This window comes from Phyllobates terribilis, unplaced genomic scaffold (assembly GCF_046119375.1).
Source record: "Phyllobates terribilis strain yellow unplaced genomic scaffold, ASM4611937v1 Scaffold_11__3_contigs__length_659146591, whole genome shotgun sequence".
Lineage (NCBI taxonomy): Eukaryota > Metazoa > Chordata > Amphibia > Anura > Dendrobatidae > Phyllobates > Phyllobates terribilis.
Window position 1 is genome coordinate 475,399,605 of NW_027362771.1, and position 72,089 is coordinate 475,471,693.

At 42.2% G+C, this 72,089-nt stretch overlaps 3 protein-coding genes across 3 annotated transcripts in view; 1 reads left to right on the forward strand and 2 right to left on the reverse strand.

Annotated features, from left to right (window-relative positions):
• LOC141166569 (protein kinase C delta type-like) overlaps positions 1-7,921 on the reverse strand; it is a 16,989-nt gene extending 9,068 nt beyond the window's left edge. The window contains exons 1-4 of the mRNA XM_073653387.1: positions 6,820-7,921; positions 3,376-3,467; positions 2,875-2,937; positions 1,903-2,041 (exon numbers count right to left, since the gene is read on the reverse strand). Of these exons, the coding sequence (XP_073509488.1) occupies positions 1,903-2,041; positions 2,875-2,937; positions 3,376-3,467; positions 6,820-6,906 (381 nt within the window). The 5' untranslated portion in view covers positions 6,907-7,921. The remainder of the gene's footprint in view (positions 1-1,902; positions 2,042-2,874; positions 2,938-3,375; positions 3,468-6,819) is intronic.
• A 10,608-nt stretch (positions 7,922-18,529) lies between these two features.
• On the forward strand, positions 18,530-39,222 carry LOC141166570 (nucleoporin NUP35-like). The gene is made up of 9 exons (XM_073653388.1): positions 18,530-18,732; positions 20,151-20,309; positions 20,774-20,901; positions 23,925-23,973; positions 24,683-24,824; positions 25,370-25,439; positions 33,761-33,889; positions 34,710-34,850; positions 38,824-39,222. The coding sequence occupies exons 1-9, from the start codon at positions 18,705-18,707 to the stop codon at positions 38,899-38,901; spliced, it is 924 nt and encodes a 307-aa protein (XP_073509489.1). The 5' UTR covers positions 18,530-18,704; the 3' UTR covers positions 38,902-39,222.
• Positions 39,223-43,730: 4,508 nt separating this feature from the next.
• On the reverse strand, positions 43,731-55,485 carry SNRPA1 (small nuclear ribonucleoprotein polypeptide A'). The gene is made up of 9 exons (XM_073653389.1): positions 55,294-55,485; positions 51,470-51,617; positions 50,647-50,725; positions 50,514-50,560; positions 48,482-48,584; positions 46,521-46,600; positions 46,006-46,081; positions 44,296-44,389; positions 43,731-43,872 (listed from the first exon to the last, which is right to left on the reverse strand). Exons 1-9 carry the CDS (start codon positions 55,373-55,375, stop codon positions 43,802-43,804), a joined length of 780 nt encoding a protein of 259 aa, XP_073509490.1. The 5' UTR covers positions 55,376-55,485; the 3' UTR covers positions 43,731-43,801.
• Positions 55,486-72,089: the final 16,604 nt, after the last annotated feature.

Consider the following 72,089-nt stretch of genomic DNA (forward strand, 5'->3'; position numbering starts at 1 on the left):
GCAGCGGCGCTCCCCGGTCCTCACCAAGACGATTCCGCTCCCCGGTCCTCACCAATACGATTCGCTGATTGGTCGCGCTCTCCGCCCGCGACCAATCAGTGATCTTGGCGCTAAAGTTAAACACCGCTGTGCTGATTGGTCACGGCCGCTGCCCTCGACCAATCACCGATTTGGGCGCCACATTTAAATAGCGGCCGCGACCAATCACCGATCTTGCCGCCACATTTAAACACTGCTGTGCTGATTGGTCGCGGACGCCAGCCGCGACCAATCAGCGAGCTTGGCGCCAAATTTAAACAACGCTCTGCTGATTGGTCGCGGACTCCAGCCGCGACAAATCAGCTAGATTGGCGCCAAATTTAAACAACGCTCTGTTGATTGGTCGCGGACGCCAGACGCGACCAATCAGCGAGATTGGTGCCAAATTTAAACAACGCTCTGCTGATTGGTCGCGGACGCCAGACGCGACCAATCAGCGTGATTGGCGCCAAATTTAAACAACGCTCTGCTGATTGGTCGCGGATGACAGCAGACCGCGACCAATCAGCGAGATTAGCGCTAAATTTAAACAACGCTCTATTGATTGGTCGCGGCTGCCAGCCGCGACCAATCAGCGAGACTGGCGCCAAATTTAAACAACGCTCTGCTGATTGGTTGCCGCCACCAGCCAACGGCGACCAATCAGCGAGATTGGCGCCTAATTTAAACAGCGCTATGATCTCCCGACGGCAAGTGTGAACGGAGGACCGAGGAGTGGCGCCGCCGGTCGGGATGCTTCTGCTGCGAGCAGCCACTCATCTCCCAGCTGCTCACAGCGGAAGTACCCGAACAGGCAGCGCCGATCCCCGGTCCTCACTAATACGACGCTGATTGGTTGCGGCCGCCGGCACCGACCAATCATCGATATGGGCGGCAAATTTAAACCCCGCTCTGCTGATTGGTCGTGGTGGCCGGCCCCGACCAATCAGCGATTTTGGTGGCAAATTGAAACACCGCTCTGCTGATTGGTCGCTACCGCCAGCCGCGACCAATCAGCCATTTTGGCGCAAAATTTAAACACAGCTCTGCTGATTGGTCGCGGATGTCAGCCGCGACCAATCAGCTAGATTGGCGCCAAATTTAAACAATGCTCTGCTAATTGGTCGCGGTCGCCGGCCGCGAACAATCAGCAGTATTGGCGCAAAATTTAAACCCTGCTCTGCTGATTGGTCGCGACCGCCGGGCGTGACCAATCAGCGATTTTGGTGCCAAATGTAAACCCCTCTCTGCTGATTAGTCGCAACCACCGGCCGCGACCAATCAGCGATATTGGCGCCATATTTAAACACCGCTCTGCTCATTGGTCGCGGCCGTGACCAATCACCATTATTGGTGCCAAATTTAAACCCCGCTCTGCTGATTAGTCGCGACCGCCGGCCGTGACCAATCTGCGATATAGGCGCCAAATTTTAACACCGCTTGGCTGATTGGTCGCGGTTGCCGGCCTCGACCAATTAGCGATTTTGGCGCCAAATGTAAACACCGCTCTGCTGCTTGCGCCCGGTCGGCCGCATACCTATTCTAGAATACCCGATGCGTTAGAATCGGGCCACCATCTAGTAACCAATAAACAGACATCAGAGCACCGTTCACTGGTTAGTGGCGGCTGCTGGTACTACAGATTAGCCCCTATTGAAAGAAACACAGGCTGATCTGCATTTCTTGGCACTGACCACTAAACCGTACAGAGGTGCGATGTTCTGCTCTGTTTACATCAGGTTTCAGCCAAGGGTAAGAACAGCTAATTAGTGTGATCCGACCCTCAATGATTTTATTTTGATGAACTAGCCTAAATAAAGCTCATCAATGTGAAAGTATCCGGAATCATTCTAAATACAAAAAATAAAAACATTCTATTCTCACCTCAGGAGCCATGTAACCCATGGTCCCAGCGAAACTGGTGGCTGTCCGGTCTCCGTGCATGTTCTCAAGTGCAAGACCGTAATCCGTGATCTTAAGGTGGCCCGTATCAGTCACCAGGATGTTCTCGGGCTTTAGATCTCTGTAAGAAAAAGAAAATTAACCTAAGTAAGTGTTCTTCTTATATCTGTGGTGAAATGATGATATACGAGAATAAACCTATTTTCTCTCACTGCTGTACTTTCCTCTGAGATAACTCCTTTACTATATGCCCTGTACCACCGCAGGGATCACTGTATTACATGTGACGGCCGCTCATCTGCAGCTTCCTGACAGTGATACCATATAGGACTACTAGACACCAGCTGCAGGGCATCAGTCTGCAGGTCGCTAGGGTGGAGGGACTGAGTGCAGCTAAGCTTTAAAGGGGTTTTCCCATGAATAAAAGTTAATTTTAATCAATAGATTTTAGAATAATAATAATGTTCACAACTGGATGTGATTAAATAAAATGTTCCTGTGCTTATCAGCAAATGATTATTTCTTTGAAGTAAAACATTGTTTAAAAAAAAAACAGGCTGAGTGTGATCTGACAAAACATCGGATATCACTGGAACCAATATTATTTTATGGGCTGGTGTACATGTCTGATTTTTTTCCTTGGACCAATTGCAGAATGCCCAAGTTGGATCCAATCAACGGATCACACTCGGCCATGCAAGTCAATGAGTCCATGGAAAACATCGGACTGCACTTGGATGACATCTGAGTGCAGGCCGATTTCCACAGACTGACAGAATGGAAAAGATGGAGACATTTTTTTTTTCCATCTTCTCCACATCAGAAAAAATTGGATCACACTATGATCAAATTCTTTTCAGAGTTTAATCAAAATGTGATTTGTATAATCGTCGGGATTCTCTTAGATGAGAGAATATACGCTGGTGTGACTCAGCCTCACACTGACTAAATTACCTGTGGATGACGCCCTTAGAATGGAGGAACTGGATCCCACACACTAGTTCGGCGGCATAGAATCTGACAAAGAGAAAATGAATAAGTATCAGATCCCATAGTTAGTAAACTTGGGAATTCATATTAGTCAATAGGAGCATTATTCTATATTATTCACTCTATGTGACTGCCGAATCGTGATGGTGTAAACAGCGCACAATGTCAATATTGCAGTCTCGAGAATGCACGTATGCAATTTACATACTAATGATTATATGCCGACTATACTCCAGCACGTCTCTCAGTTCTCTCCTATTTGAAGAAGCCGGGTGAGACTAGTCGGCATGTGATCACAAGTATGAAAATTGTACCCGTAATCACAGGATCGCCCACCTGAACAGGGTATACAGGGAAATCTTGACTGTGTGCGCGTTGCATACTTTCACAATTTGTCAGTCTGCAGTCACATAGAGAGACTGCTGATTTTTCTTCTGAGACAGGACAACTCCTTTAACACATTACCTGGCACTGGTGATGTCAAGTGGCCCCTTCCTGTGTAGAAGTTGGTAAAAGTCCCCGCAGCTCATGTATTCCATACCAAGAAAAACATTCATCTGTAACATGGAACATTAGCATTTATTATACAGTAAAGACAAATACAGTCATAGCCAAAAGTTTTGAGAATGACACCAAAATTATATTTTCACATGATCTGCTGGCCTCTGGTTTTTATTAGTGTTTGTCTGATGTTTATATCACATACAGAAATATAATTGCAATCATATTATGAGTACCAATAGGTTATATTGACAGTTAGAATGAGTTAATGCAGCAAGTCAATATTTGCAGTGTTGCCCCTTCTTCTTCAAGACCTCTGCAATTCTCCCTGGCATGCTCTCAATCAACTTTTGGACCAAATCCTGACTGATAGCAGTCCATTCTTGCATAATCAATGCTTGCATTTTGCCAGAATTTGTTGGTTTTTGTTTGTCCACCCGTCTCTTGATGATTGACCACAAGTTCTCAATGGGATTAAGATCTGGGGAGTTTCCAGGCCATGGACCCAAAATCTCTATGTTTTGTTCCATGAGCCATTTAGTTATCACCTTTGCTTTATGGCAAGGTGCTCCATCATGCTGGAAAAGGCATTGTTGGGCGCCAAACTGCTCTTGGACGGTTGGGAGAAGTTGCTCTTGGAGGACATTCTGGTACCATTCTTTATTCATGGCTGTGTTTTTAGGCAAGACTGTGAGTGAGCCGATTCCCTTGGCTGAGAAGCAACCCCACACATGAATGGTTTCAGGATGCTTTACAGTTGGCATGAGAAAAGACTGGTGGTAGCGCTCACCTCTTCTTCTCCGAATAAGCTGTTTTGCAGATGTCCCAAACAATCGAAAAGGGGATTCATCAGAGAAAATTACTTTGCCCCAGTCCTCAGCAGTCCACTCCCTGTACCTTTTGCAGAATATCAGTCGGTCCCTGATGTTTTTTCTGGAGAGAAGTGGCTTTTTTGCTGCCCTCCTTGAAACCAGCCCTTGCTCAAAGAGTCTCTGCCTCACAGTGCGTGCAGAAGCACTCACACCAGCTTGCTGCCATTCCTGAGCAAGCTCGGCACTGCTAATAGTCCGATCCCGCAGCTGAAACAGTTTTAAGATACGGTCCTGGCGCTTGCTGGTCTTTCTTGGGCGCCCTGGAGCCTTTTTGACAACAATGGAAGCTCTCTCCTTGAAGTTCTTGATGATGCGATAGATTGTTGACTGAGGTGCAATCTTTGTAGCTGCGATACTCTTCCCTGTTAGGCCATTTTTGTGCAGTGCAATGATGGCTGCATGTGTTTCTTTAGAGATAACCATGGTTAACTGAAGAGAAACAATGATACCAAGAACCAGCCTCCTTTTAAAGTGTCCAGTGATGTCATTCTTACTTAATCATGACTGATTGATCGCCAGCCCTGTCCTCATCAACACTCACACCTGTGTTAATGGATCAATCACTAAAACGATGTTAGCTGCTCCTTTTTAGGCAGGACTGCAATGATGTTGAAATGTGTTTTGGGGGTTAAAGTTCTTTTTCTGGGCAAATATTGACTTTGCAAGTACAGTAATTGCTGTTAAGCTGATCACTCTTTGACATTCAGGAGTATATGCAAATTGCCATTACAAAAAATGAAGCAGTAAATTTTGGAAAAATTACTATTTGTCTCATTCTCAATACTTTTGGCCATGACTGTACACATTTCAGTACTTGAAGGGGTTTTCCATCCAAGAAAGTTAAAGCATATTGGTAAGATATGTAGTCACTCAATACAGAAGGTGGCCTAACTGCTGTGACCCCTAAAATTCTAAACAATGATATCTAATATATAAATACATTTAGAAATTATTGTTTCAGCCAATGTTTGGTAATTATTTTTATTTTAATTATAGATATAGGCCCAAATTCATAATTTGAATATTTTTAATCACTTTCCTTTTTGGTCTTGTGGTATTTGTTGTTGACTTTGGTGCCAAATTCTTCAAAATGGCGCACACAATTCAAGAATTTGGTACAAAGTAAAAAATGCTCGTTTTCTGCCTTGAAGTGTTTTTGCAACTTTTTGGCCCCAAAAATCACACATTTTCGAATAGGTCCAAAAATATGGCAAAAAAACTGGTATACTCAAAAAATACGCCAAAGGGGATTGAAATTAAGACTGCGTCATATTTGCAACTTAAAAAAAATCACAATTGACGAATCAGGTGAAAACATCTGGAATCACTAAACTCTGCCCACAAAGTGAAAAAAAGCAGACAAGCTAATGCAAAATAGACTTCAAAAAAGGCGCAAATAGAGTAATGAATTGGGTGCAAACAAAAAAAGGCAAAAACACACAAAACCAGACAAAAAACAGACGTAAAGGCAATGATGAATCAAAGCCATAATCTTATCTCTCTGCTTTGTATAGGGCTGCCATACAGTAACTGTTTTCTGTGTATCCCGCTTCCCAAAAAGTGGAATTAAAGATGGTTATAAAGTGTTGTGTACTCCCAAATAATACCAACGTAAAGTGCAAGCTATGTAAAAAAAGCATCTGTTAACAACAACAATGTTATGAGTCTTGTAAAACACCAACACAAAAAAGTGTTTTTGCTTTGTTTTATTTTTTCAGTATGCTAATGTAGCAAAACAAAAAAATCATATAAATCTGGTTTCACCATTATCATAAAGACCCCGAGAAAAAAGATAACATATTATGTAAGTGCCATTAAACCCCCAAAATACCAGCAAACTTGCTATTTTTTTCAATCCAACCTACAAAAAATGCATACACCTTATCCAATAAAAAAAATAGTGCACTCTATAATGGTGCAATTAAAAATACAACGCTTCATGCAAAATTAAATATAGACCTTCAAACAGCTACGGTGACAGAAGAATAGAAAAGTCACAGCTATTAGACTGCGGAGTTGAAAAAAGAACTGAAAATTGCTGCTCTCATACAGCCTCTGCTGCTTCTTTATGGGGATAAAGGGGTTATTCAGGTTAGGAAACAATTGTTTTTCTTCCAGAAAAAAGTGCTTCTGCCCATGAGCTGCGCCTGGTATTTCAGCTCAGCCACATTCAACACTATACAGAGCCATTTTGGTCTGAACATTAATACCCCCTCTATATCACCTCTGTAGAGTTTGTCTCTGGCAGAGGTATTGTCCATTGAGCAGTGAATCTTGGTTGCATTCAGTGACATTTCTTAAAGGGGTTTTTCACTCTCATGATGTACCTAGCATTAGAATAGGTCATTAATATCAGATTGGTGAGGTCCGATCAGCTGTTACCATCTCCGCCAAAAGCCGGATGTAAAGAGTGTATGGAGCAAACAAGGTTTAGTGGTCACTCTTGGTACTGCAGGACAGCTCCTATTCAGACGAATAGGTCATCAACATCAAAGTAGTGGCAACACCTTTCAGCACTAAGCAGTCACAATTCTACCTTGGTCTGGAATCCAAAGTCTGCGTGGACGAGGAAGGGGCTTCCAGATGCCAGCTGAAGAACTTGTCTCTCCACCATCACATCCATGTTTTACCATGTTGTACCTCTCTGTAGGGCTCTAGCAGCAGTTTACTGTTAACAGTGCTAACAAATGCTTTCTGGGAGTTCCTTAAGACTAGGCATATGGACGGGCATGTGGATGGGCATCAGGAAGGATGCTACAACTGTCACTCCAGAGCAGAGATGTGGTAAAGCACTTACTGCAGAATGCCAAGAGCATTTCAAAGTCACAGAATTCCGAAAAATCGGAAGCATTGTACAGCAGATTAAAGCTACATTTTCTCAGTCACAATGCTGCTAAAAACTTTAATTTGTAGACAAACCTGCTGACAATCTTCTTTTTAGAAAATCACTCTAGCAATTTTTTTTCCATATATAAAGATTAGTTGCCATCAGAATTCTAGCTGTTTAACCAGTTTACAACCTGTCTGTTTCCCCCCATTCCTCTCATACATGCACATTTAACCCCTTTACCCCCGAGGGTGGTTTGCACGTTAATGACCAGGTCAATTTTTACAATTCTGACCACTGTCACTTTATGAGGTAATTACTCTGGAACGCTTCAACGGATCTCCCTGATTCTGAGATTCTTTTTTCGTGACATATTGTACTTCATGATTGTGGAAAAATTTCTTCGATATCACTTGCGTTTATTTGTGAAAAAAATGGAAACTTGGGGGAAATTTTGAAAATTTTGCAATTTTCAAAATTTTAATTTTTATGCCCTTAAATCAGAGAGATATGTCACACAAAAAAGTTAATAAATAACATTTCCCACATGTGTATTTACATCAGCACAATTTTGGAACCAAAATTTTTTTTTGTTAGGGAGCTATAAGGTTTAAAAGTTGACGAGCGATTTCATTTTTCCAACAAAATTTACAAAACCATTTTTTTAAGGACCACATCACATTTGAAGTCACTTTGAGAGGTCTTTATGACAGAAAATACCCAAAAGTGACACCATTCTAAAAACTGCACCCCTCAAGGTGCTCAAAACCACATTCAAGAACTTTATTAACCCTTCAGGTACTTCACAGGAATTTTTGGAATGTGGAAGAAAAAAATGAACATTTAACTTTTTTCACAAAAATGTTACTTTAGACCCAATTTTTTTTATTTTCACAGGGGTAACAAGAAAAAATGGACCCCAAAATTTGTTGTGCAATTTCCCCTGGGCACGCAGATACCCCATATGTGGGGAAAAACTACTGTTTGGGTGCACGGCAGGGCTCGGAAGGGAAGGAGCGCCATTTGACTTTTTGATTGTAAAATTTGCTTGAATAATTAGCGGATGCCATGTTGCATTTGGAGAGCTCCTGTGTGCCTAAACATTGGAGCTCCCCCACAAGTGACCCCATTTTGGAAACTAGACCACCCAAGGCACCTATATAGATGCATAGTGAGCACTTGGATCCCCTAGGTGCTTCACAATTTGATTCGGAAAAATGAAAAAGTATTTTTTTTCCCACTTTTTCATTTTTACAAATCAATTTGTGAAGCACCTGGGGGTTCCAAGTGCTCACTATGCATCTAGATAGGTGCCTTAGGGGGTCTAGTTTCCAAAATGGGGTTACTTGTGGGGAAGCTCCAATGTTTAGGCACACAGGTGCTCTCCAAATGCAACATGGTGTCCGCTAACAAATTGAATGGAAAATCGGCTCAAATTGTTAGCGGACACCATGTTGCGTTTGGAGAGCCCCTGTGTGCCTAAACATTGGAGCTCCCCCACAAGTGACACCATTTTGGAAACTAGACCACCCAAGGCACCTATCTAGATGCATAGTGAGCACTTGGAACCCCCAGGTGCTTCACAAATTGATTCGTAAAAATGAAAAAGTGGAAAAAAAAATACTTTTCCATTTTTACGAATCAATTTGTGAAGCACTTAGGGGTTCCAAGTGCTCACTATGCATCTAGATAGGTGCCTTGGGGGGTCTAGTTTCCAAAATGGGGTCACTTGTGGGGGAGCTCCAATGTTTAGGCACGCAGGAGCTCTCCAAACGCAACATGGCGTCCGCTAACAATTTGAGCCGATTTTCCATTCAATTTCTGAGCGGACACCATGTCGCGTTTGGAGAGCCCCTGATGTGCCTAAACAGTGGAGTTCCCCCACAAGTGACCCCATTTTGGAAACTATACCCCTCAAGGATTTTATTAAGGTGTATAGTGAACATTTTGAACCTAGAGGTACGACACAGAATTTGATAACATTAGGTCATCATATTGAATAAGTTGTCATTAGTCTTGAGCGCAAGTGCTCGCTACTTGAGTTTGCATCAGGTACTCAGGTATGCACCATGTACTGCGTGTGCTCGAGTGACATGCTCGAGTCCCTGCCCCGTATGTTTCACGGTTATTAGACACCCAAAAAAAAACATGCGGGGATCGGTTGTGCATGGCAGGCAATCCCCGCAAAGTTCTTTTGGCCGCGAAGCATATGGGGCAGAGACTCGAGCATGTCACTCAAATACCCACGATACTCAATGCATACCCGAGCACCCGATGCAAACTCAAGTAGCGAGCACTTGCGCTCAACACTAGTCGCCATATCGTCATCTTTTTTTCTTACTTTTGAAAAAAATCCCAACCCCATCACAACCCTAACCCCAAACCCAGCCCTAACCCTAGCCCTAACCCTAGCCCAACCCTAACCCGAGAGTTTATTTTTTACGCCGTTCCTCGTGCGGTATAAGTGATTAGACGACTTTATTCTTCGGGTCGGTGCGATTACAGCGATACCAGAATAATATGGGGTTTTTATGATTGACAGCTGTCACACACTAAAAGACACATTTTTTGTAAAATCTAGTTTTTGCATCGTTATATTTTGAGAGCTATAATTTTTCCAGATTTTGGCAGACAGTCATGTGACGGCTTGTTTTTTGCGGGATGAGTTGACGTTGTTATTGGTGCCATTTTCAGGCACGTGACATTTTTTGATCGCTTTCTATTCCGATTTTTGGGAGGCAGAATAAACAAAAACCAACAATTTAGGAATTGTCTTTTTGTTTTTTTTAATTCTGTTCCGCGTGTGGTAAAATTAATAAGGCAGCTTTATTCTTCGGGTCAGTACGTTTACAGCGGTACCACATTTATATCGTTTTTCTATGTTTTGCACTTTTACATAATAAAAGCAATTTTATAGAAAAAATTATTTTTTAGCATAGCTTTATTCTGAGAGCTATAACTTTTTTATTTTTCGGCTGATGGAGCTGTATGGCGGCTTGTTTTTTGCGGGACGAGATGACGTTTTCAGCGGTACCATTTTTATTTATATTCGTCTTTTTGATTGCGTGTTATTCCATTTTTTGTTTGGCGGTATGATGATAAAGCATTGTTTTTTGCTTCATTTTTTTTTTTTTTTACCGTGTTCACTGAAGGGGCTAACTAGTGGGACAGTTTTATAGTTCAGGTTGTTCCGGACGCGGCGATACCAAATATGTGTACTCTTATTGTTTTTTTTTTTATAACAATATTTATTGATGGGTACATTATATTTTTATTTTTGGTGGATTATTTTTTTTATATATTTTTACAATTTTTTTTTTTATTTTCTTTTTCACTTTCTGACAGTTTTTACACTTTTTTACTCTGTCCCACTCTGGGACTTTCACTTTTTTTATTCTGATCGCCTGCACAGCATAGGGATGGAGCACCATCCCTGTGCCATGCAGGCTGTCAGCGCTGGACAGGGAGAAGATAGTTTGGAGATGCACTGCGCATGTCCAAACAATCTTCCTGTTGTCTGGTGACCCGGATGTTGTCATGACGACATCGGGTCGTCATGGCAACATCCTGGAAGCCACGGCAGACAGCGCTGGAAGCCGGAAGAGGAGGTGAGTATCTGCGATCACCTCCCCTTGCCACCGCAATGCTGCGATCGACTTCGATCGCTGCATTGCGGGGGTTAATGTGCTGGGAGCGGTGCATGACCGTTCCCTGCACATAGTACCAGGTGTCAGCTGTGACAATCAGCTGACATCCGGCGGAGATCGCGCCCGCACAGCCTGTGTGCGCGCGCGATCGCGATGACGTACTAATACGGGTCTGGCTCTTAAGTCCCAGGGCACAGACGCGTATTAGTATGTCTAATGTTGTTAAGGGGTTAAAAGACACTGCAGATATCCTTAAAGCTTCGTAGAAGAGTGAGGGAACACGTCCTTCATATCCAATCGGCCAAGTAAAGTGCAAACTCTATTTTAAAGAATACCACAATTGGGGCAACTCGAAACTCAAGGTAAGAGGGAGAAACAAAATCTATGTAGACGAAAAAGGGGGTGACTGGAAGAAAGTTCTGGCCCAAAGAAAGATGGATCACCATGTTAGAAACTCTGTCACACCAAAGGTCTCAATGAGACTACTAGTTTCGTCTCGTTTTTATAAATTTTTTAACTTTGGTCCCTGTTTCTTGTTTTTATGCAGTTTTAATGGTTTTTAACTTTCTTTTTTCCTTCTTTTTCCTTCTAGATATTTTACCAACAAGGTACCTGCCACTACATATTCGCTGATTATTTATAGGGCCAATATTGGTGTCTTTAACCACTTTACCCCCGAGGGTGGTTTGCACGTTAATGACCAGGCCAATTTTTACAATTCTGACCACTGTCACTTTATGAGGTAATTACTCTGGAACGCTTCAACGGATCCCCCTGATTCTGAGATTGTTTTTTCGTGACATATTGTACTTCATGATTGTGGTAAAATTTCTTTGATATCACTTGCGTTTATTTGTGAAAAAAATGGAAATTTGGCGAAAATTTTGAAAATTTTGCAATTTTCAAAATTTGAATTTTTATGCCCTTAAATCAGAGAGATATGTCACACAAAAGAGTTAATAAATAACATTTCCCACATGTCTACTTTACATCAGCACAATTTTGGAACCAAAATTTTTTTTTGTTAGGGAGCTATAACGGTTAAAAGTTGACCAGCGATTCCTCATTTTTCCAACAAAATTTACCAAAACATTTTTTTAGGGACCACATCACATTTGAAGTCACTTTGAGAGGTCTTTATGACAGAAAATACCCAAAAGTGACACCATTCTAAAAACTGCACCCCTCAAGGTGCTGAAAACCACATTCAAGAACTTTATTAACCCTTCAGGTGCTTCACAGGAATTTTTGGAATGTGGAAGAAAAAAATGAACATTTAACTTTTTTCACAAAAATGTTACTTTAGACCCAATTTTTTTTATTTTCGCAGGGGTAACAGGAAAAAATGGACCCCAAAATTTGTTGTGCAATTTCCCCTGGGCACGCAGATACCCCATATGTGGGGAAAAACCACTGTTTGGGCGCACGGCAGGGCTCGGAAGGGAAGGAGCGCCATTTGACTTTTTGATTGTAAAATTTGCTTGAATAATTAGGGGACGCCATGTTGCGTTTGGAGAGCCCCTAATGTGCCTAAACAGTGGAAACCCCCCACAAGTGACCCCATTTTGGAAACTAGACCCCCCAAGGCACCTATCTAGATGCATAGTGAGAACTTGGAACCCCTAGGTGCTCCACAAATTGATTCGTAAAAATGAAAAAGTATTTTTTTTTCCACTTTTTCATTTTTACAAATCAATTTGTGAAGCACCTGAGGGTTCCAAGTGCTCACTATGCATTTAGATAGGTGCCTTGGGTGGTCTAGTTTCCAAAATGGGGTCACTTGTGGGGGCGCTCCACTGTTTAGGCACATCAGGGGCTCTCCAAACGCAACATGGTGTCCGCTAACAATTTGAGCCGATTTTCCATTCAATTTGTTAGCGGACACCATGTCGCGTTTGGAGAGCCCCTGATGTGCCTAAACAGTGGAGCTCCCCCACAAGTGACCCCATTTTGGAAAATATACCCCTCAAGGATTTTATTAAGGGGTATAGTGAACATTTTGAACCCAGAGGTACGACACAGAATTTGATAACATTAGGTCATCATATTGAATAAGTTGTCATTACTCTTGAGCGCAAGTGCTCGCTACTTGAGTTTGCATCGGGTACTCAGGTATGCACCATGTATCACGGGTGCTCAAGTGAAATGCTCGAGTCCCCGCCCGCATGTTTCACGGTTATTAGACACCCCAAAAAAAACATGCGGAGATCGGTCGTGCATGGCAGGCAACCACCGCGAGGTTTTTTTGGCCGCGAAGCATATGGGGCGGAGACTCGAGCACCCGCGATACTCAGTGCATACCCGAGCACCCGATGCAAACTCAAGTAGCGAGCACTTGCATTCAACACTAGTTGCCATATCGTCATCTTTTTTTTTTTTTTTACTTTTGAAAAAAAAACAACCCTAACATTAGCACAACCCCAACCCCAGCCCTAGCGTTTATTTTTTACGCCGTTCCTCGTGCGGTATTAGTGATGAAATTACTTTATTCTTCGGGTCGGTGCGATTACAGCGATACCAGAATCATATCGGGTTTTTATGATTGACAGCTGTCACACACTAAAAGACACATATTTTGGAAAATCTAGTTTTTGCATCGCCATATTTTGGCCTACAGAGTGACGGCTTGTTTTTTTGCGGGATGAGTTGACGTTTTTATTGGTGCCATTTTCAGGCATGTGACATTTTTTGATCGCTTTCTATTCCAGCTTTTGGGAGGCAGAATAAACAAAAACCAACAATTCAGGAATTGTGTTTTTGTACTTTTTTTTATTCTGCTCCGTGTGTGGTAAAATTGATAAGGGAGCTTTATTCTTCGGGTCAGTACGTTTACAGCGGTACCACATTTATATAGTTTTTTATGTTTTGGCGCTTTTACACAATAAAAGCTATTTTATAGAAAAAATTATTTTTTTGCATCGCTTTATTTTGAGAGCTGTAACTTTTTGATTTGTCGGATGATGGAGCTGTATGGCGGCTTGTTTTTTGCGGGACGAGATGACGTTTTCAGCGATACCATTTTTATTTATATTCGTCTTTTTGATCGCGTGTTATTCCATTTTTTGTTTGGCGGTATGATGATAAAGCATTGTTTTTTGTTTTGTTGTTTTTTTACCGTGTTCACTGAAGGGGTTAACTAGTGGAACAGTTTTATAGGCCAGGTCGTTACAGACGCGGCGATACCAAATATGTGTACTTTTATTGTTTGTTTGTTTTTTTTTCATAATAATATTTATTGATGGGTACATTATATTTTTATTTTTAGTGGATTATTTTTTTTTTAATATTTTTACAATTTTTTTTTTCACTTTCTGGGAGATTTTTTACTTTGTCCCACTATGGGACTTTCACTTTTTTTATTCTTATCGCCTGCATGGCACAGGAATGCAGCACCATCCCTGTGCCATGCAGGCAGTCAGCGCTGGACAGGGAGAAGATAGTTTGGAGATGCACTGCACATGTCCAAACAATCTTACTGCTGTCTGGTGACCCGGATGTTGTCATGACGACATCGCATCGTCATGGCAACACCCAGGAAGCCGCGGCAGACAGCGCTGGAGGCCGGAAGAGGTGGTGAGTATACCGATCACCTCCCCTTGCCACTGCAATGCTGCGATCGACTTCGATCGCAGCATTGCGGGGGTTAATGTGCTGGGAGCGGTGCGGGACCGTTCCCTGCATATAGTACCGGGTGTCAGCTGTGACAATCAGCTGACACCCGGCGGCGATCGCGCCCGCACAGCCTGTGTGCGCGCGCGATGACGTACTAATACGGGTCAGGCTCTTAAAGCCCAGGGCACTGACGCGTATTAGTACGTCATAGGCTTTACAGAGGTTAATATGATGTTTTTCATATGTTTTTATCTTAATTATTTGTTTGTCCTTTTTTTATATAGGGCAATATTTATTACTTTATGCACTGATAATTGGTCATATATTTGTCTTTTATAATGCTTTTCACACTCATGCACATTTCCCTTCTTTTTTACACTTATATGATTCTCCCATCAGCCCCTATTGCCACACACACACACTACAGTCACCTTTATCTTTATTATTAAATATATATTTCACATCCCTTCCCTTTTGTATTTCATCATGTGATGTACTTTATGCTTTTTCTGTTGTGTTTTGTAGCGGCACATATATAGGTCTGTCCGCCCGCTGTATTTGTGCCCTGTGAGTTACACTCCGGAACACATATTCATGTCACTTTTACCCTAATGTTATTAGTCGCATCTGATGCCTGGTGCGTTCCACTTTGGAGCGCAGACCGACGTCACTTACGCTCTACTGATGCGCTCCCATTTGTTGTGCATTTGGACTCTATGGCACATCTTTTTTCGTTTTGTATAGGTGTCTGTTTCACTTTGGCACAATGTCACTTTATCCCTATATTATGAATTGATTGGACATCTACTATAGATATAACTTATTCTAATCATGGGTCTGGACTGTTGGATGAGCACTGTCTCTTTACTTACTTATCCTGATTAAATATTAAAAAATATATGTAATCCTATATAATTATTTTGCTATCTAGAGATTGACTGATTGATTTACTTTAGAACTCATGGAATGCCTACCACCTTGATTAACAACATTTATTTCCACTGTTTCGGTGGTATTCTTGATGATATTGTGACCACTTCTACACTGTATTATTACTATATAACGTTGGGCTACCACTGTTAGACTATTTTCATATTGGATACCCTCTGCAATTTGATCCACCTGTAGGACCTCCTTATCCCTTGCTTATTTGAACTGATAAAGTTGTTTTCAATTTCATATGATTGATGTTGTGTAATTGTTTGTAGGTACGGTCTATTCCGTGGTTACACAACAGTATGTTATCTTTATCTTGTGACTAATATACTTGGTTATCCTGTAAAGGGAATTTTCGGTGTGGACAACCAAAATACGATTTATGTAAATATAAGACCAAAACTTTGTTTTTTACGCCACAAGAAAATAAACACACATATGATATAAAAAATTTCATTAACTGCAACACTACATATGTAGTATATCTGGCAGTATGCAGCGTTCGCTGCATTCAATATACTGGATGTACCACACAAAAATTAAAGATCAAACTTTCAGAACATATACAGGATGCAGACCCAACCCCATTACTAAGCTGCGAAGTTCTATGTCAGGTTTGTGTCAACACTTTCACAATATGGATATGTCTAAAAACAAAGAAAAAATGAAGATAATATAAAATGACATGGTGGACACCGGGGTCTACGTGTTTCGAGCCTTACAGGCTCTTAGTCTTGAGGCCTCTCCTCACACAGCTCCATGGTGCAGCCCCTCAGGCCTCTCCTCACACGGCTCCATGGTGCAGCCCCTCAGGCCTCTCCTCACACGGCTCAATGGTGCAGCTCCTCAGGCCTCTCCTCACAGGGCTCCATGGTGGAGCCCCTCAGGCCTCTCCTCACAGGGCTCCATGGTGGAGCCCCTCAGGCCTCTCCTCACAGGGCTCCATGGTGGAGCCCCTCAGGCCTCTCCTCACAGGGCTCCATGGTGGAGCCCCTCAGGCCTCTCCTCACAGGGCTCCATGGTGGAGCCCCTCAGGCCTCTCCTCACAGGGCTCCATGGTGGAGCCCCTCAGGCCTCTCCTCACAGGGCTCCATGGTGGAGCCCCTCAGGCCTCTCCTCACAGGGCTCCATGGTGGAGCCCCTCAGGCCTCTCCTCACAGGGCTCCATGGTGGAGCCCCTCAGGCCTCTCCTCACAGGGCTCCATGGTGGAGCCCCTCAGGCCTCTCCTCACAGGGCTCCATGGTGGAGCCCCTCAGGCCTCTCCTCACAGGGCTCCATGGTGGAGCCCCTCAGGCCTCTCCTCACAGGGCTCCATGGTGGAGCCCCTCAGGCCTCTCCTCACAGGGCTCCATGGTGGAGCCCCTCAGGCCTCTCCTCACAGGGCTCCATGGTGGAGCCCCTCAGGCCTCTCCTCACAGGGCTCCATGGTGGAGCCCCTCAGGCCTCTCCTCACAGGGCTCCATGGTGCAGCCCCTCAGTCCTCTCCTCACACGGCTCCATGGTGCAGCCCCTCAGTCCTCTCCTCACACGGCTCCATGGTGCAGCCCCTCAAGCCTCTCCTCACACGGCTCCATGGTGCAGCCCCTCAGGCCTCTCCTCACACGGCTCCATGGTGCAGCCCCTCAGGCCTCTCCTCACACGGCTCCATGGTGCAGCCCCTCAGGCCTCTCCTCACACGGCTCCATGGTGCAGCCCCTCAGGCCTCTCCTCACACAGCTCCATGGTGCAGCCCCTCAGGCCTCTCCTCACACAGCTCCATGGTGCAGCCCCTCAGGCCTCTCCTCACACAGCACCATGGTGCAGCCCCTCAGGCCTCTCCTCACACAGCACCATGGTGCAGCCCCTCAGGCCTCTCCTCACACGGCTCCATGGTGCAGCCCCTCAGGCCTCTCCTCACACGGCTCCATGGTGCAGCCCCTCAGGCCTCTCCTCACAGGGCTCCATGGTGCAGCCCCTCAGGCCTCTCCTCACACGGCTCCATGGTGCAGCCCCTCAGGCCTCTCCTCACACGGCTCCATGGTGCAGCCCCTCAGGCCTCTCCTCACACGGCTCCATGGTGCAGCCCCTCAGGCCTCTCCTCACACAGCACCATGGTGCAGCCCCTCAGGCCTCTCCTCACACGGCTCCATGGTGCAGCCCCTCAGGCCTCTCCTCACACGGCTCCATGGTGCAGCCCCTCAGGCCTCTCCTCACACGGCTCCATGGTGCAGCCCCTCAGGCCTCTCCTCACACGGCTCCATGGTGCAGCCCCTCAGGCCTCTCCTGACAGGGCTCCATGGTGCAGCCCCTCAGGCCTCTCCTGACAGGGCTCCATGGTGCAGCCCCTCAGGCCTCTCCTGACAGGGCTCCATGGTGCAGCCCCTCAGGCCTCTCCTGACAGGGCTCCATGGTGCAGCCCCTCAGGCCTCTCCTGACAGGGCTCCATGGTGCAGCCCCTCAGGCCTCTCCTGACAGGGCTCCATGGTGCAGCCCCTCAGGCCTCTCCTGACAGGGCTCCATGGTGCAGCCCCTCAGGCCTCTCCTGACAGGGCTCCATGGTGCAGCCCCTCAGGCCTCTCCTGACAGGGCTCCATGGTGCAGCCCCTCAGGCCTCTCCTCACAGGGCTCCATGGTGCAGCCCCTCAGGCCTCTCCTCACAGGGCTCCATGGTGCAGCCCCCCAGTCCTCTCCTCACAGGGCTCCATGGTGCAGCCCCTCAGGCATCTCCTCACACGGCTCCATGGTGCAGCCCCTCAGGCCTCTCCTCACAGGGCTCCATGGTGCAGCCCCTCAGTCCTCTCCTCACACGGCTCCATGGTGCAGCCCCTCAGGCCTCTCCTCACAGGGCTCCATGGTGCAGCCCCTCAGGCCTCTCCTCACAGGGCTCCATGGTGCAGCCCCTCAGGCCTCTCCTCACAGGGCTCCATGGTGCAGCCCCTCAGGCCTCTCCTCACAGGGCTCCATGGTGCAGCCCCTCAGGCCTCTCCTCACAGGGCTCCATGGTGCAGCCCCCCAGTCCTCTCCTCACACAGCTCCATGGTGCAGCCTCTCAGTCCTCTCCTCATACTCCATGGTGCTGCGCTCAGTCCTCTCCTCACAGTGCTCCATGGTGCAGCTCCTCAGTCCTCTCCTCATGGTGCAGCACCTCACTCCTCTCCAGTGCAGCAGCTTCGTTGGCACAACGGTTAATGCTGCTTCCTGGTATCAAGTTGAAGTTTGCACTGGAGGAGGAGGCCCCGCCCTTGCTGTGACATCTTCCCCTCACAGGAGCAACTCCATTCTAGACACTACCTTTCCAGACCTCGCTGTGAGGATGACAGGCAGGGCTGTGATTTGCTGAGCAGAGACGCCCGGGCTTTTCGGCGGAAGTGTCCGTTCTCAGCCCCCTGTGAGACTCATGGTGCACTGCTCCTGGAGACATGGCAGTTTTCCTTTTGGAGTCTGTGGGTGAGTGGAACCTCCTCTTGGTTGCTCGCTTTGTAGTTGCACTGAAGTTGTATGACAGTGCCCCCCATTGGCCAGGTCTGCGCAGTGACCTGAGCTGTCAGCAGCCGCTGAGGATTATTGAGTGGCTTTACTTTCACTAGTGTTATTATTAGTGAGATGTGGCTGCTGTAACAGGAGCGAAGCTGTGTATCAGTGTGAGCAGCACATGACCTCCAGGCACTGCCCAGCACACCCAGCCACGACCCGTGGAGGCGACGTGCACCCAGTCAAGACCCATGGATGCGACGCGCACCCAGTCACGAACCGAGGAGGCGACTCGCACCCAACACAGCGCACCCAGCCACGACCCGTGGAGGCGACGCGCACCCAACACAGCGTACCCAGCCACGACCCGTGGAGGCGACACGCACCTAGCCACGACCTGTGGCGGCGACGTGCACCCAGCACAGCGCACCCAGTCACGACCCGTGGAGGCGACACGCACCCAACACAGCGAACCCAGCCGCGAGCCGTGGAGGCGAGATTTGATATTTTGGGATCCTTACAGCTTTCTGATCTTTTTATTTTATTTCTTATGAGGTGAAGTGACCATAAAACAGAGATTCTGTCATAAGTGACCACTGACCATAAAACAACAGGGGCATTTTGAGGGGCATTCACTGAATATTCTGATATTTTATTAATTTGGAAAATCACACATGCTGAGACACCAAATGTTTTTCTCTACATTTTGGTGAAAGCAGGTTGATAAGAACCTTTTTTTTTAAAAAAAAAAAAAAAAAAAAAATCTCTTTTTAAATTCGTCATTGTGACTTGAATTACGCATCAATTAGGTGGAGCAGGTCACAAGAGGCGCCTGCAGCTATCACGTGTGCCATTGTTAAAGAAAATGAATATTCACTACTCTCCACGCCCATAGTCCCGCCCACTTATTTGCACTGAGAGGTGGACGGGACTATGGGAGTGGAGAGCAGTGAATATTCATTTTCTTTAATAGCGGGGCACATGTGCTGCTACTGCACTGATAATAGAGTAGCCTTTGCCATATTCACCCACATAATTGTGGTAGACAACGCAGCTACAGAGTTATCCGAGGTTAAGAGTTTTACATCTGATTTTTATTAATAATGTTGCTCATGGTGCTGATGACTTATTGATAGTTGGCTATCCACTGCCAGGCGTTTTATTAGATGGACGAAGGATCAGGCAGTAGAAAAGGGCAATGACAAATAAAAATAATTTATTTGGTCAGAATCAAGGGGCTATAAGATGAGCCTTACCAAGTCAATTTTCCAAACGTGTATATAATGCAGGATACTGATCTTGTAATTATTATGTGATGCTAAACTGTATATTTTCCTGCTTGAAAATTGGTATACAGCTTACACTTGTATTTGAATCCTTTCTTATTTCTTCAGGTGGGGAATCTATGACAATGGGTTCACCAACATCTCCAAAACCAGGTGCCAGTGCGCAGTTTCTTCCTGGTTTTTTAATGGGTGATCTTCCAGTGCCCATAACACCACAGCCACGACCGTCATTGTCATTTATGGATTCACGATCACCTCTGTTGAGAGGTAATGCTTGCAGTGACATGTATGAATTTGAACAGCGGTTTTTCTGTCAGAGAGCAACAGATTCTCATTAAATATCCCATTATATTCAAAAAATATTGTTCAAAGTAGGGACTTAAGGGAAAAAATACATATTTGGTATCACTGCAACCGCAGTTATTGGCTTAAAAAATCCTGAAACAGTGCCACAATTGGTTGTGTACCTCAAAATTGTATCTTTAATTGTGACTATATTTATTACACAAAAAGTTAAAAATGAGCACCAGTAATTTTGATGGCTCAGTTTCTTGGATCCATACTGATCCTTAGAATGAAAATGTATAGAAAAGTGCAGCACAGGTCTATTCTAGTCAACGGGACTAAACAGCCATCACAGCTGGTGCCGGAAGCAGAGACTCAGGTGTTAGACCCATAGAGAGCAAACTCTTACTCTTAACTAACATAACACTTTTTTCATGCAATTTTAGGTGGTTCTCCTCCTCAGCCGGTGGTCCCTTCTCATAAAGATAAGAGTGGTGCGCCACCTGTTGGAAGCATATACGAGGACCTTTTACTTTCTGGTCTTAATACCACCCCTTTAAGTTCCAGAAAGCTGGTAAAGTATTGTCTTTTATTTAACTGCATTTAGCTTGACCACTTTTCAGGACATAATCACATTCTTATAACTTATGTAATTGGTTTTACCCTCCGCCTCATGCACTCAGTTATTTTTTGTTAAACCGTTATTAGGGAGTTTCATTATCTACTGTTTAGTGAATAGTAATGCAGTTAGGTCCAGAAATAGTTGGACAGTGACAGCATTTTAGCTATTTACCAAAACATAGTCAAAGTACAGTTGTATAATCAATGTAGGCTTAAAGGGCAGAGACTCGGTTTTAATTTCAGGGTATTCACATCTTAATTGGAGTAAAGGTTTAGGAATTACAACTCTTTAATATGTAGCTGCCTCTTTTTAAAGGGACCAAAAGTAATTGGACAATTATCTCAAAAGCTTTTTGATGGATTAACGAGGGCTGCATAGGCTATTCCCTTGTTAAGCAGGTAAAAGGTCTGCAGCTGATTCCAGGTGGAGCATTGTCATTTGGAAGCTGTTGCTGTGAACCTATGACATGCGGGCAAAGGAACGCTCAATGGAATAGAAGCAGACGATCATTAGGCTGAAAAAAAAAGAAGTAATCCATCAGAGAGATTTCAGAAATGTTAGGAATGGGCAAATTAACAGTTTCATACATTCTGTAGAAAAAAAAGCACACTGGTGAGCTTGGGAACTCCAAAGGCCTGGACGTCCTTGGAAGAGAATAGCGGAGGAAGATCGCAGAATCCTTTCCATGGTGAAGGAAACCCCCGTCACAAGATCCACCCAAGTGAAGAACACTCTCCAGGAAGTATAAGTATCAGTATCTAAGTCTACCATGAAGAGAAGATTTCATGAGCGCAAATTTAGACTGTTCATCACAAGGTGCAAGCCATTAATCAGCCTTAAAAACAGAAAGGCCAGATTAGACTTTGCCAAAAAAATCTAAAGAAGCCAGTTAAGTTCTGTAAACCATTCTTTGGACAGAAGAAATTAAGATCAACCTGTATCAGAATAATGGGAAGACAGAATGGAGAAGGCTTGGAACGGCTCATGATCAAGAGCACACCACATCCTCTGCATAACATGGTGGAGTTAGTACGATGGCATTGGCATGCATGGCTTCTAATGGCACTGGGTCTCTAGTGTTTAGTGATGTGACTGAAGACAGAAGCAGCTGGATGAATTGTGAAGTGTACTGGTGATATTTTCTGTTCAGAATTTGCCAAATGGAGCAAGATTGATTGGACGGCGCTTCACTGTAGAGATGGACAATGACCCAAAACATTACTGCAAAAGCAACCCAGGAGTTTTTTATGGCGAAGAAGTGGAATATTCTGCAATGGCCGAGTCAGTCACCAGATCTCAACCCCATCGAGCAGCATTTCACATGCATAAGATTAAACTTAAAGCAGAAAAAGCAACCAACAAGCAACAACTGAAATCCGCTGCAGTAAAGGCCCTACAAAGCATCGCAAAGGAGGAAACCCAGCGTTTGGTGACTTCAGGCAGTCATTGCCTGCAAAGGATTCTCTACAAAGTATTAAAAATGAACATTTTATAGTAAAGTTAATTTGTCCAAATACTTTTGAGCCCCTGAAAAGAGGAGGCTTTGTAGAAAAATGAAATAAGATACACATGTAGACCAGGTTCCCGGCGTGTGAGAAGCACGGATTCCAATAGACCACTTGAGATACAGGAAATTTAGAAAAACATCCAGCTTTGTAAAATTTGCAAATTTATTGAAAAAAATCTATTAAAAAAACATAGTATTTGTGTACAGATTCTTCCCATCTTGTATGGGTTGCCCAAAATTCACAAAGCTATTGATCCCACTCCGAAGAGACCCATCATCTCCAGAATATGGTCTGTCATTGTTGCAACCTCTTGTTCAGGGAACCTCGGGATTTTTAAAAGATTCCCGGGATGTGTTAGAACAATTGTCTAATCTGACTTGGTGTAGCAATTTATACATGGCTGTCGTGTGATGTTATCTCATTGTACAGTTGTATTCCTTATGAAGTTCCATGTTTTACTACATCTTTGTAGAAAAATTGTTGCAATTCCTACACATTTCAGAGGATATTTTTGATCAACTTCCTTAATTAAACCTGACAGTCTTCTTTTCATTTCCATCTCAGTTCTTTGATTTTAAATCACAAATAGTTTCATGTAGAGCCCAAATCACTAAGATTCGGTCACTATTCAAATGTTTCTGGACCTAACTGTATATGCACTTGATTTGCTGACTGAGTATATTCACCAACTCTATTGTGCCGAAATCATTGGTGATATGTGTGGATCTCCTGACTTTTCTATAAGTAGGTGGTGTCACTGGCTATGTGGACATGCTGTTGGTGCATATTTAGGTGGTGTCACTGGCTATGTGGACGGGCTGTTGGTGCATATTTTGGCATGCCACCACCTCTGGTCAGCAGCTTAAGATTCCTGTGGCAACAGCTTATCTCCAGGGAGAAGAAAAGGTATGGCAATTGAAATTCCAATGGCTGAATTCTTCTCTCTTCCAAAATCATCATTGGGGGGACAATTGGCAGAACCCCATACACATCAGAATGTCGGTCGATCTTGTCAGGTTCGGACAACATTAATGTGTATAATGGCTAATAGCCTTTAGAGAGGAATCTGGCGTTATTGGTCAGTCTTTTTTTGTGGGGTGGGGGTTTAGACAGGGATTTAGGGGGACTAGATTTTTCTGTTAACAGAATTAATATGATCTTGTTAAAGTGAACTTAACGAACATGTCAGTATCTTCATTGTATGTAAAAGAGATTTTATCCCTGCAAATGACTTGCTAGAAGTCACATAGGTGGAGCTGCTTTAGTGATAATTGCAGTGCCCATACCACAAATACTTCCCCTCTAACCTAACTGATGTCTCTGAGGCCTTAGTATGTAATCTCCAGCCTGCGGCTTCGGCTTCGGGTGCCGCTGGAACAAGTCTGAGATGACATCAGTTAAGCTGGAGTAGCTATTAATTACATGTTAGCATGTATATTAATGTTTTACATTTGTCTTAAATTGCAGACGAATTTTACTGCAGAAATACAATCAACCCCATCAACTCCATATGCCTGTAAGTAAGATACTGTCCCAAAACACCAGCTGTAAGTGTTTTGAGTACAGAGTACTTGTACTGGATTCATGAAGATCCACGGTTCTGAGCCATTGCTGTCTATTAGGGAATTGTACTTTCAGCAGTTATCCACATCTCCTCCAGTATATAAGTGAAGCTTCACAAAGATTTAACACCGCTGTGGAGTTAAAGCGCACCTGTTGACATTTTTCTGCACCCTAATTCCTATGTTTTCATGTATAGTTGAGTCACTTGGCCTTCCTTGCATGTGGAAGTTATGAAGTTATGGCTTTTTGGCCACAATTTTTCCAGGAACAGCACTTCTGGCCAGAACTCTCTGAACAGTAGATGGGTGTAACTGGGTCCCTCTACTTGCGGCTATGTCTGAGCTGATGGCAGTGCTGAACATCCTTTGATTATGAAGGGAAGTAATCATGATGTGTCTTTCATCTGCTGCAACTGAAACAGACGAAACTGTCTTCCACAACATCACCTTTTGTAGTAGAGTTTGGCTGTTCCTTACCCAGTTTTAAGTTTCCTTCACAGAAGTTTTTTTTTAGTAATTGACTGTTTCGACCTACATATGAAACAATTGTTTTAAAAATAACAAAAATCATTCTAGTTACACTTGAACAAAGGGTGGATTTTTTTTATCTATTTTAGTCTGGTCTTAGAATTAATTTGTAAACTAATCTTTTTATGTACACAGATTCAAGTGTATTGAGTCCATCAACCATTAAGCAGAACAGAAAAGCCATGTTATCACCTGCACAGCTCGATCCATTTTACACGCAAGGTGATACTTTGACCTCCAATTACCAAGTGGATGATACATGGGTTACAGTATATGGGTGAGCTAAGTTGTATTTTTTTTCCTCCCAACTTATAGGACTAGAGAATAAGATGAGTGTGAGATATGTTTAGTGAAGCTAGGGATACCATCCATTGTCCATCACTACAAGTTCCAATACACTGTAGTAATGAAGTTGATGGATGCAACAAAGGCATATTCTGTATGGGTATGCTAAGCACATTCCTGTTCGAGAAGGTAAACTGCAGCCAAATGTCAGAGGAACTTATTAGAAAAAAAAGAAAAAATTATGTATGCAGATGGCAGCGGGTTTATTACCTACCTCCAAGTGTTAGGATAGTCTTTATACTTGTAATAGCATTATGCTCAATGCCTCAAGCACATTATAAAGCTGGAGCGAGTTGTCGGCACTCCGTGTGTTGGGGAGAATATATGGGACTTCTGTGGTTCTATATTACTGATATGTACAAACTGTATTATGGCTCTTGTAGGAAATCATCATAAATTAATATGGCCATCTGTAGAATGCCTGAAATTTTTTTTGTTTTTTCTTTCATTACATCTGTTTTTACCATTAATTTTTAGGTTTCCTCAAGCCTCTTCTTCCTACATCTTACTACAGTTTGCTCAGTATGGGAATATAGTAAAACACGTGGTAAGGATAATTTTCCTGTTTTCATTGAGTCTATTTCCCGAAGAACACCTTCAATGATGCAAAGAAAATGAATAAATGAAACCATACATTATTGTAAATAAATTGATGACTATTACAATTATTTATCAATTCATTTGTAATGTATTTTTTCATTGATTAATTTCCCTTTTTACTTTGGGGAAACCATTTTTAAGGGAAACATATTTTGCTTACTATGGCTTAGAATGGTGAGAACTTTTAGAGCCCATATTTTGTAGCATATTGCCATAGAAGAGCAAAAATGTGTATTTTTATAAATACAGTGGGGAAAATAAGTATTTGATACACTGCCGATTTTGCAAGTTTTCCCACCTACAAAAAATGCAGAGGTCTGTAATATTTATCGTAGGTACACTTCACCTGTGAGAGACAGAATCGAAAAAAAATCCAGAAAATCACGTTGTATGATTTTTACATAATTAATTTGCATTTTATTGCATGAAATAAGTATTTGATACAATAGAAAAACAGAACTTAATATTTGGTACAGAAACCTTTGTTTGCTATTACAGGGGTCAGACATTTCCTGTAGTTCTTGACCAAGTTTGCACACACTGCAGCAGATAGTTTGGCTTACTCCTCCATTCAGATCTTCTCCAGATCTTTTAGTTTTTGGGGCTGTCGCTGGGCATCATTTAGTTTATGCTCCTTCCAAAGATTTTCTTTTGGTTTCAGGTCTGGAGACTCGCTAGGCCACTACAGGACCTTGAAATGCTTCTTATGGAGCCACTCCTTAGTTGCCCTGGCTGTGTGTTTCGGGTCATTGTCATGTTGGAAGACCCAGCCACGCCACGACCTATTTTCAATGGTCTTATTTAGGGAAGGAGGTTGTTGGCCAAAATCTCTATGCATGACCCCTTCCATGCTCCCTTCAATATGATGCAGTCGTCCTGATCCCTTTGCAGAAAAGCACCCCCAAAGTATGAAGTTTCCCCCACCATGCTTCATGGTTGAGACTCTGTTCTTGGGGTTGTACTCCTCCTTCTTCCTCTGAACACAACAAGGAGAGTTGATACCAAAAAGTTCTATTTTGATCTCATCTGACCACATGACATTCTCCCATGCCTCCTCTGGATCATCCAGATGGTTATTGGCGAACTTCAAACGGGCCTGGACATGTACTAGCATGAGCCGGGGGACCTTGCGTGCCCTGCAGGATTTTAATCCATGACAGCATAGTGTGTTACTAACAGTAATGTCTTCAGTTCATTGACTAGGTCCTCCTGTGTAGTCCTGGGCTGATTCATGACCTTTCTCAGAATCACCCTGAGGCGAGATCTTGCATGGAGCCCCAGCCCGAAGAAGATTGACAGTCATCTTGTGTTTCTTCCATCTTCTAATAATTGTGCCAACAGTTGTTGACTTCTCATCAAGCTGCTTGTCTATTGTCCTGTAGCCCCTCTCATCCTTGTGCAGGTCTACAATTTTGTTCCTTGTGTCCTTAGACAGATCTTTGGTCTTGGCCATGGTGGAGAGGTTGGAGTGTGATTGATTAAATGTGTGGACAGGTGTCTTTTTTACAGGTAATGAGTTCAAACAGGTGCTATTAATACAGGTAATATGTGCAGAGTAGGAGGGCTTCTTAAAGAAAAACTAACAGGTCTGTGAGAGCCACAATTCTTGCTGGTTGATATGTGATCAAGTACTTATTTCATGCAATAAAATGCGAATAAGTTATTTAAAAATCATACAATGTGATATTCTGGTTTTTATTTTTGGATTCTGTCTCTCATAGTTGAAGTGTACCTACGATAAAAATTACAGACCTCTCCCATTCTTTGTAGGTGGGAAAACATAATCGTCAATGTATCAAATACATATTTCCCCCACTGCATATGGAGAACACTGGGTTGTAATCTGTGTGTTTCCCTGTACCTTATTACATACCCCGGCAGCTTTCTTAGCCTGGTTTCAGAGAATATGAATGATAACAAAAAAAGTTTTTCTCCACTCATGGTTATTGGTTGGGTGAAGCCATTTATTGTCAGACTACTGTGTTTTCTCTTTTTTTTTTTTAATCTTAATAACAACCAAAAACATCCAAATGACCCTGATCAAAAGTTCACATACCCCAGTTCTTAATGCCATGTATTGCCCCCTCTAACATCAATGACAGCTTGAAGTCTTTTGTGGTAGTTGTGGATGAGGTTCTTTAATTTCTCAGATGGTAAAGCTGCCCATTCTTCTTCGCAAAAAGCCTCCAGTTCCTGTAAATTCCTGGGCTGTCTAGCATGAACTGCGCGCTTGAAATCTCCCCAGAGTGGCTCAATAATATTGAAGTCAGGAGACTGAGATGGCCACTCCAGAATCTTCACTTTATTCTTCTGTAGCCAGGGGTGTGGAGTCGGTAAGCCAAATTTCCGACTCCTCAATTTTCATTCCACCGACTCCAACTCCCTCATACATGGTTTATGTTTAAGTGATAAATTTACTGTAGCACAGATTAATCTCAGGTAAAACTCTAGACCCTTAGATCAGGAATAGGACAGACATTTATAGGACATTTCATAACTTTCCCAAATTCTTATGAAAAAATATTCCCCACAAACTGCATTGAACTACTGTACCCAATTTATTATATATTTTAGGAGTCGGTCCATTTTATTCCGACTCCACATCCCTGGCTGAAGTCAATGACAGGTCGACTTGGCCTTGTGTTTTGGATCGTTGTCATGTTGGAATGTCCAAGTACGTCCCATGCGCAGCTTCCGGCTGATGAGTGCAAATTTGCCCCCAGTATGTGCTGATAATGTTCTGCATTCATCTTTCCTTCAACTTTTACCAAGTTTCCTGTGCCTTTGTAGCTCACACATCCCCAAAACATCAGCGATCCACCTCCGTGCTTTACTGTAGGAATGGTGTTCATTTCATCATAGGCCTTGTTGACCTTTGTTTTTCTTTGCATCCCAAACAATTTTCCTGGCAGTTGTGGCCGAAATTTTTGTTGGTCTACCTGACCATACACTGTGTACAGAATTATTAGGCAAGTTGTATTTTAGAGGATTATTTTTATTATTGATCAACAACTGTGTTCTCAATCAACCCAAAAGACTCGGCTATCTTAGGAGGATATCTGTTTGTGCAGGTAACTATTACTGTGCAGAATTATTAGGCAACTTAATAAAAACCAAATATAATCCCTTCTCACTTGTTTATTTTCGCCAGGTAAACCAATATCAGTGCACAAAATTTAGAAATAAACATTTCTGACATGCAAAAACAAAAAAAATAGTGATCAATATAGCCACCTTTCTTTATGATGACAGTCACTCAACAGCCTTCCATCCATAGATTCTGTCAGTTGCTTGATCTGTTTTAGATCAACATTGCGTGCAGCAGCCACCACAGCATCCCAGACACTGTTCCGAGAGGTGTACTGTTTTCCCTCCCTCTAGATCTCACATTTTATGATGGACCACAGGTTCTCTATGGGGTTCAGATCAGGTGAACAAGGGGCCATGTCATTATTTTTTCTTCTTTTAGACCTTTACTGGCCAGCCACGCTGTGGAGTAGTTGGATGCATGTGATGGAGCATTGTCCTGCATGAAAATCATGTTTTTCTTGAACGATACTGACTTCTTCCTGTACCACTGCTTGGAGAAGTTGTCTTCCAGAAACTGGCAGTAGGTCTGGGAGTTGAGCTTCACTCCATCCTCAACCCGAAAAGATTCCACAAGTTCATCTTTGATTATTCCAGCCCATACCAGTACCCCACCTCCATCTTGCTGATGTCTGAGTCGAGTGGAGCTCACTGCCCTTTACTGATCCAGCCTCTGGCCCATCAAGTGTCGCTCTCATTTCATCATTCCATAAAACCTTTGAAAAATCAGTCTTAAGATATTTCTTGGCCCATTCTTGACGTATTAACTTATGTTTCTAGTTCAAAGGTGGTCGTTTTTCAGCCTTCCTTACCTTGGCCATGTCCCTGAGTATTGCATACCTTGTGCTTTTTGATACTCCAGTAACGTTGCAGCTCTGAAATATGGCAAAACTGGTGGTGAATGGCATCTTGGCAGCTTCACGCTTGATTTTCCTCAATTCATGGGCAATTATTTTGCGCCTTTTTTGGCCAACACGCTTCTTGCGACCCTGTTGGCTATTTGCCATGAAACGCTTGATTGTTCGGTGATCACGCTTCAAAAGTTTGGAAATTTCAAGACTGCTTCATCCCTCTGCAAGACATCTCACAATTTTGGACTTTTCAGAGCCTGTCAAATCTCTCTTCTGACCCATTTTGCCAAAGGAAAGGAAGTTGCCTAATAATTAAGCACACCTTATATAGGGTGTTGATGTCATTAGTTAACATCCCTCCTCATTACAGAGATGCACATCACCAGATTTACTTAATTGGAAGTTGGCTCTCAAGCCTATGCAGCTTAGAGTAGGACAACATGTATAAAAAGTATCTTGTGACCAAAATACTCATTTGCCTAATAATTCTGCACACAGTGTAGTTTGGTTTTTACAGAGCCCCTGACTTTCCATTTGTTAATCAGTTTGAACGCTGCTGACTGGCATTATCACTTCCTTGGATATCTTTTTGTATCCCTTTCCTATGTTACACAGTTCAACTACCTTATCCCAAAGATCCGTTGATAATTCTTTGGCTTTCCTCATGACTCACAATCCAGAAATGTCAGTGGCTGGATGAAAGATGCAAGAGTCTGTCTGGATCCCAGAAACTCACTCAGCTTTTATGCACACACACTGATTACAAGCAAACAGGTCACAGGTGAGGATGTCACTTTTAGTAGCCATTCAAATTCTGTGCATGCTATCTGGCCAAAATCACCAGGGTATGTGAACTTTTGATCAGGGTCATTTGGATGTTTTTGGTTGTCATTAAGATTTAAAAAGAGAAAACACAGTAGTCTGACAATAAATGGCTTCACCCAACCAATAACCATGAGTGGAGAAAAACTTTTTTTGTTATCATTCATATTCTCTGAAACAAGCCCAAGAAAGGAAAAATTCTGCCGGGGTATATAAACTTTTGAGCGCAACTGTGTATATGTATGTATGTGTATATGTATGTATGTATGTGTATATACACTGCTCAAAAAAATAAAGGGAACACTCAAATAACACATCCTAGATCTGAATGAATTATTCTCATTGAATACTTTGTTCTGTACAAAGTTGAATGTGCTGACAACAAAATCACACAAAAATCATCAATGGAAATCAAATTTATTAACCAATGGAGGCCTGGATTTGGAGTCGTCCCCCCACCCAAAATTAAAGTGGAAAAACACACTACAGGCTGATCAAACTTTGATGTAATGTCCTTAAAACAAGTCAAAATGAGGCTCAGTATTGTGTGTGGCCTCCACGTGCCTGTATGACTTCCCTACAACGCCTGGGCATGCTCCTGATGAGGTTGCGGATGGTCTCCTGTGGGATCTCCTCCCAGACCTGGACTAAAGCATCCGCCAACTCCTGGACAGTCTGTGGTGCAACGTGACGGTGGATGGAGCGAGACATGATGTCCCAGATGTGCTCAATTTGATTCAGGTCTGGGGAACGGGCGGGCCAGTCCATAGCTTCAATGCCTTCATCTTGCAGGAACTGCTGACACACTCCAGCCACATGAGTTCTGGCATTGTCCTGCATTAGGAGGAACCCAGGGCCAACCGCACCAGCATATGCTCTCACAAGGGGTCTGAGGATCTCATCTCGGTACCTAATGGCAGTCAGGCTACCTCTGGCGAGCACATGGAGGGCTGTGCAGCCCTCCAAAGAAATGCCACCCCACACCATTACTGACCCACTGCCAAACCGGTCATGCTCTCCACAGCGTCTCCAGACTCTGTCACGTCTGTCACATGTGCTCAGTGTGAACCTGCTTTCATCTGTGAAGAGCACAGGGCGCCAGTGGCAACTTTGCCAATCCTGGTGTTCTGTGGCAAATGCCAAGCGTCCTGCACGGTGTTGGGCTGTGAGCACAACCCCCATCTGTGGACGTCGGTTTCTAACCGTTTGTGCAGACACATGCACATTTGTGGCCTGCTGGAGGTTATTTTGCAGGGCTCTGGCAGTGCTCCTCCTGTTCCTCCTTGCACAAAAGCGGAGGTAGCGGTCCTGCTGCTGGGTTGTTGCCCTCCTACGGCCTTCTCCACATCTCCTGGTGTACTGGCCTGTCTCCTGGTAGCGCCTCCAGCCTCTGGACACTACGCTGACAGACACCGCAAACCTTCTTGTCACAGCTCACATTGATGTGCCATCCTGGATGAGCTGCACTACCTGAGCAACTTCTGTGGGTTCTAGATTCCGTGTCATGCTACCACGAGTGTGAAAGCACAACCAACATTCAAAAGTGACCAAAACATCAGCCAGAAAGCATTGGTACTGAGATGTGGTCTGTGCTCCCCACCTGCAGAACCACTCCTTTATTGAGGGTGTCTTGATAATTGCCAATAATTTCCATCTATTGTCTATTCCATTTGCACAACAGCATGTGAAATTGATTGTCAATCAGTGTTGCTTCCTAAGTGGACAGTTTGATTTCACAGAGGTTTGATTTACTTGGAGTTATATTCTGTTGTTTAAGTGTTCCCTTTATTTTTTGAGCAGTGTATGTATATATATATATATGTATGTATGTACAGTACAGACCAAAAGTTTGGACACACCTTCTCATTTAAAGATTTTTCCGTATTTTCTTGATTATGAAAATTGTACATTCACACTAAAGGCATCAAAACTATGAATTAACACATGTGGAATTATATACTTAACAAAAAAGTGTGAAACAACTGAAAATATGTCTTATATTCTAGGTTCTTCAAAGTAGCCACCTTTTGCTTTGATGACTGCTTTGCACACTCTTGGCATTCTCTTGATGAGCTTCAAGAGGTAGTCACCGGAAATGGTCTTCCAACAATCTTGAAGGAGTTCCCAGAGATGCTTAGCACTTGTTGGCCCTTTTACCTTCACTCTGCAGTCCAGCTCACCCCAAACCATCTCGATTGGGTTCAGGTCTGGTGACTGTGGAGGCCAGGTCATCTGGCGTAGCACCCCATCACCCTCCCCCTTGGTCAAATAGCCCTTACACAGCTTGGAGGTGTGTTTGGGGTCATTGTCCTGTTGAAAAATAAATGATGGTCCAACTAAACGCAAACCGGATGGAATAGCATGCCGCTGCAAGATGCTGTGGTAGCCATGCTGGTTCAGTATGCCTTCAATTTTGAATAAATCCCCAACAGTGTCACCAGCAAAGCACCCCCACACCATCACACCTCCTCCTCCATGCTTCACGGTGGGAACCAGGCATGTAGAGTCCATCCGTTCACCTTTTCTGCGTCGCACAAAGACACGGTGGTTGGAACCAAAGATCTCGAATTTGGACTCATCAGACCAAAGCACAGATTTCCACTGGTCTAATGTCCTTTCCTTGTGTTCTTTAGCCCAAACAAGTCTCTTCTGCTTCTTGCCTGTCCTTAGCAGTGGTTTCCTAGCAGCTATTTTACCATGAAGGCCTGCTGCACAAAGTCTCCTCTTAACAGTTGTTGAAGAGATGTGTCTTCTGCTAGAACTCTGTGTGGCATTGACCTGGTCTCTAATCTGAGCTGCTGTTAAACTGCGATTTCTGAGGCTGGTGACTCGGATAAACTTATCCTCAGAAGCAGAGGTGACTCTTGGTCTTCCTTTCCTGGGGTGGTCCTCATGTGAGCCATTTTCTTTGTAGCGCTTGATGGCTTTTGCAACTGCACTTTTGGACACTTTCAAAGTTTTCCCAATTTTTCGCACTGACTGACCATCATTTCTTAAAGTAATGATGGCCATTCGTTTTTATTTACTTAGCTGCTTTTTTTCTTGCCATAATACAAATTCTAACAGTCTATTCAGTAGGACTATCAGCTGTGTATCCACCAGACTTCTGCACAACACAACTGATGGTCCCAACCCCATTTATAATGCAAGAAATCCCACTTATTAAACCTGACAGGGCACACCTGTGAAGTGAAAACCATTTCCGGTGATTACCTCTTGAAGCTCATCAAGAGAATGCAAAGAGTGTGCAAAGCAGTCATCAAAGCAAAAGGTGGCTACTTTGAAGAACCTAAAATATAAGACATATTTTCAGTTGTTTCACACTTTTTTGTTAAGTATATAATTCCACATGTGTTAATTCATAGTTTTGATGCCTTCAGTGTGAATGTACAATTTTCATAGTCAGGAAAATACAGAAAAATCTTTAAATGAGAAGGTGTGTCCAAACTTTTGGTCTGTACTGTATGTATGTATATTATATAATTAGGTTTTTTTCCCCATTTCTTAGATGTCAAATGCTGGAAACTGGATGCACTTACAATATCAGTCCAAGCTGCAGGCAAGGAAAGCTCTAAGTAAAGATGGCAAGATATTTGGCGATTGCATTATGATCGGTGTTAAACCTTGCATAGATAAGGTATTTCTCTTTATTCTAGTTTTCACACATAAATACTGGTCTATAAAAAACAGGTGCAGCAATGGAGGGTGGAGATAGAAGGAAAACAAGTAGTTCAGAACATGCACTATTTAGCCACACCAAGGGTGCACCGAGCGCCTGTGCTTGGTTTGAACAGTTATTTTATCCTGACAAATGCAGTATCAGACATGACCACATTTAGACTTGCTGGGTAAGTGCTGTGCTCCAGCAATCTCTGATGTTTTTTTGTCCTGCTGTTGACCCCCCCTAATTTTAATGATTTTGTAAAATCACAGAAAACCCTTTCTAAGAGTTGTGAATGTCATGTTGTATATAACCCCAATACCATAAGTCACTTTCTATGTCAGCCTTTTGTGGCTGAGATGAGAATAACTCTGTCTAGGCTCCAGCCACTGGAAGTGTAGCTACGAAGACAGTCAAAAACGGTTGAGCTACAGGTTCTTCTCAAACTAATTTTCACATATAGATACTGTTCTCCGATATAAAACAAGTAAAGCAATGGAGATAGGTGGAAAACAATTAGGTGGGAATGTGAACTGAACTGCTCGATGATGCCAAGGGTGCACAGAGCGCCTCTGCTTGGTTTGAACAGTAACTTATTTATTTCTACATCTGTAGTCTTTCTGTAGCTCCACTTCCAGTGATTGGAGCCAGGATGCAGCTATTTTGATCTCGGCCATAAAAGGAATAATCTTTTAATGAAGGGATGTTGGTCTAGAATGTGTATCATCATTGTATTTATTACTGATCTTCTTTACAGTCTGGACTTTAGATCAACCTATTCTGATCTTGCTTTCAGAGTTTAATGGAAAATAATGAGAAGGCGCCTGTGTCCTCGGTGTATTCAGCCATCACTCCACGGGTTAAAAGCATAAGCTCCCCTCGATCAGGAATGAGACCTCTCGCTGCAGCTTACAGAGCCTCAACCAGTCCCTACAAGGTATTTTCTCCACTCAACAAGCTCTTCACCTTTGATAGTTGCTGTCCACTTTTTCCACTTACATACCAGACCAGCCAACTGGGCAAAACAATACCAGTCAGGACCACCACAGTATTTCCTGCCTCAGAGCAGTTATAATTAGTATTTCTCTCCTCTGCAGCACACAGCTTACCAATAAATTGAGTAGATAGAGGACCCTTGTATCCCATTATAGTGGCATCATGGAAAAGTCTTTACTGATGCTTCCAAGGTTTTTGTAACCTTCTCTTTCCCCTTTCTGATAACGTTATACTCAGTACCCCACACATTGTGTACCCCAATACAAATGTCAAGGATTACTGGACATTTGAAAACATCAAATCCGATCTTAAAGGGAAGATGCTCCTTTTTTTTCTCTATATCTTCAGAAAATTACCTATTGTTGAAAACAGATATTTGTGATTAAATGCATTTTTTTTAACATTTTGGTAGTTTTCTTTTTTTCTCATCACAATCTTTATTAAAAAACAAAATTAGTAATCTTGCAATTTTCACACTGGGTTTATTATAGAACTCTAATTTCCTGCTGTTTCAGGAAACATCACATGTAAATTAGCAACAAGTATCCGACTCTGACCCTATCATTGGTATTGAAACCTAAGTGTGTGCAAAGGTCATTGTGAAGGGAGCGGGAGCAGGGTCATCTGTGGCATCACCTGCTGTGATTGGTGGATCCTGTGTGATCCGCTGTGTATGGAGGCGTTACCTATCAATGTAATCCTGCCTCTGATGATAAAGACCCTGATGGAAACTCTGCCTGAGACAGGAAATATGAGTCAAAAACTGCCTCAGAGACCATTGTGAAAATTGTGAGATTACTTCTTTTTTTTAACCCCTTTTTGACTTGAGGCGTATTGATACGTGTCTGTGCCCTGGGCCTTAATGACCAGGTACGTATAATTATGCTCGGCAATCACGCCCGCACAGCTCATTCTGACAGCCGGCACTCTGCCCCTGAAGTCGATCGCAGCATTTCAGAAGCAGGCAGTGATAAGACAGCTCTTACCTGATCGTTGCAATAGTGACCCGATGTCGTCATGACCAGGCACCAGCAAGTTAGTTAGATCATGCACAGTGCATGATCTATCTAACTTGTTTGTATGTGTGAAACAACTGAAAATATGTCTTATATTCTAGGTTCTTCAAAGTAGCCACCTTTTGCTTTGATGACTGCTTTGCACACTCTTGGCATTCTCTTGATGAGCTTCAAGAGGTAGTCACCGGAAATGGTCTTCCAACAATCTTGAAGGAGTTCCCAGAGATGCTTAGCACTTGTTGGCCCTTTTGCCTTCACTCTGCGGTCCAGCTGACCCCAAACCATCTCGATTGGGTTCAGGTCTGGTGACTGTGGAGGCCAGGTCATCTGGCGTAGCACCCCATCACCCTTCTCCTTGGTCAAATAGCCCTTACACAGCCTGGAGGTGTGCTTGGGGTCATTGTCCTGTTGAAAAATAAATGATGGTCCAACTAAATGCAAACCGGATGGAATAGCATGCCGCTGCAAGATGCTGTGGTAGCCATGCTGGTTCAGTATGCCTTCAATTTTGAATAAATCCCCAACAGTGTCACCAGCAAAGCACCCCCACACCATCACACCTCCTCCTCCATGCTTCACGGTGGGAACCAGGCATGTAGAGTCCATCCGTTCACCTTTTCTGCGTCGCACAAAGACACTGTGGTTGGAACCAAAGATCTCAAATTTGGACTCATCAGACCAAAGCACAGATCTCCACTGGTCTAATGTCTATTCCTTGTGTTCTTTAGCCCAAACAAGTCTCTTCTGCTTGTTGCCTGTCCTTAGCAGTGGTTTCCTAGCAGCTATTTTTCCATGAAGGCCTGCTGCACAAAGTCTCCTCTTAACAGTTGTTGTAGAGATGTGTCTACTGCTAGAACTCTGTGTGGCATTGACCTGGTCTCTAATCTGAGCTGCTGTTAATCTGCGATTTCTGAGGCTGGTGACTAGGATAAACTTATCCTCAGAAGCAGAGGTGACTCTTGGTCTTCCTTTCCTGGGGCGGTCCTCATGTGAGCCAGTTTCTTTGTAGCGCTTGATGGTTTTTGCAACTGCACTTGGGGTCACATTCAAAGTTTGCCCAATTTTTCAGACTGACTGACCTTCATTTCTTAAAGTAATGATGGCCACTCGTTCTTCTTTACTTAGCTGCTTTTTTCTTGCCATAATACAAATTCTAACAGTCTATTCAGTAGGACTATCAGCTGTGTATCCACCTGACTTCTGCACAACACAACTGATGGTCCCAACCCCATTTATAAGGCAAGAAATCCCACTTATTAAACCTGACAGGGCACACCTGTGAAGTGAAAACCATTTCCGGTGACTACCTCTTGAAGCTCATCAAGAGAATGCCAAGCGTGTGCAAAGCAGTCATCAAAGCAAAAGGTGGCTACTTTGAAGAACCTAGAATATAAGACATATTTTCAGTTGTTTCACACTTTTTTGTTAAGTATATAATTCCACATGTGTTAATTCATAGTTTTGATGCCTTCAGTGTGAATGTACAATTTTCATAGTCATGAAAATACAGAAAAATCTTTAAATGAGGTGTGTCCAAACTTTTGGTCTGTACTGTAATCCTATGTCAATCATTCTGCCCTGTTTGGCGAAGGATTACAGAGGTCTACAATGTACAGATGTAATCGGATACTTCTGCAGCTAAACAAGAAGGGAGGGGGCTGAGGTACAGTGAGCGACAAAACCCTCACCTTCTGCTGTGAAGATGCCACAGGAAGATCCCCTGTGGACTCCAGCGATGCGGCATGTCCTTTGTGTTAGACAAGTATAATTCAATACCGAGTTATGGGAATATGATACATCCCAGCAATACACCAAATAGATTTTTGGAATCACGCGAACAGGAGGAATGTCACTATAGCTTCCAGCATAGTCTAGCGCGTAGGGATGAGGAGATACACAGCACAGCCTTTTGGAAACCCGCTAAGGCCGCGCAGCTGGTCCGATGACACCAGAACCAGCTCCCTAGGACCGTCCATTAAGAAAGCATAGCCCATTTTTAGTTTTTGGAGTTTTTAGCTGAGAGAGGCCAGGGGTGGAGATTTAGGTCCAGCCTGCGGGCAGTGACCTAGAGGTGTTTAAAGCTCCAGCAGCCCTAGCTCAGTGTTTTTTTTCCTGGGAGGTCCTTGAACAAAGGGGACCACAAGCCTCCCATGTGGCAGCCCCTCCCCCGCAAGTCATGCCTTCCATCTGACTGGTAACTGACTCTCAATAACTGATGTCTTTTGTACCACTACTCTTGTGTTTGCATCTCTGACAATTATGTATGTATAACCCTTATGTATATAGTGTATTGTCTAGTGTGGCCTTAAGGCGATTAAATATCTAATTTAACCTTGGGCTGCTCTTTTATCTCGATCCACGGACTCTCACGTCCGTTGTTCAGTTCAACGAATACGCTACCGGAGCGGATTCCTGCCCCAATATAATTCCCCGGTCTGAGTGGGAATTATATTTAATAGAAAATGGTGGCAGCTCTACCAGGCCGACAAGGTTCTGCTTCACTGGGGCTAGTGAAGGGTCCTCTCAGCCGTGTGAGCGAGTGTGGTGCCACGTCAGTGACTGAGTGGGCCACCTCTTCTCACTCCCGATGCCTTCCTGTACCCGTGTGGACAAGGGGTGTCTGTGTAGAACGGTACCAATCTGACCTTACCCGTCCTCGAGGGGGTGTGGAATGGTCACGTTGGTGCAGAGGGCGGATCCGTATCATGTGTTCCGTCTGACGTAATTGTGACGTCCGGCAGGTGGTCGAGGTGTGGATCCCTCACAAATGGTGGGATTTGGCAGGATCTCTCTGGTGGCAGCGGTGGGATTCTGCAGGGTCTCTCTGGTGCTATTTTTCACAAGTGGTGGCAAAATCTGCTAACACAAGTTTTTTTTTTTTTTTTTTTTTTTTTGCAGGTATTCATGGACAGACAGACACCAAAAAAGGATAACACATTAGTATCTAAAGCTCTGGAATATCTCTTTGGATGGTAGTGGATTTTACATATAGTATCAAGCTGCTAAACTTTTTAATAGCCTTTAACTTATTTACACTTTAACCAATTTTCACATGAACTTTGTACAACAAAGAACAAACGTTCGTTTTTAACAAAGGGAGCGGTACACGACTCACTTTATTAGGAAGGCTATTGAGGACAAATCGGGTGAAGCCATTACACGCATACCAAAGAATATTCCCTCCTGCAGCAGTCGTCCCAGAGATCAGTGCCTGGGATATTTTGTCAAATCATTATCGCTAAAATATATGTTCTGTTATCTATGCCTTATTTACTAAACCTGATTGTATTTACTCAATGAATATTTCCAGATTATGTGTATGGAAATAATGTAATTGTTGTGTAATCTACCTGTACATATAATGGTACTACATTAGCAACATTCATCCCATAAGCACTGAGTTGCAGGCTGGTTAGATCATTTTGGCGGGAGAGATGCTTTTAAGCTTACTTAACCCTTTCGCGACCTTAGGTTCTTGCGTTTTTTTGCTCCCTGTCTTTATAGAGACATAACTTTTATTATTTTTCATTCAATATGGCCATGCGAGGGCTTGTTTTTTTTGCGGGACGAGTTGTACTTTTAAATGACACCATTGGTTTTACCATATCGTATACTGGAAAACAGGGAAAAAAAATCAAAGTGCAATGAAATGGCAAAAAAAAGTGTAATTCCACAATGTTTTTTTTTGTACCATATTCACTAAATGCTTAAAGTGCCATTATGATTCCCCAGGTCATTACAAGTTCATAGATACCAAACATGTATAGGTTATATTTTATTTCAATGGTGAAAAAAAAATCCAAAGTTTGCAGAAAAAAAATGGCGCCATTTTCTGAGACCCGTAGTGTCTCCATTGTTTGGTATCTGGGGCCGGGTGAGGGCTTATGTTTTGCGTGCACGGTTTTATTGATACCATTTTGGGGTAGATACAATCGTTTGATCGCCTGTTATTGCAACAAAAAAAAACTTAATTCAGGCGTTTTAATTTCTTGTTACACCTTTTACCGATCCAATTTTTTATTTTTATAGTGATTGGGCGATTATGAACACGGCAATACCAAATATGTGTATATTTGTTTTGCATGGGGCAAAAGGGGTGATTTGAACTTATATTTTTAAGCTTTTTTTTTTACTTTTTACCAACTTCAATAGTGTCCATGGGAGACTAGAAGCTGAAGTTGTCTGTGCTACACACAGCAGGGCTTCAGCTATGACCACTGGGAGGCACTCATAGTATCCCGGCAATGACAACCACAGGGGTCTCCTGTAGACCCTGTGTTGTCATGCCAACCCATCGGTAACCCGCAGTCATGTGACACGGGCGCCGATGGGAGGAAATAGCGACGAACATCCGGCGTGGCGATGTTAAATGCTGCTATCTGAGATTGACAGCTGCATTTAACATGTTAACAGCTGCAGGTGTATCAGGATTCCACCCAAGGCTGATAGGGGCACACGTCAGCTGATCAGATCAGCTGTGATGTGCCCGGTAACATGTGGGTTCAGAGCTGGAGCCTGCATGGATACCACCTTGGACGTACTCATACGTCCAAAGTGGTAAACGGATCGTATAATCTTAGGCTACAAGTCTGTACCAGGGTTGTGGAGTCGGTGTCCATTTTGGTGAAGTTGGTATAAAACAGACTGACAATATATAATAAATTGGGTACAGTAGTACAATGCAGGATGTGCTGTAAATGTTTTCATAAGAATTTGGGAAAGTTACGAAATGTCTGTTCTGTTCTCGATCTAAGGATCTCGGTTTTTAGTTGAGATGAATCTGTGCTGCACTTTATGTATACGCTCAGTAGTGAAGCAATGCTGTGGAGAAGTCAAGGAAATTGAGGAGTCGGTGGTTTGGCTTACTGACTCCATAGCCCTGGTCTGCACTCACTCTGACTGCAGACTTGTGAATCCTCTTTGTGAAATGTGTGCTGCAAGGATTCTCCTGTGCTGGGAGCAGTGGGCATAAATATGTGATTTGAATACATGTGGTCATGAGCCACCTGGATGGGTGGAGTCTCGCTCAATACACGTTTATTGAGCAAGACTGGACAAGTCTATTCAGAATGTATGTAAATCGAATACATGACTGCCTGCGCCAAACGCCTGGGAATGCTCCGAGCACGGTGTAAGGATTCACAAGTCTGCAGTCAAATGACTGCATACTTGTAGCCTAAGGCCCGACAACAAAGTATATACAGTATATTCTCATCAGCACATTGTCCTGTGCTGCTGAGAATGATGACTTGTGTGCTTAAGGATTGTTCTCTATGTATGCAAGTGCGATCATTAAACAATTAACTTATATGTAGCTGATCAATGGTCCTATAACTGCCACGGTCAGTCTGTCTAAATGCACTCTTACTGGCAGAAACTTAATTACTCGTGATCTTTCTTTTGACAGGGTAAGGAAGGTGCTGGCTCATTGATGTAGTATGTTTAGTGGATGGCTGCATTAAAAATAGTATTAGGGATTGCATGTACACATATACTAAGATTGGTAGTTACCATGAGGTAGTCAAACACAGTAGTGCCCCAGACAAAAAAAAAAGTGCCTGCTTACCAAAGCAAAAACACTAAATGACTTTTGCAGTAGATCAGTGTGGTCAAAACACATTTACCCTTTAAGATGTTATTAGAGATGGGGCTATAGAGTGCAGTATACATTTGATATAATATGGGCTGGAGAATACAAATGGAATTTATTTTTTTTTTTCTATTCATATCTAACCGGCAATGTTTTATCTAAGTATTCATGTTTAATCATTGTTTTGCCCAACTACAGATTTTTTTCTCATTAAATTGCTTAATATATTTAAAATGTGGGGAAAGTAAAAGGCATTAATAGCCACATGACTGATTTTTTTTTTCTTTTGCTTATGGATATGTAAAAAAAAAATATTTTTATTAAAAACAAATTGTGCTATTAGCCTTGCTTTTTGTGTAAGTCACCAGCACTGCACCAAGAGCCAGCCATGGACAAAGGGGAGCGAGTGACAACCTTGGATTCTTCACAATAGATAGCACTGACATTTGTGCCAAGTCCTGGTATGGCCATAATGGCGCTATTACACTGATTAAATTGATACCTTTGTTGAAGGAATCCGATCAGCGTTTTTTTTCTTTTAATTATGGTTTTATGTTTTCTTCTGATAACATCTTCTGTGCAATGGGGTGGGTCAGGGGGAGGGGTTGGTTTCTTCTCCAGCCCCTCCACCTGTCTCCTCTGTTTCTACAGGTCACCTATTATTCAGTGACCTGCCTCAGTTTTTAAATTTCCCACTGCCCACCCAATGATGGCAGCAGCACAAAACTTCAGTTTAAGTTTCACGCCGCCATCATTGATTGATCAATTTAATCAGTGTAATAGCACCATTATGGCCATACCTTTATTTTATAGTGATAAATCCTGTTGACAGGTTCCCTTTAAACGAGTGCTGCTACCCACAATACCTTAATTCGTGCCAGCGCCATCGATGTCTTACACAGACTTGGTTACGTAATCCCACCAATGCTTGGGTAGGCTGAGTCCCGTATCATACTATCCCATTACCACACATTTGGGCTGGACTGCACCTACATAGTTCAATGCACGGCTAAAGCTTGCCACCCCATGTAATAGACACGCTTGTTCCTTTCTCTAGAATCCATGCACATGAACGTCTGTCAAAACCAAGTATTTTCAATGGTGGAGACATCACTGGCAGCTTACACTCCTCCATCCCCAAGCACAAAAGGGTTCAGTGTACAGTCAAATAATTTGACCCTTATCTCCTCCCAGTCTGGGGGGGGGGGGGGGGGTGTCAGGAAGTATCCATACACATTTGTTGGCCTGCCATCTATCTGCTTGGTAAGGATAAATTCACAGTGCAGAATGGTTTCAAATATTTCTGACTTCCATACATTTGGATGGATTAGCATGTACAGATTTTTTTTGTTTGTTTCTGCAAACTGCATGCAAATGTAAGTCACATTTTTCCTATAATTCTGGCCAGTTTGAATAGATTCCAAAATATCAATAGGGGTTTTCTATTCTCCAGTTTTTGATAATGCATCCCTTGCAAAAAAAAATGAGACTATAGGTTTGGTAATTACAGCATATTGTGGTTATGTGCTCAAACTGTATATGGCAAATATATTGATAGTCCCTACTTTAGCCTTAAGAAAATCTATCATGTATGCACTTACCATGCCACACAAATTTCAGTATTACATGGTATGAGATTTTCCTGAAACTGATAAAAGATCACAAAGCCCACGTTCCCACAATGAACTTTGTGTTTTTTGATGCAGTATAAAAAACGCAGTGTCTTATGGTTCCAACAAAGTGGATGGGATTTATAGGAATCTCATGCCCATTGTGCTTCTTTTTAACACCGCATAATCTGACCTGCGGTGCCTGTTTCAAATCCGCAACACATCAATTTCTTTTGCAGTTACGCTGAGTTTTCTGTGCAGAATTTCTCCATAGACTTGCATTAGATGCAGAAAATCTGCAAGTAAAAAACAGACATGCGTTTTAAGTGCATTTCCGAGGCAGAAACGCATCAAAAACACACGTGCTCCGCTCCCAAGTATGTCACAGCCAAATACCAGGAAGTATTAAAAACAGAGCAGCTTTAAAGTAGGACACATCAAAAAGAAACCACATGTTAAAAAAAACTGCACAAAAAATGCAAGTAACCCAACTTAAAAAATAGGTACAGAAATTCTGCATCAAAAGCTCATCGTGGGAACGTAGCCTTTAACGGTCATTACTTCATACCATACAGCAAAATATAATACAAAAACTTTTATTCAAAATAAAATTTACAGAAGAACATTTACAATGAAACAAATAGTCTGGCAATAGTACATCACTAATGATGGTGGCTCAGGACCCATTGACAGTTGTGTCTTCCTCCATTTCTTCATCTGCCTCTTCAGAAATGAACACTTCAGTGCCTAAAAATAGTGCAAAAAAGCACAACCATGAAATCCCTCGTCACATTGCACATGCAGCCATATTTGGGTAAAGCCTGTGTTAGAGGCAGGAGGAAACATACTGAATCTTTCACAAGACCACATAATCAAACTCTCCCCCCACCATTTACATTCCTGCTCACTGTAGACTTAGCAGACCAACAGGTGACCTTATTAGCCATGGACAGACTTCTTCGTGTGTGTACAGAGATAGCGGTCAGTGACTAGAACCACTCCTGGGCTCAAGCCCAAAATGAGCAGGAATTAAACTGAAGAAATAAAAAACCTGAATTACAGTACAGTGATTATTTCCCACAAATATCAATTCCATGAAATCCACAGATCAGCCTATTAGGCCAAGAAGCGAATATTAGAAGGAAGAGAAAGCAAAGAAAATAAAGTTACCAGAAGCACGGTCTTTACCAGGAATCTGACCAGACTGCAGCAAACCTTTGAGCCTCTCCACTTCTGCTAGGGTTGTAGCATTAGCAATGGCATTCTGGAACATTGCAAGAATTAGACAAATATAACCAATCCCCTAATTAATTCAACGGTACATGTCTAAAACTAAAACTCTTCAATATAGTCTATTATACAAATATAACGTTCGACATGGGAGGGAATAAAGCAGCAGATACATCCTACATTATCATTTTGCAAAATATTTAGATGAATGACATTCACAGGAACGTTCTACACTTTAGAAAAATATGTCAGAGGATTTTTGGTTCTCTTCTCAAAAGAATATATTAGACATTTTGTAATTTTGGTGCACAACAACTGTGATTGAATTTGTTTCTCTGCTGCCATTCTTGATTATATGTGACTGATACAGCCAATCCCATGGGTGGTCAGGGACGCCATCGCTGCTGGACAGATTGAGGACCACCAGTGAAGTTTTCAGGCAAATAAGATTTACAGTATTAAGTTGTGAAGAATTGGAAACTAAACAAAGCGGTAAAGAGGTAGCCTCACAAATTTGTCTCTTTTTAGATGGAAGACATGAGGCGGGTTGGGTCATCTTGTTAAGAATCCCTTTATTCTCTGTCTTTATTATTCTTTATCTTTTAGTGCTTCAAAGTTCTATAGCAAGGATAATCAACAGCTCTGTAGAAAACTGACAATCATCGCATAATAGGGACTGTCAGCACAGAATGACTTTTCAAACCAAGTACGTGCGCTCGGTGCTCCATGGCGGGATCAATCATTTATATACACCTCACCGCCTGCTTGGTTTCCCTCCATCTTCACCCTTCCCTGGCCCTATGGTGGAGACTGATGGAAACCAAGCAAGTGGGAAGGTGTATTTAAATGTTTGCCCCGCTGAGTGACAGGACTTAATTTGAACAGTCATGCTGTGCTGATAAAGTCCCTTTAAAGGGGTATCTTGGACTTCATAAATGATCACCCATCTACTAGATAGGTGACAATTTTTAAAAGGGTTGTCCACCATTTTTACACCATAGAATAGGTAAATAATTTAGGAGAAGGGTGCATGTCTGGCGCCCCCACCGATCAGCTGTTACACCTCCACCATGTAAACAGTGTAAGGTGCAGACCAACGGATTCTCTTCAATAGGAGCCGTTCCACAGTACCTGTCAGCAAGGATTAACCATAAGGAGCGGTGGTGTTCTGCTCCATAAAACATTTTAACCAGGCTTTACCTGGAAGTGATGCCAGATGATGATCGTCAGCCACCCATCAAACTGTTATTGAAGAGCTACTCAAAGGACCAGTCATCAATATAAAAATATTGGACAATCCATGCAAATCTTACCAAGTGTCAGAATGGGAGACTTGTGCCCAATATTCTGCCCTGCCCCTACACTAGCAGTCAGGAGAGCCCTGCAGCTCCAAAGTATGGCATTAAAGATAATAGAATGCAGTGGGGTCCACAACGCTTCAACAACTGCAGATACATGATAAAGGGGTTTTCTGGCCAACGTAAATAAAGGCAACAGAGGGCAATTTATCAATTGCAAATAAAATATTGTATTAACGGGGTCATGAGCACTAACTACAGAGCAAGCCAGCCACAACAAGCAGCAAATGCTTCATGAAAGTACTAATGACACACTGAAGAGCTCTGACACAGGATTAAACCTGAAGAATACCTTGATGGCTTCAACATCACTTGGTGAGGGACCAGATTTCTTCTTTTCTGCTTGTAAACCAGCCCCAGGAGTAAATCTATGGACAGAATGGAAGAAAAAGGATTACACAAAAATCAGTTCATAGATGGTTATTGGCTTCTCTCATCTTTCATAGGTGTCACCATGAAAGTGATTTCAACCCAGTGTAGTATCTTATCTTGGTTAACAACTGATACATAAAGAAAGCTTCTCCAGAAGCACCTTATGGAGATTAGATTTGAGGTCTAGAATCAAAGGGATGTGAAATGACTATACAGTTAGATGAGACAATGTTTGTAGATCATCTGGCCTTGAAATATTAGAGATGAGAAACAAATTGGGTCTCTTGAGACTAAAATGCAACTGATGCCATAATTGCAGGTCGACAGTGCCAAATATGATATATGCTGTTTCCAGAATTTTGTTTATGAGGATGTGTTGGAGAAAGGTGCTTGTGAAGGAAACTTTCAAGCTTCAGAGAGAAATTCGTATCTTACGTTTTTGATCTCTTGGCAATATCCTTTGCAAGCTGTGCACCCCGCCTGCCTTTGAACATACTCGCTGCTTCCTGTCGCTCCTGAAGCGATACCATACACAGAGTTAAATAAGAATCAGCAAGAGCAAACTGAAGACTGGGGACTAACTGCTCAGCAACTGTCTGGTTACAAGAAAACTAAGCGACTACTCAGACTGACCCCAAGCCATCTAGGGTGGCACCAACAACAATGGTGTCTGTGGGCCGCTTACTGTCATATACATACAGATCATTACACTATTGCAGAAAATAGTCCACTATAAAAGGGTTGTCTTCTGGTTTAAAGGGAATCAGAGAGCAGCATGATGTAAGGGCAGAGTCCCTGATTCCAGCAAAGCATCACTTACTGAGCTTCTTGGTGTAGTTTTCATAAAATGGTGTTTTGTCTACTGTTGATCTACAAGTTCTCTGAATGCTGTGCTCTGTATAACCCCACCCATGCCATTTATTGGCAGCTTTCTGCCTATGCACAGAGCGTATAGGAAGCTTCCAATCAGTGTTAGGTTTGGGATGATACTACTCCTCTAGTGTGATAAAATCACTGTTTTATCAGCAGATTATCAAAACTACATCAAGCAGCCCAGCAAGTGATACATTGCTTAGTAGGGGTCTCTGCCCCTATATCATGATGCACTCAGATGATGTAGCAAAAACGTGGTGGCAGGGTATCTTTATTGAGAAAGTGATTTATTTAATGAATTAAACTAAAACTGCACATAAGTCTTAAAAATAAATGTTATATTTTTCTTCAACAGCTAATTTAAAGGGTATGCTCAGTTTTTTTTGAAGGGCAGCCTTTTCAAAGACTGGAGGTTTGTTTATGTGTGGCTTTTGAACCGGATCTTCAAAACCCACATAAAAACCCTCAGAGTGGACACACCCCAAGAATATGGCCCCCATTATTCTGCTTTATCTAGAGCTCCAATTGGTCAATAAAGAGGTCATTAAATCCCCCTCACTCTGATTAAGTTACTGTCGATATACGTTTACTTGTCAGCTTTGCTGCATAAAATAATCAAGTAAAAAAGTAAATAATGTTTATAAGAAAAAAAATTATAATGCTCTATATTTAAATAAATTTTTTATTTTTCTTTGTACAGGAAAAATATCTTTGTACCGTGTTAAAATTTGAGTGTCCTCAGTGGTTGGATACCTTTTAATGGACAACAGGACACAGGAATAATGCAGAAAATAAGACAATAATTCCTGTGTCCTGTCATGTATAAATATGTGACTTCAGATTTTGTGTAATACTGAGCCTGATGAAGAGACCTGAGAAGTCTCAAAAATGGCTATTTGTTACCTTTTTTAATGGCTAACGAAAAATATGGCATCAACCACTGTGGACTCAAATTGTAATATTTTACTATTTTTCTTTAGTAAAATTAAGAATTGATTCCAATTGCATGAAGCAAACAGTATGATCCTACACATGACACTTATGTGCTGTTAATGCCTTTCCAATACTGCTACAGAAAAGCACATTCAGTATTGATATAGTTATGCTCAAAAGCTAGTTTGTAAGCATAAATTGATTGTTGAAACCATGCCCAGGCGCTCTGTGCACCCTTGGTGTGACCAAACAATTCAGGGCACCTTCCCACCTATCTCCACCTTCCTTCATGGTTTACAACTATGGATTTAAAGGAGCCAGAGATAGATGGAGAACAAGCAGATAAGAAGGGAGGTGCACAACCTCTCGGCCACACCAAGGGGACACAGTGCCTGTGCTGACAGATTAAGTGATTCCCCCCCATACTAGACTACAATCTGCAACCAGTTAGTGTAAAACAGGCGGTTTAAACAATAGCATAATTTATTGTAGATTAAATAACCCCTCACAAACTTGTGGTAATAAAAAACATAATTTCTCCTAACGAGAATATCAATTAGTGTCAAGAAAAGACAGAGAAAACAACTTACTGCCAGCCTGACTTTCTGGAAGTCCAGCACACGGACCTGTGGTATTTTGTAAACCACATACAATCTGTAATGTCGCTTGTTAATGACTGGATTTCTTAATAAACTGAAAATAAAAAGCAACGAATGGTTCTAGTGAATGGAATAAATGGCTACAAGGCAAGCAACCAGTGCAATGTGTATTTAGCCCTAAGCTCGTGGGTTTATTACGAAGGCAGATGGATAGTGTGAATATTTTCTCTATTAAAGGAGAAATTGACTTCTGGAAGCTGTATTTCTAGGCGAGAATAGTGTTTCCAGGTGGCACTTTTGGCTAATATCATCGAGACCCTACGCACTCCATATGCTATCCTGCATGATTTAACCCCTTAATTACCGGGGACGTATTAGTACGCATATTTGCGTACTGCCCGTTCAGTGAGGGCTGCTGCGCTGAGCCCTCACTGAAAGGAGCACATGTCAGCTGTAATAATCAGCTGACATGTGCCCGCAACAGCCGCGGGTGGAATCGAGATCCACCCGCGGCTGTTAACATGTTAAATGCCGCTGTCAATCTCTGACAGCAGCATTTAACGGGCGCTTCCGGGTAGCGCGTCATAAGCCCCGCCCACCGGCGACCCCGTCACGTGATCGCGGGTCGTCGATGGGTGGGCATGACAACCCAGGGTCTGCAGCAGACGCCTGTGGTTGTCATGATCTTGTCGCTATGAGCGCCACCTAGTGGTCGGCGCTCATAGCACAGGACCATTTCTGCTGCATGCAGGGGACCTGCTCGTCCCCTGTATGTAGCAGAGGCGATCGGATAGTTGCTGCTTCTAGTCTCCTATGGAGACTATAGAAGCATGCAAAAAGTAAAAAAAAAAAAAAAGGTTTTAAAAATATAAAAAAAAAAATAAAAAAAATATAAAAGTTTAAATCACCCCCCTTTTGCCCCATTCAAAATAAAATAAAAAATAAACCCCACATACACATATTTGGTATCGCCGCGTTCAGAATCGCCCGATCTATCAATATAAAAAAAGAATTAATCCGATCGGTAAACGGCGTAACGAGAAAAAAATTCTAAACGCCAGAATTACGTTTTTTGGTCGCCGCAAAATTGCAATAAAATGCAATAACGGGCGATCAAAACATCGGATCTACCCCAAATGTTATCAATAAAAATGTCAGCCCGGTGCGCAAAAAATAAGCCATCAACCAGCCCCAGATCACGAAAAATGGAGACGCTACGGATTTTAGAAAATGGCGCTATTTTTTTATATTTTTTTTTTTTTACCAAATTTTGGAATTTTTTTTCACCACTTAAATATAAAAGAACCTATACATGTTTGGTGTCTATGAACTCGTAATGACCTGTAGAATAAGAAGGGCAGGTCAGTTTTAGCATTCAGTGAACGTGGTAAAAAAAATAAATAAAAAACTGTGGTATTGCACTTTTTTTGCAATTTTACCGCACTTGGAATTTTTTTCCCGTTTTTCCGTACAGGATATGGTAAAACTAGTAATGGCGTTGAAAAGTACAACTCGTCCCGCAAAAAATAAGCCCTCACATGGCCATATTGACCAAAAAATAAAAACGCTATGGCTCTGGGAACAAGGGGAGCAAAAACAAAAATGCAAAAACGGAAAATGCTCCGGGGCTTAAGGGGTTAAACATATGTCATATACCCATGCATTAATGGAGTCCACAATGCCAAAGCGTGCACTTAACACTTGCAGGGGCCTTCATTCTGTGTTGCATTCTACATGGCTACCATGAGCCAAACGTTAAAGTCTCCTAATATGAGAACTTACTTTAAACATTAGGGAAATGTTAGATAATATCCATCTAAACCTTCTAAACCTTAAGGGAAACTTGATCCTTTTAGCACAAATTCCTATTTTCTGGGAAGTTCGTATTGGTCCAGTAAAAATAAAAGGTTTTGATCTGCCTAGAATTACTCTTATGATCTCCAGGCCCATCTGTTCCCATAAGCTTTGTGAAGACTATACAATATCTGTAAACCTGTCTTAATGCAGTGAAATAATGACTTACCAGAGATACGTGAGATTCTTAAGTGTCGACAAATTATCCAAGTCACCCTGAAGATAAATAGAGAATAAATATATCAATGCTGTAAAGCGTCTAATAAAATACACATAGGAGGGGAAAAAAAAAAAAATCTTACCAGCTCAATAATACTATTATTTGTGAGGATCAGCTCATTGAGATTAGGTATAACCTGTTCAAGTCCTTCCCCAACACGGCTAGAAAAAAAAAATACTATTACAGGTCTGAAACACAAAGTGAGAATGGATAAAAGGACATAGTCAATCCATTAACAGCTATATGTACTCCGTTTACTACATACAAAAGTCACCATGTCTTTAAAAGGGTTATCCACCACCGCTTCTTTTAACCCCTTCAAAATTAGTGAAAATGGGAAGAGAGGAATTGGGGAGGGATTAAACATTGTAGGGTGAAAAGGAAAAAAAAAACAAAAAACAATCAGCAATTCCACCATAATTACTTGTGTCTTATTTTTACAATTTACTGTCTTCTAAAAATTCACGTTAATTGTTTTCTGCAGGTCATTATAAACACACATACATACAGGTCTTATGATAAAATGGCTATTTGGTAAGGGGAACACCATTAATGCCAGCATGTATTCTCAGAGGCCACATCACAGCCTGAACGTAGTGATACTGGCATAGCAGACACTGAATAGTAGAAAACCAAGCAATGTGAACTGAGGTCTAAGATGGTACACATGCAAGAAATAGAAGCATGTTCACAGTGTAGGACCGTCCCAATTTAGGGTCACCTTGTCGCTGGTGGGACGGCTTGTATACTTTTTTTGATCAAAAATAGTTCACTAAGTACTCTATACTTCATATGCAACTTTGCTTTACATTTATATATAATGATGGTAGGGTATGAGATATATTTTTTGTCTTTTGTAGGTACTGAATAGTAGAAAGCAGGGGGATGACCAGGGACCATCTTACCATATTCTGTTATTGTTCAGTAATAAGCATTTAAGTCTCTTCAGCAATGGAAATCCATCCATCTTCCTGATCTCATTGTCTGAAAAATCAATAGTATCAAACTGGTCCAGTGTGGCCCCGAGATTTTCAATTACTGGGATTTTGTAACCTAGAGTGAACAAAAACATCAAAATTATTTTAATACAGACATCTCGGTTGACATGTATAGCTTGATATAAGAACTTCTAGTTCCTGGTTTTATGGACTAAAACACTTAGGCCTCATTCAGACGTCCAGTTTTAAATAAGTGAAACAGAAAAAGCAGGCAGCACTCCAATAGTTACCAAAAGTAAAGTGGACTTTATGCAGCCAATGCGGCGTGGCGACGTTTCTGTTGCAATGAACCTTTTTCAAGCGGTTTTAAATATGGATGTGAAAAAATGGTCCTGGCATCATCAGTGTTTTTCATGTTTGGATAAATAAATTACAAAGCTTCTCCTATCCTCTGCAATGTCAATCACAAACTGCACAAAGATGCCATTCGAGTGACAGCTGCGATTTTCAAGGACCCATAGACTTATATTGGTATTTTCCATCCATGCTACTAGTAAAACAAAGGACATCTCAGTGGTTTTTGCGCAAACACACAATAGTGTGTGATCAAACACAGACATGCGAACAGCCCCACAGACTATAATGAGTACGTCATTGATAAATGAAAAACACTGATACAACAATAGCGTCTGAATGAGACATTACAAAAAATAAAAAAACATATGCGACCTTCTAGTCATGTCTGTAGATAGTTAGGACAGTGGTGTTGCTCAAGCATTAAAGCTCCAATAAACATTATATGAATTCATTTCCGCCAAACCTGCCAATATCGATGGGTTCGCCTGACACTTATGTCTATGGGGGCGCCAGCGAACTGATTGTCAAAGGGGAAGCCGATCGATTATGTCCGATTACTTTGTTTTTTCAGAGATAAGCTACAAGGATAGATGTCTATTGGCAGCTTTCTCAGAATACAGGAGTGCTCGGCCAAATGATCGTTCCTGGGTATGGGAGTGACGGCCATGATGGCTGTCGGCCGAACAATCGTCTGAAGCTTTGTTCGGCTAACTGCCATCTAGAGCGTATGGTTAGCTTTAGGGCCATGTCATGCACAGAAGAAGAGCTGTCCTATTCGCAGACCATAAGTGCCACTTGTACAAACTACTAATTGGCATTTGTAACATGTAGGTGTCACTAGCTTATTGTGCCTTGCCCTACAATTCAATGCTTAGATTTTATAAGGTTTATTGAAATGAACTCATCCCATCTAGAGCTCAATGTTTATGACTGTGCAGCCAACAGCGCCTACAGGCAAGGAGTGCAAAATTTCATATAGACTTATAGAGTTAATCTCGTCGTCTTCCATGGGTAAAATTGCTTATCAAAACAAACATGTAATAGTTATTAAAAATCCCCTCCGTTGTTAAGAATAGAAGAATTTTTAATCTTATTGATTACTGCCCGTTGCTTACATTACAGTCTATCAGAGGTTCCAGTCTGGGTAAGTGCATTGCCAACAAACTCTTTACAAGAGCTCATAAGTGCTGCTCTGAAGCTGTTTGGATCACTGAACGTTCCCAAACCCAACCAGCTTCAGTGCTAGTCTGATGCTGCAGAAGCAAAACTGCGCACCACCGATGGGAAGCAGGAACAGTCCTGTATTGTACACTGTACAATATAGAATTGTCACTTGGTAATGCTACATTTACCCAGTGGGGGCATTGCAGGAAAACTGAACACTTGGGGCTTGTACAGGCAGATGGCTGTATATGAGAGAATTGGAGCACACTGCAAGGAGAAGATGGAGAACTAAATTTCTCCATTCTGTCAGTGCGCTGCGCTGAAATCGGACTGCCCTCTGATGTCATCCGAGTACTGTCGGATGTTTCCCATGAACACATTGACTTGCTTGGCCGAATGCGATCTGAATATCAGCTGAAACTCAAACATGCAGTAATTTTTCTCCTCGGAGAGACTCTGTCCAAGGGAAATATAGAACATGTGCACGGCCCCACAGACTAACATTGACAAAAACATTGCAACCAGTCAAAAAACACGCTAGTCTGAACCTGCCCTTACTGTTATTTTTATGTTCTGACACTTGGAGGGGAAAATGGAGCCCTTCAAGTTGTTTGTTCCTCAGATGGTGATTTAGTGCAGGTATAAAACCATTCGTAGCTATTGGCCAATAAGGATATCAGAAATGTATGGATACGCTGCTCTTAGTCGCTGAAAAAAAGCATGTCTCCCGTGTGATGTCTCAGACACAAGAGAATTCTAAAAAGGTCCTTCACCCAATTCTCCTTCTGCCATTGCTCTGTGAGCACAAAAGTCCCCGGTGATCCATCAAAACATGTCGGACACTGAGGTGGGTACTCTGTCTTTAACCCTTTTAAAAATAACTGGGTCTCAGTCAAGTGCACAGGCAGTATGTCCCTGCGCCATCCTGTCACCACACTGCACTTCACTACTGTTTAGCAGGAGCCAGTATTTCTTTGTGGCTTCAGAAACAGCCATAACTACAAACCAGTGGCTGCATCTTATGCTTTAATACTTAGCTTAGAAATTCACTAATAAGTGATAATAAGTGTCAGCATACAATGGATTAGCTCCAATAGTAGGGCGGTAAATACAGATACTTTGCCTTTACTGCAGCTGGGGTTAATTGCTATAGTGATACTCTAAGGCCACAGCCCAACTATCAGTATTTGGTCAGTATTCAGTCAGTATTTTTGCTCAGGAGTGGGTGATAAATGCAGAATTGGTGACTTGTTTCTATTATACCTTTTCTCTGATTGTTCCTCACCTGGTTTTGGCTCCCACTCCTGAGAAAACATACTGACCGAATACTGACAGTGGGGCCGTGGCCTAAGCCTTAGGATAGGTCATCATTATCAGATTGGTGAGGGTCTGAAGCCCCCATCGATCAGTGGTTTTTAGCTCTGGCCGAATAGCTGCAGAGGCAAAGCTGCTTCATGCAGCAGCATCTGAGCGCACAGTGACACTGGTCTGGACAATCAATCAGGAGGCCGGGAGGTCAGGGAGCGGTGTGCACCTGAAGACAAAAGATGGGACACAACACACTTTCATTGGCAGCTCGATCTCAGCAGCAGCCAAGAGGAATAAAGTTCACTTTCTCCAAGAAACCAAACTTTCAGTAAGGCGGCCGGACAGTAGTGCAGTCCTATTTCTGCAGATTAATGGCATCTAGGGACATGACAGTTCCCTTTAATACGATACTTGCTGTTGCCATCTACCAGTGTCCTATTAATAACTCTGCTCCTAAACTCATGATCCCCATTCCAAATCAACAGTGATTACATTATCAGTGAATTTTCTACAGAACTGATAGGATCTCCTCTCCATTAATCTTACTGAGGCGTATGGATGTCACAAATGTCCATATGCACCGTTCAGACAGTGCATAGTGTGGCATAATCTGCCTCAGGCAATGTTCACACCTGCAGCCAGAGGCACCATTGCGATTTCAGGTTTTGTAGAAGGCACTATCATTGCTGGTCCGGCCTCCTCTACAGAATCCATTATAAGCTGATGGGGGCGCTGCTCCCTGCACTGTCACCCTGACTCCGGCTCTGTACCATAGTTATAATGGAAGGAGACCTGTAATGACGTCACGTAATGTAAACCTCACCGATCACTAGGGCAGAAAACAGCACAGCGCCCCCTACAGGTACAACAAAATGTGCCACATCACAGGCCCCACACTGGAGCCGTCAGCTACGTGTTAGTCAGTGCGGCGCTATGTTACAAGATGTCTGCCCGGCTCTCACCCCGCAGGTCCAGCTCTCGGTCCCGCACCGCATTCGTGTACTGCGCTGCCAGCTCGATCAAATCTGCAGTTAGCTTCACCATGGTGGCGCCTCCTGAGGACTGAACACGCCGCTGCCGCCGCTGCACAGGATGGCCGGGCCTTTCACGTCACTTCCGGGGAGAAGGAACGCGCTTCACAGCCGACCAATCAGGAGACGGGAAAAGTCAGACCAGACAGGAAAAGAGGATCAACGAATGAATCGAGCGCAGGATTCTCCAGGATCAGCTGGCCTGGCCTGGCTATTCACAGCTCGTCCGCTACCTGTGCGGTCACCGTGGCGTCTTCTGGGGTCTCACCCGGCGGCTGGCTGCTCATTGGCGGGATTCGTGTACAATGGAGACGGGGCCGCCGCTTATTATTCATTTCTGCAGTTAGATCTTCACATTGGTATTTTGGGCACGTGACTACAAGCAGTGCAGAATGCTATGGCCGAATCCTGTAGTCCCATGGGAAGGAAGATGGCTGCAGTGCCCCCTGTACCCGGTGTTATGACACCCACAGCGACACTTTCACCCGTTCATGACCGAGTGACAACGTTTATAAAATGTTCCCGTTGACACTGCCATGGCCACTTGTGTTTAGTGGGACGAGTTGTAGGGTTACGTGGTGGCACCGTTCACTTTACCATATAATGTGCTGGGGAAACGGGAAAAACATCCCCAGAGATGTGAGACTTTGAAAAATACACAATTCTGCCATTGTTCTTTGTGTTACCAAATCACTGTGCTCATTGTGCAGTAATAATGGCATTTACGACACTGAAAAGACTAGTTTATTAGGCATGGCGGTTATCAATACCCCTCTAGATCCCCGGGGATCCAGCGCTAAGTGCTCTGGAGATCTACAGCTGTGGAGGCCATGTCTGAGCCATATAGGAGTCAACAGGACCGCTGCAGCTTGTGATTGGCTACAGCAGCCAAGTGACTAAAAAAAAACGTCATCAGATCTTTCTCTGATGATGCAAGTGTCTAGTCAATGGGCTGCTGCAGACAATCACAAGCTGCAGCGGTCCTGTTGTCTCCTACACGGCTCAGACATGGCCTCCACAGACCTCTGCAGTGCCCAGTGCTGGATGCCCAGGAGTGCTGGAAGATGAGTATACTTCTGTTTATTGTTCTAGAAACATCCATGCCAAAAACGTTGCTTTCAGTTTCAGACAACCCCCATAAAAGGGATTGCCATATTTATAAACAAAATAATAAATCCTCCATGTGCCGTTTGTCTTACTGATGCTTCCTATTATTCCTTCATTTTGTTCACTGCTGTCTTCACTCTTTGCAGCTGCCATGTTGCTCACATGCGCTCCTGTATAGTGGATGGTCCTAATCTGCATTGAACTGTTCATTTTTCTTACAAAATAAGTGCCATGTATTATGTATTTTCCCAAAGAAATGTCACATTGTGAAGCACCATGCATAAGAACAGATGAAATACATCAGATTACCAGTAATCCCAAGAACGCAGGTGTTCTCAAGTTTCTGGTAATCTGATGGATTTTATTGCCTGTATGCTTCATTTACATTGTCGCAATTTCCCTTGGGAAAAGGGATGATGATGCACTGAGCTGTATGTATTCTTATATGGGGCTTATTTTGCTTGCTGCTACTTCCCAGACCAGATAGAAGACATCAAAGGGGGCTATCATCTATGTATAGCTTTACCTTTTTAAAGGGGTTATCCAGGTTTTTCACAAAAGTCTGCAGTTACTGTATATCACGCACAGTAAGGATTAATTGGTGCCGGCAGCGAACCGAGCAGTCATGTGACTTCAAGTGTGCGATATGCATATTCACGACCACATTCCGACTAGATGGGCACGGCTTCGCTAAATAGAAATGAATGAAGGCTTGATCTCACCTCTGGCACCAGAGAATCTTCACTGCACGTTGTGAGGATTCACAAGTCTGCAGTCACATAGAGTGACTACTACAGATCTTCATATTAACCCCCTTAAGAGTTATTCTGAAGTTCTTGAATGGGTAAAATGATAAATTGGTTGTAAAAACAACTTTGTAATTAACTTGTTTAGTAGGTTTGTGTTCTTCTGAGCCATTTTCTTCAGAACATGAGAGAACACCTTTATTGTGTTATTTTATAGAATACGATTTCATAGGAAGCATTAATAAAGATTGAGAAAAAAAATGGAACCACTATTGAGTCCTGCACCTCTCCTAATATTAGTGTGATATCCCTTTGTAAGTTCTATGATGAACACTGCTTTTGGGACTGCAGGAACTAACTACTAAGTCCTTCCACTAAACTTAAGTAGTAGCTACTTTAAATTATGCTTTGTCAATGTGTTATTTAGAGTATAGTGGTCAGTGGTCACAGCTTTTTAACATTAACACAAAAGCATTTTATTCCTGAGGCAAAATAATTCCCAGTTTATTCTTCATTAAAGAGGTGTATCTGGGATTTTTATTTTTGCGTATGAGGCCAAGAACTAACAGGCAGATAGTTGCTTATTACCTGCCTGTTCTGCCTGGTGATTATCTCTGCTGGCAATTCCCCCATTTCCGCTGATATCACATCAAAAGAGAAGTGTCTTCTGCTCTGTTGATAGGGCGTTTCTGCCGATGTCAGCTGATTGACAGCTTGCTCCCCCCTGCCTAACTGCAGTTATCCAGCTGTCAAATAGCATGACATCTACAGTGACTCCCCATCGTTCTAGGCCAGAATATGGGAAAAATCACTCAAATAAGTACAGATAAATGACAGCCCCTCATTACTTCAAAACATGAATTCTAGTCAATCCAGAAAATAGTTTGAAGCTTGAAGTTATCCTTAAGTGCAGTCATGAAAAGATAACCATCAATCGCTATGATGGAACTAGCTTGAATGAGGACCTCTCCTGGAATGGGAGACCAAGAATTAACTCTGCTGCAGAGGATAACCAGTCTCAGAAACCAGGGCTGTGGAGTCGGTAAGCCAAAACTCCAACTCCTCAATTTCCATGACACCAACTGTGACTCCCTCATACATGGCTCATGTTTAAGTGATAAATTTACTGTAGCAAAGATTCATCTCAGCTAAAAGTCTAGACCCTTAGATCAGGAATAGGACAGACATTTATAGGAAATTTCATAACTTTCCCAAATTCTTATGAAAAAAAATTCTCCACAAACTGCATTGAACTACTGTACCCAATTTATTATATATTTTAGGAGTTGGAGTTGGTCCATTTTATACCGATTCCGACTCCACCAAAATGGACACTGACTCCAGAGCCCTGTCAGAAACTTAAAATTAAAAGCACCTCAGATAACAGCCTCATAAATTGTGTACCGACATGATGAGGGCATGCACTAGTGTTTTTGCAAATTTTTGGTTAAGAAATGTACAGATCCGGGAAATACTGATGAGTTGGAGTCAGTAGGAGGAGGATAGGGCTTGGATATGTGGTTTGAAGAAGAGACCAGAGTCAAGGGTTACCCTGAGGCAGCGATTTCACGGGACTGGGGAGAGTGAGCAGCCATTGACTTTGGTGGATAGGTGTTTTGGGGGGGGAGGGGTTGAGTGAGATGGGGGAAAGATGATGATTTCTGTTTTGTCCATGTTGAGTTTTAGAAATCGAGCAGAGAAGAAAGATGAAATAGCCGACAGACATTGTGGGATTCTGGTTAGGAAGGAGGTGATATCAGGTCCAGAGAGGTAGATCTGTGTGTCATCAGTATAGAGATGATATTGAAAGCCGTAGGACTCTATGAGTTATTCCAGGACGAAGGTGTAGTTGGAGAAGAGCAGAAGTCCTAGAATTGAACCTTAGGGGACACCGACAGATAGGGGGCGAGATGAGGAGGTGGTGTGTGAGTGGGACACGCTGAATGTCATTTATACCAGTATCTCAGATTTATGATGTTAGAGGCCTCCCTGTTCGCTCCAGTCAGACACAGGATATTTTATGACAGCCTGTCTCTGCGGCTCTATCCTCTGTGATGCGGAGCTTGTATTTCTACTTCAGTCTGTCTCGATCATCATAATCTTCCTTCTGATAAATTCTACAGTTGTGATAAAAGTTGTTAGAGAACAGTTGTCCCTTATATGTTAATGTGGATTTACTGAAGGGAGCGGCCGTGTATAGTCCGTCCAATAATGAAATTATCAAGTAAATCCAATGTTTAGTCCTTCCTGTCTATTGTATGCGATTAATGAGTATTTTTGTGAAATGTTATATTGTATATACTATATCCATTGGGAAACATCAGAAGGCGACCCCAAAGAGAGGCAAAACCAAAATATTGCTGAACCTGGTATCAGTTAGCCAGGGCTAAACTCTGATCTGATGGAAGGTAAGCAGATCATCTAATATTTTACATTCAAATATCAAGTTATAGAAAACAGCAGAGAATATGTAAATTTACGCTTCATCCACTGTATCAGGCCTCTGATGGCAAATGAAACCTCTATAGACTATAATGGAGGGGACTCATGTAAGTCTACTTCTCTCCTCTGGCCTCTTCTGAGGTAAAAAACGTACAAAGAGGCTCGTAGGTTGTCAGTCATGAAATTGTTGAGGCTTTAGTCAGATCCTGAGCAATGACACAATAATACTACGGTGTATATATATATATATATATATGTCATAAATATATACAGTGTGTGCAAAATATCCATATACCTAGTATATTCCATGTAAAGAGGTTTTGTCATTTCCTTAATTATATGGATGTGTTATATAAGTGCTGAGACTAATACATGACATCTCTATTATTTTTTCAGTATTTTAGGAATAACTGTGTCGGCAAATACTGATGGTGGAATATGTGAGACACCAGAGATCATACAGGAATCTGCCAGTGTACAATGATGCTCACCATATTAGCACCCCTTCATTTTTTCATAGACTGTACAATATCTTCAGAAATAAATGGAAATGTGCCAAAGTTATATCCTCAGGATTTTTTAATTAGTGGTCCAAAGTAATACGACAATAAAACATTGTTTTTCATCTTCCATGTTGCAAGAAGAAACAGAATGAACAGCATGTGCAGCAATAAAGGCACCCCTAACTAATACTTGGTTGCACACCCTTTGGCATTGCTGGCAGCCTCCAAACGTTTCTTGTAGCCATCTAAGAGGTTCTTGCACTTCTCAGCTGGAATTTTCTCCCACTCTTCCTTTGCAGTTTGTTCAAGCTCTTGAATGTTTGCAGGGTTATTTTACCCAATATTTCCCAATAGCAAATTTCAGCTCACCCCAAAGAACCAGGGAGGTTCTTGACAGTTCCATGTTTGGCAAACTTCTTATTAGCATTGTGCACAGTTGATACTGGGATACCAAGGTCTTTGGAGATGGCCTTATACCTTTCGGAAGTCTTGTGTTTGCTAATAATAGCAGATCTCATGTCCTCAGACAGCTTCTTTGTCTTCACCATTGTGACAAAGGAACAAGGCCTACAATGTGGCTTTTGCAAAACACTGAAGTCATCATTCATTGGCTGATTCATGTCACATGGTCTCACGGGTGTGTCAGAGGTGACAGACAGTCGCCCTGCAGTTGGTTGCAGTAGATCTCTATGTTTGGCATTACAGACATCTTCTTAGAGGCTGGCTGTCTCTAGAACCCAGCGGCTACCTCCCTCTGGCGAATTAGCTCCCTGGCCCGAGTGTATAAATACCTGGTGTGTCTGAGAGGAAGGTGCCTGCGATATTCATTACTACTTGTGATGCTTCAGCAAGAGCAGTACTTGTCATCTCTGGAGCTTGAAGTCGTGTACACATTTGGCTGGAGTCGTCTAAAGCTAAGCAATCCCCCCCTGTTTGTCTACCCTTGTTGTCTATAGAGTTTAGTGGAGATAGAATAGTGCTCATCTCCTCCCTTCCCTAGACTTAGCCATACGCCAGGGAAAGTCAGGGCGAGGCACGCGTGCGGCGATTGTTGAAGAGCCAATATAGGGATGGTGGTTGAGACAGGGTGACACTAGACCAGAGTAGGAGGTCTCCACTCCCCCCTTTTGCTAGTGTCTGGGCTGCCTTTCCCTCTTCCCTCTGTGTTGCACTAAGTCTTTCCCACACCCTGGGTGACATTATCACCGGCTGAGCACGTTTTGAAAAGGAAAAAGAAAAAAAACCTGACATTTTGGGTTTATTTTTTGTCTGTGTGTTTTTGGGCGTGGACCTTTTTTTTCCTTTCTCCCTTGGTATGGGTTCAGTTGCAGAGCGGCTGCGCTGGCTGTCTCTGAAGGTGAATGACCTCCGCGGTGAGGTACAGCAGCACCATCAGTGGCTACAGGTCGCCAATGTGAGGGTCTCTGCAGGTAGGCTTGTCCAGCCTGAACCCAAAGTTGCCCTCCCGGACAGGTTTTCTGGAGGTAGGGATAAGTTTTTTGTATTCAAGGAGGCCTGCAAACTGTATTTTAAACTTCGTCCCTATTCCTCCGGAAATGAGGAGCATCGGGTTGGTATTGTGATCTATTGTGAGGTGGAGAAACCCATGCAGTTAGGGGTTGTCTATACATCATACATCTCCCCAGAGATTCGCAAGAAAAAAGGCATATGTTTGTTTTGTGGGAAAAAGGGACATTTTGTTGGGACCTGTCCTTCAATTCCTAAACGAAAGGAGACTCGATTAACTCTTGGTAGAATGGAGTTGGATAAACAAGGGGTGCATTTGTGGCCAAACTGCAGTTCCCACTTTGTCCTGACAGCAGAGGTGGTGCTAGAGAGCAAAACCAAGAAAATTTCTGTGTTGACAGTAGAGCCGGAGTCAGCATGGTTGATGCTGAGTTTGTGAAAACTCATGGTTGCTGTGCTTTAGCTGAACCTATTTCCATCTTTGCCATTGATTTGACGCCACTTGCACGGAAAGCATTTACTCAGATTGTATATAATGTAGAACTGAGGGTGGGGTCAGTTCATTGTGAAATAATTCCTTGCTATGTTCTGGACAATCTTCCAACACCGATTGTCTTGGGTATCCCTTGGTTTGTTAAACATAATCCGTTGGTGGATTGGCAAACTGGGGAAATTATTGAATGGGAAGATTACTGCCATGAGAACTGTTTAGAAATTTCCCTTGCTACTGTCTCTACTGAAATATTATATGCTTTTCTGTCTAGTTTTGAGGATGGTTTTTCTGAGAGGGGGTGTCAGGATTTGCCTCCTCATCGTGCATATGACTGTCCTATTAACCTGACCCCCTGAGCTAAACTACCGAAGTCCAGACTGTATAATCTTTCTGACCCTGAGAGACAAGCCATGAAGGATTTCATTGCGAAAAGTCTGGAGAAGGGACATATCAGACCCTCATCTTCGCCCGTGACGGCAGGGTTCTTCTTTGTGAAGAAAAAAGATGGCGGTCTACGTCCCTGTTTAGATTTCCGGGAATTAAATCAAGTTACCATCCATGATCCTCTTCCTCTGATTCCTGATTTGTTCAGCCAGGCTGTGGGAGCTAATGTACTCTCCAAGTTGAATTTAAGGGGAGCCTACAACCTGGTTAGAATCCGAGAAGGGGACGAATGGAAAACAGCGTTCAATACCCTGGAAGGACATTTTGAGAGTCTGGTTATGCCTTTTGGTTTGACCAATGCACCCGTGGTATTCCAGCATTTCATAAATTATATTTTCCATCATTTGGTGGGCAGGTTTGTGGTTGTCTATCTGGATGATATTTTGGTTTACTCACATGATTTTGAGACTCATCGGGGGCATGTTAAGCAGGTGCTCCAGATATTAAGGGATAAACTTTATGCCAAGCTAGAAAAATGTGTTTTCGCTGTGCAGGAGGTGCAGTTTTTGGAATACACTGTGTGCAGAATAATTAGGGAAATGAGTATTTTGATCACATGATACTTTTTAGACATGTTGTCCTACTCCAAGCTGCATAGGCTTGAGAGCCAACTTCCAATTAAGTAAATCTGGTGATGTGCATTTCTGTAATGAGGAGGGGTGTTGACTAATGACATAACACCCTATATAAGGTGTGCTTAATTATTAGGCAACTTCCTTTCCTTTGGCAAAATGGGTCAGAAGAGAGATTTGACGGGCTCTGAAAAGTCCAAAATTGTGAGATTATTAATTTACAAAAGTCCTACAATGGTATCCATTATATATAGTGATATTGATCACACAAAACTCCAACAATATATAACGACTACTTGCATATAGGATATTAATCCAAAAAACAAGGAAATGAGTATCAGATCATAAAATTTAACTTTTATTAAATAAAGTCACAGCACTATAAAAATTTAATAAAAATTCCCTAGCACTTTCCCTATTCATCTGGTCAATAAATCTAATAAATTTCCCAATCTAAATACATGTCCTGCAGTGGACATTTTTGTTAGATTGGTTACTAGAGATATAGAACAACTAAAAACCATTGGCCGCCCAATCATGGCAATAAACAATTCATGAAAGTCATTCAAGAAATTGGGAAATGGGATGATTGCGTTTTAAAATCTGCTGATAAGGGTGGCAATTTGATTATTTGACCTAACCGTTTATATGAAAAACAGGCGTATAAATTGTTACTTGACCATCATTGCTATAAAAAATGATCTCAAAATCCTTTAAATAAATTCCAATCCCAATTGATCAAAATACTTGAAAAAGTTTCTGGATAGCATACAAAAATTAAAACCACGCATGCCCACTTTGTATTTAATCCTAAAAATACATAAAGATATAGTGGATCCCCCAGGCAGACCAATTGTGTCTGGCAATGGGGGACTATGTGAGTTAATATGTTTAATGATTGATCACTACCTAAAACCCATTGTAGCCACCCTTCCGTCTTATGTGCAGGACACCACTGCAGCACTCAAGCGTCTAGATCAGCTCCACCTTGATAGCCAAATCATACTGGTGACTGCTGACGTGGAAGCGCTTAACACCTCTATCATGTATACACACGGCTTGAGGGCCACTTTTTGGTTCCTCAACAATAGCAATCTAGATATTGAGCTGGTCTATTTGATTTTGGTGTTGATTGAGTTTGTCCTGACACATAATTGTTTTTTTTTTAAGGATGAAGTTTTTTTGCAAATACAAGGGACTGCAATGGGGGCGGCATGTGCCCCCTCTTATGCCAATTTGTTCTTAGGAGAATGGGAGAGGGAGATCTTTCAAAGTGGAAGTGAGAATATCCATAATTGGGCAAGATATATTGATGACGTCCTATTTGTGTGGGATGGCAGTATCAATGATCTTCATGAAATTATGCGTTTGATGAACAACAATGATCTCAATATCAAATTGACTTATACTTATGGACGTAAAGTTAATTTTTTGGATATTGATATTGAGGTGTCCCCAGATTGGGTGATTCATACGGATATATTTCGTAAACCTACAGCCACTAACTCCATCCTCAGGGCAGACTCTTCTCACCTTCCTTCTACCATTTGCGGCATACCGGTTGGGCAATACTTAAGAGCCAGAAGGATCTGTTCAACTGATGAGGCATTCGAGCAACAGGCTTCTGAACTTTATCTCCGATTTAGAGAAAGGGGATACGGACATAGACAGATCTGGCGAGGATATTGGCAGGCTAAGAAAAGTAGTAAGAATCAGTTACTTTATTCCACACATATCCCCAAAGTAAAATCAAGTTCCAATCAAGTGAGACTGATCACTCCATATAATTGCCAGTGGAAAGACTTCTCTGAAATTATCCATAAACACTGGTCTGTGTTACAAACTGCTCCAGTATTGGGCAAGATCCTACCCGGAAAACCCTGCATCACTGCAAAAAGATCGAAAAATTTGAAAGATTTTTTGGTCCGTAGTGAATACCAACCTGCCAGGATAAGGCACATCTCATTCAGTGAACAAATCCAGAGTTTTTGCCCCTGTGGTCAATGTAAGGCCTGTCTTAACACTGTTAGGAGTAAGGAAGTTTTCAATTCAACTGGGGATCGGAAATTTGTGATAAGACAGTTCCTCACTTGTTCCACAAGGGGGGTGATTTATGTGGCTGAATGCCCATGTCACGAAATATATGTGGGCATGACCACCAGGGAGTTCAGGATTCGCTTAAGAGAGCATGTGCGTGATATCAAAAAAGCCAAAAACTCGGATGAAGAGGAACAGCTTAAGACCCTCCCCAGACACTTCAAAAGCTTTCACAATGCTGATGCAACATTTTTGAGAGTGAAAGCTATTGACAAGGTATCCTTGGGAAGTGGAGAGGGTGATTTATTTAAGACTCTATCCCGTGTTGAAAGTCGGTGGATCTATCGGTTAAATTCTATAGTACCCCATGGGCCTAATGAAAATTTTGGTTTTGGTTCATTTCTGTAAGTTTCTGTGTATTTTACTCTTGTGTTTTTAACTGTTTTTAACAATATTCTTTGTTTATTTCTATATATAGTGGGGATGTCTTACTATCCATTTTTCTGCTGTGATTATTGTGGTCGCTTGTCGTTTGGGAATCCATTTTACCTGAGGATCAGCGTGACAAATACTATCATGTGATTTTCATGAGGAAGTATTACTATAAATGTGTGTGTTTTTTTTTTTTTTTTTTTCCCTCATTACATTGTTATATGTTATTTATGTCTGTTCATTACTATTGAACACGCACTGTCGTTTTTGACCTATTCGGTCTCTGTACACTTGGCACTTTAATTCATGTGTTATTTATTTCTGGACTTCACTTGAATTTAATGTTATACTTACGTTATTATGATTTTTATTGCTTATTATATAACATGTATTATATATACACTTGGCACCATAATTTATGAGTTATATATTCCTGGATATACTTGAAATTAATGTCATACTTATGTTATCATGATGTTTTGTTTTATCATATAACATGTATTTGATATTTTGACCTATATGGTTCATTGGCACTCTGCACTTTGAGTTTACATCACTTCATGTCTATATATACTAGGATCTAATATTTCATATATGCCATTACGTTGTTTGTTTATTTAATTTAATTTACCCAGCAATATCTTTTGGCACTTGGCACTTTCATTCTTGTACTACTCATTGTGTATTGTTCATACATCATTATTCAAATTAATTTATTTGTTATATTTTTCATCATTTTATTCTTTTTCATTTTTCACTTTTTTTATTCTCTTTTATTTTTTTATTTTTTTTATTTTCACATTTATTATTATTTTTATTTTCATTTTTCTGTATAATATATGAAGTGGATTATATTTATTATATATTTATTGTCATTTTTTTATGTATTTCTGTACATCTCATATGTAACCTTCCGTATGCATGATTATTTAATATATTATAAAATCCTTTAATGCATTCACTCGTAATATTTAGTGAACATATAACAATCCTCATTATTAAAATTGTTTCAACTATGCACATTTATAATAATCCCTATTTATTTGGGTATATTTTGTTTAGCAGGGATTTCCCTATATACTTTCCATAGTACAGATGGGTGCGCGCATGTTGGATAGACTAACCTCCAGGTTCTTCCCTACATGGGCAATGTGACCGCTGACATTTGTGTTGCTAAGCAACCCAGAGCTTGCGGGTCATAGACCATGAACGGAAGTCCGCCTTTACAGGAAGTCGTCATCTGACATGTGCGCCGAGCACCATCTGACTTCCGGCCGGCGGCCATAGATCGAACAGCTGTAAACGCTATTTTAATGATCACCACCCCTATATAGATCTCACATCACACATTACACACTGCGCTCCCTGAAGAAGGTCGACGAAACGCGCGTCGGAGCGGTGGGTCGTCTCGTTTATTCACTCTTTCATTCCATCAGGTAATGGACATTATGGCCTATCCTGTGTATCTATATGTGATTATATGCAGCTCGGGTTTATTCTAAATCACGGATGTGAGCTAATAACACCAATTTCATCTTATAAAATTGCTGTGCAACTTTATGTATCTGTTTGGTATGTTATAGCCACTAGATTTGATGTGTACCCCTGTATACCTTTATATACTACAACTTGGTTTTTATTGCCTTGTGATCCATTTATATGGAAATATGTGATTTAATGCTATTTTTGAATATACCCACTTCATGAAGTTACTGGTGTGTTTTTTATTCAATTGTTATAGTGCTGTGACTTTATTTAATAAAAGTTAAATTTTATGATCTGATACTCATTTCCTTGTTTTTTGGATTAATAACCTATATGCAAGTAGTCGTTATACAAAATTGTGATATGCCTTGCAGAGGGATGCAGCAGTCTTGAAATTTCCAAACTTTTGAAGTGTGATCACCAACCAATCAAGCGTTTCATGGCAAATAGCCAACAGGGTCGCAAGAAGCGTGTTGGCCAAAAAAGGCGCACAATAACTGCCCATGAATTGAGGAAAATCAAGCGTCAAGATGCCGTTCGCCACAAGTTTTGCCATATTTCAGAGCCGCAACGTTACTGGAGTATCAAAAAGCACAAGGTGTGCGATACTCAGGGACATGGCCAAGGTAAGGAAGGCTGAAAAATGACCACCTTTGAACAAGAAACATAAGATAAAACGTCAAGAATGAGCCAAGAAATATCAAGACTGATTTTTCAAAGGTTTAATGGACTAGTGAAATGAGAGTGACTCTTGATGGGCCAGAAGGATGGGCCAGAGGCTGGATCAGTAAAGGGCAGAGAGCTCCACTCCGACTCAGACGCCAGCAAGGTGGAGGTGGGGTACTGGTATGGGCTGGTATCATCAAAGATGAACTTGTGGGACCTTTTCGGGTTGAGGATGGAGTGAGCTCAACTCCCAGACCTACTGCCAGTTTCTGGAAGACAACTTCTTCAAGCAGTGGTACAGGAAGAAGTCGGTATCGTTCAAGAAAAACATGATTTTCATTGAAGGACAATGCTCCATCACATGCATCCAACTACTCCACAGTGTGGCTGGCCAGTAAAGGTCTAAAAGAAGAAAAAATAATGACATGGCCCCCTTGTTCACCTGATCTGAACCCCATAGAGAACCTGTGGTCCATCATAAAATGTGAGATCTACAGGGAGGGAAAACAGTACACCTCTCGTAACAGTGTCTGGGAGGCTCTGGTGGCTGCTGCACGCAATGTTGATCAATAACAGATCAAGCAACTGACAGAATCTATGGATGGAAGGCTGTTGAGTGTCATCATAAAGAAAGGTGGCTATATTGATCACTAATTTTTTTTGTTTTTGTTTTTGCAGGTCAGAAATGTTTATTTCTACATTTTGTGCACTGATATTGGTTTACCTGGTGAAAATAAACAAGTGAGATGGGATTATATTTGTTTTTTATTAAGTTGCCCAATAATTCTGCACTGTAATAGTTACCTGCACAAACAGATATCCTCCTAAGATAGCCAAATCTAAAAAAAAACACTCCAACTTCCAAAAATATTAAGATTGGATATTTATGAGTCTTTTGAGTTGATTGAGAACATAGTTGTTGATCAATAATAAAAATAATCCTCTAAAATACAACTTGCCTAATAATTCTGCACACAGTGTACTTGTCATCTTCGGGTTTTCGGATGGATCCGGAAAAGATCCGTGCAGTCCTTGACTGGAAATGTCCCGAGAACCTGAAGGCTCTACAATGTTTTCTGGGCTTTATTAATTTTTACCGGAAATTCATCCAAAATTACTCTGTTATAGTGAAACCCCTTACTGACATGACTAAGAAGGGGTCTGATTTTTCCAAATGGTCGGATGCTTCCCTCCAGGCCTTTTCTTCCTTAACCCCTTTACGACCTTGTCAGTAATAGTACGTAGCTGTGCCCTTGGACTTATGGACCAGCTACGTACTATTACGCACGCTGCGATCGCGCCCGCACACAAGCGGTGCGGGACAATCGCCGCCGTGTGTCAGCTGATTGTTACACCGCATTGCGGTGGCAAGGGGAGGTGATCGCTATACTCACCTCTCCTGCCGGCGTCCAGCGATGTCTGCGGCGGCTTCCGGATGTTGCCATGACGACCTGATGTCGTCATGACAACATCCGGGTCACCAGGAGGCAGGACGTTACTTTGGTCATGCGCAGTGCATGACCAAAGTAATGTCTCCCTGTGTGCAGCGCTGACAGGCTGCATGGCATAGGGAGCTGCTGCTCTCGATGCCATGCAGCCGATGAGGCTGCAAAAAGTGAAAGTCCCATAGTGGGACAATGTGTAAAAGTAAAAAAAAAAATAAAAGTGAAAAAAAGAAAAAAATTATAAATTATAAAAATATTAAAAAAAAAATGAAAAAAATAATCCCCAAAAAAATAAAAATATATTGAACCCATAATATTTATTTATTATGAAAAAAAAAATAAACCAATAAAAGTACACATATTTGTTATCGCCGCGTCCGGAACGACCTGACCTATAAAACTGTCCCACTAGTGAACACGGTAAAAAAATAAATAATAAAAAACGAAGCAAAAAACAATGCTTTATAATCAGACCGCCAAACAAAAAATGGAACAACATGCGATCAAAAAGACGAATGTAAATAAAAATGGTACCGCTGAAAACGTCATCTTGTCCCGCAAAAAACAAGCCGCCATACAGCTCCATCATCCGAAAAATAAAAAAGTTATAGCTCTCAGAATAAAGCGATACAAAAAAAATCCTTTTTTCTAGAAAATAGTTTTTATTGTGTAAAAGCGCCAAAACATAAAAAAAACTATATAAATGTGGTACCGCTGTAAACGTACTGACCTGAAGAATAAGGCTGCATTATCAATTTTACCACACGCGGAACGGCATAAAACCCTGCCCCAAAAAAACAATTCCTGAATTGCTGGTTTTTGTTTATTCTGCCTCCCAAAAATCGAAATAGAAAGCAATCAAAAAAAGTGCTCCTTCCCTTCTGAACCCTGACGTGCGCCCAAACAGTCTATTTTCCCCACATATAGGGTATTGGCATACTCAGGAGAAATTGCATTACAGTTTTTAAGTTCCATTTTCTCCTCTTACCCTTGTGAAACTAAAAAATGTGGGGCTAAAATATCATTTTTGTGGAAAAAGTTAGATTTTTTTATTTTCACGGCTTCATGTTCTAAACTTCTGTGAAGCACCTGGGGGTTAAGGGTGCTCACCACACATCTAGATAAGTTCCCTGAGGGGTCTAGTTTCCAAAATGGTGTCACATGTTGGGGTTTTCCACTGTTTAGGCACATCAGGGGCACATCCTCTAATTATTCAAGCAAATTTTACATTCAAAAAGTCAAATGGCGCTCCATCCTTTCCGAACCATGCCGTACGCCCAAGCAGTGTTTTTTCCCCACATATGGGGTATCGCCTTACTCAGGAGAGATTGCACAACAACTTACATGGTGCAATTTCTCCTGTTACCCTTATAAAAATGTTAAACTGGGGGCTGAAAAACATTTTTGTGGGAAAAATGTGAAAATTTTATTTTCATGGCTTCATGTTCTAAACTTCTGTGAAGCACCTGGGGGTTATGGGTGCTCACCACACATCTAGATAAGTTCCCTGAGGGGTCTAGTTTCCAAAATGGTGTCACTTGTGGGGGGTTTCCACTGTTTAGGCACATCGGGGGCTCTCCAAACGCAACATTGCGTCCGCTAATTATTCAAGCAAATTTTCCATTCAAAAAGTCAAATGGCGCTCCTTCTCTTCCGAGCCCTGCCGTGCGCCCTAACAGTGGTTTTCCCCCACATATGGGGTATCAGCGTGCTCAGGAAGAATTGCACAACAAATTGCATGGTGCAATTTCTCCTGTTACCCTCATAAAAATGCAAAATTGGGGGCTGAAAAACATTTTTGTGAGAAAAATGTGAAAATTTTATTTTTACGGCTCAATGTAATAAACTTCTGTGAAGCACCTGGGGGTTCAAAGTGCTCACCACACATCTAGATAAGTTCCCTGAGGGGTCTAGTTTTCAAAATGGTGTCACTTGTGGGGGGTTTCCACTGTTTAGGCACATCAGGGGCTCTCCAAACGCAACATGTCATCCGCTAATTATTCAAGCAAATTTTCCATTCAAAAAGTCAAATGGCGCTCCTTCTCTTCCGAGCCCTGCCGTGCGCCCTAACAGTGGTTTTCCCCCACATATGGGGTATCAGCGTGCTCAGGAAGAATTGCACAACAAATTGCATGGTGCAATTTCTCCTGTTACCCTCATAAAAATGCAAAATTGGGGGCTGAAAAACATTTTTGTGAGAAAAATGTGAAAATTTTATTTTTACGGCTCAATGTAATAAACTTCTGTGAAGCACCTGGGGGTTCAAAGTGCTCACCACACATCTAGATAAGTTCCCTGAGGGGTCTAGTTTTCAAAATGGTGTCACTTGTGGGGGGTTTCCACTGTTTAGGCACATCAGGGGCTCTCCAAACGCAACATGTCATCCGCTAATTATTCAAGCAAATTTTACATTCAAAAAGTCAAATGGCGCTCCTTCCCTCCCTTGGGTCTAAAGTAACATTTTTGTGAAAAAAGTTAAATGTTATTTTTTTTCTTCCACATTCCAAAAATTCCTGTGAAGCACCTGAAGGGTTAATAAAGTTCTTGAATGTGGTTTTGAGCACCTTGAGGGTGCAGTTTTTAGAATGGTGTCACTTTTGGGTATTTTATGTCATAAAGACCCCTCAAAGTGACTTCAAATGTGATGTGGTCACTAAAAAAATGGTTTTGTAAATTTTGTTGGAAAAATGAGAAATCGCTGGTCAACTTTTAACCCTTATAGCTCCCTAATAAAAAAAAAAATTGGGGTTCCAAAATTGTGCTGATGTAAAGTAGATATGTGAGAAATGTTATTTATTAACTATTTTGTGTAACATATCTCTCTAATTTAACAGAATAAAAATTCAAATTTTGAAAACTGTGAAATTTTCAAAATTTTTGCCAAATTC

Bases quoted from the DNA above. Each gene is read 5' to 3' on its own strand.
- LOC141166570 (XM_073653388.1), top strand. From the start codon at position 18,705: ATGGCAGTTTTCCTTTTGGAGTCTGTGG. The intron at 24,825-25,369 runs GTGAGCTAAGTT...ATTAATTTTTAG, and splicing joins ACATGGGTTACAGTATATGG to GTTTCCTCAAGCCTCTTCTT. The intron at 33,890-34,709 runs GTATTTCTCTTT...TCTTGCTTTCAG, and splicing joins TTAAACCTTGCATAGATAAG to AGTTTAATGGAAAATAATGA.
- SNRPA1 (XM_073653389.1), bottom strand. From the start codon at position 55,375: ATGGTGAAGCTAACTGCAGATTTGATCGAGCTGGCAGCGCAGTACACG. The intron at 48,585-50,513 runs GTAAGTCATTAT...TTTTATTTTCAG, and splicing joins AAGAATCTCACGTATCTCTG to TTTATTAAGAAATCCAGTCA. The intron at 46,082-46,520 runs GTAAGATACGAA...TTCTGTCCATAG, and splicing joins ATTGCCAAGAGATCAAAAAC to ATTTACTCCTGGGGCTGGTT.